The sequence below is a fragment of the Gallinula chloropus genome, assembly GCF_964237585.1.
Source record: "Gallinula chloropus genome assembly, chromosome: 5".
In the NCBI taxonomy this organism is placed as follows: domain Eukaryota; kingdom Metazoa; phylum Chordata; class Aves; order Gruiformes; family Rallidae; genus Gallinula; species Gallinula chloropus.
Window position 1 is genome coordinate 67,266,825 of NC_140090.1, and position 70,544 is coordinate 67,337,368.

At 49.2% G+C, this 70,544-nt stretch overlaps 2 protein-coding genes across 2 annotated transcripts; both read left to right on the plus strand.

Annotated features, from left to right (window-relative positions):
- Window positions 1–6,332: 6,332 nt before the first annotated feature.
- Window positions 6,333–14,495, plus strand: FGF8 (fibroblast growth factor 8; the record flags this gene model as incomplete). Its single annotated transcript, XM_084265181.1, has 5 exons — window positions 6,333–6,364; window positions 6,482–6,518; window positions 8,669–8,849; window positions 13,065–13,171; window positions 14,208–14,495. The coding sequence occupies 5 exons, from the start codon at window positions 6,333–6,335 to the stop codon at window positions 14,493–14,495; spliced, it is 645 nt and encodes a 214-aa protein (XP_084121307.1).
- A 26,839-nt stretch (window positions 14,496–41,334) lies between these two features.
- On the plus strand, window positions 41,335–60,115 carry FBXW4 (F-box and WD repeat domain containing 4; the record flags this gene model as incomplete). Its single annotated transcript, XM_084265653.1, has 5 exons — window positions 41,335–41,662; window positions 52,307–52,402; window positions 54,744–54,929; window positions 56,087–56,219; window positions 60,017–60,115. Exons 1-5 carry the CDS (start codon window positions 41,397–41,399, stop codon window positions 60,113–60,115), a joined length of 780 nt encoding a protein of 259 aa, XP_084121779.1. The 5' UTR covers window positions 41,335–41,396.
- Between the last annotated feature and the right edge of the window lie 10,429 nt (window positions 60,116–70,544).

Sequence of the window (70,544 nt, forward strand, 5' to 3'; positions counted from 1 at the left end):
CCCAGCTCTGCCTGATGATGTATCGTTGAAGACCCTGAGGAAGGTACTGCTGCTTGGGCTGGGGCTACGATGCTGGGGAAGCTGTGCCAGCTGGGAATGTCTTGGGACCAGATTCTGGAGATGCTGTTTGCTCTGTGCCGTGGGGTCAGAAATGAGGTGGAGCTACCTAAATACCATGAGCACACACATCCTCCTCCACATGTCCATGTGTGTCACCCCTTTCCCATGCACAAGTGTCATGGCCATTCCTGGTCAGGTTGCTTGCTTACTGACCCCTGTTAGATGCAGGGTGGATCTGCACAAAAAATGCCAAACCTTGGGTTTGAATCCTGCTGGGCTGGGGATGCCACCTTCTTCCCGAGCTGCTGTCACATCAACCGCCCTTGCTGGGAGCCCTCAGGCTTTGTTTCTGGCATGCCTAGCTCAAGTCCAGCTGCAGGATGCTGTGTGGAACCCTTCCCAAGCTGAGTGGCCACAGAGCCACCCCAGTTTTCTCTCCTTGGAGCCGGATGCAGCTTGGGCGTGTGTCTCCCCGTCAATGCCCTCCACAATGCTTCTGGCCTCACTCAGCCCTGCCAGATCTTTGCCTGGGTGACTGGCTCAGCTCTGAGCTCCCCCCCTGCTCTGGGTGTGGATGCCAGCGATGAAAATAGCACTGGTCTCATCAGAGTCAAATGCAGCCATACAGCAGATGCTTAAAACACCAACAGAAAATCCCTCTGTGCATCTATGGGCTGCCCTGGATGAACTCCTGTTCTGCCTGGGGACCAGGAGTAAAGCTGCCCCATGCTGAGCCACCCAAGCATGTTCCTGCCATGCTGGCAGCCCTGTGGATCCAAACCTCAGAAACCAGAGCCTGGCTTTGACTCCCGTGATGCCCAGGACGGTCGCTGCCTGGGAGTCAGCACGTGGCCACGGGAGGATGGTGGAGCCAATATTGACACCGGCACTTCCAGGGGCACAGCCTGAAATTATGGAAGCAAAGGCCACATTTCTAGAAAGCTGCTGGGACAGGAGGTGGTGAAATGGTCTGCAAAGGGCAGAGGCGGGAGCCCCGTTCCCTGCGAGGAAGCTGTGAGAGCAGATACTGAAGAGGGACCTAACGGGGCCGTGCCAGCCAGGTTGGTCCTGCACAGGGGCAGGCACAGCTCTGGGAGGCTGCAACCCCAGAACACAAGGGGTAGTCTTCTGGCTTGGTGTTCCCACTGCCCACAAACCATGCCTCAACCCTGCTGCTGGTAATTGAATAGAGAGGAGAATTAATTGTGAGCGGGCTGTGTCTCCCCTCCCCGCTCCTCGCCTGCCCTGGGGCTGCCTTGGCGCTGTGGGTAGCAAAGACAAGGTCATTCCCATGTAACACATCCCGGTGGGGTTCAGTCAAGTTCCTTCCCTTTTTGGGGGGGGAGCAGGTTAATGGCAAGCGGTGGGATCGCCCCGGGCTGCTCTGCACTGCTCAGCCATGGAGGAGCTGCTGTTGCCTCCGAAACGCCCCATTAATGCTGCGGTCCCTTTGTGAAGGATCAGCAGGCAGGGCTGGGGGCACTGGGCTGCAGGGCTGGGAAGGGTGAGGGTGGAGCAGGCTAGCACCCCTCTGGTTCTGCTGGGAAGCCTCCGTGTGTTTAGTCTGGGGTGGTAAAAGCTGGCTGATGGCCAAGCATCCTCCAGGTATGGCTGTAAAGTGCTAGGAGCTCCTGGGTTTCATGCTTGTTGGCACTCCATCGCATGGTGTTAGAGGGGAGGGGGATGCTCAGGTGTGAGGCAGCGCTGCCTGTGCTCGGGTGTCCCCATCTTTGTGTGTGCCAACATTTGTCTCACCCTTACCCCATGCCAGCTGCCTCACTGCCTACACTGCCCATCCCCTTTCAAAGGCAACTGCCTCGCAGGCTTGCAGAGCCCTCTGTGCCCACGGAGAGGGGGTCTCCCTGCCCTCCGGACTGCCCAGTGCTGCAGTGTGCTGCTGCACGTGCTGCTCTCCTCCATCAGCTGGGATTAGCGCTGTGTTCCTGTCCATGTCCCCAGCCTGGCAGGAGCAGGGACTTGTGCCTGTTGGCCCTTCTCCGCAAGTGACAGCAGTGTCCTGGCTGCTGCTCAACCTCAAGGTTTCCCCTGGTAGAGAGATGTTGCAGCCAAACCTCCTGCCAGTATTTTGCTGGCTACCCCTCACCCCAGCTTCTCCCAGCCTTCTCCTGCGATGTGATCTTCCAGTTTGCTAGAACCCCTTGTCTCCACTCACCCCATTTTGACCTGGCTGCCCCTAAAGCCGTGGTTGGTGCTGCTTTTTGTGGCTATGCTTCTCTGAAAGAAGTGGTGCTAGTGGGGAGGTTTTAGGCTGATGCTTACGGAGGAGCTGGTAACAGCTACACCTTGCTTGCTTCGACTGCTGTGGGGAGCAGGGGGCTTGCTCTGCTGTCCCTTGCCTTGCAGGAGGAGAGAGGTGGCTGTGGACCACTTCTCACCCAGACTGGGCCAGGCAAGGGTGATGCTGAGCAGTAGTTTGAGTGCTGGAGCTGATACTGGGCTGTGTCCTGCAGATGTCCGACAGGACATCCTGGGAGAGAGCTGGGCTGGTGCTGGGGTGGCCCTGGGTGGGTGGGGGGATGCTGAGGGTCACAGGGGGAATGGGGAGAGAACCCTGCAGTGTGCCCTGCACACTCTCTGGTCTCTGTTGTACAGTGGCACGGGCAGCCCCCTCCCAAGTACTCACAGTCCCTCACCTGCCGCTCCCTCCATCTCCTCAAATCCTCTCTGGTCTGTTCACTTCCAGGCTACAGTTGAGGTTGCTCCAGGAGCTGCTCCCATGGTTCCTGGCTGCCAGGAAGCTCTATGTGGGGGCAAAGGGGAGATGGAGGTGGAGAAGATCTGAGAGCAAGCCTGGATCCCAGCCAGGCTGGGACAGCCATCTCCATGTCCAGGTTCCTTTCTTGGCTCCTACTTTTGTGTCACAGCCCTGCAGCTGCACCCAGGCACCCTCAGCTTTACGGGAAAAGGGGCAAGAGGACTGCAGCTGACACCTCTGGTGTTCAATGTTTCATCTGCTGTGTTTAACACCTCTGAAGAACATGAAATACATGAGCTATTCTCTGAGGTAAACACACTTCTGTGCCTGCCCAGCCTCAACATGGTCCCAGTTTTGCAGATCAGAGCAGTGGGACAACAGGATGGAACCTGACCGAACCATGGTTGTGGCTTCCTCCATGGATCACAGCCTGATGGCTGCTTGGAGCACTGGGGACACAGCAGGTCCCCAAGTTTTTCTGCTGGGAGGGGATACCCTCCACCACCCTCAGAGCAGCTTGGCCTGAGGCCCATCTGGTCTTGGGAACGCCAGGCTGGGGGTTCTCTGCTCGGCAGGAGATCTAGACAAGCCATTTAGTCTTGCTGCCTGGGGATGGAGGGGACCCTCACCCCATGGACCAGGGGGCTTAGCTCAGATGGCCTGTGAAGGAGCTGAGAGGCAGGCTGATTGCCCTTGTGCTGCCTTGCACAGGAAGAGAGGCTGTCCAAAGAGCTTTGGTTTTTTACCTAAAACCCAAAGGCATGTGTGTGTGTGCCATTCTTGATGCAAACATGGGTGACTCAGTGGTGGGCTGAGAAGCATCACTGGAAGAAGGGAAATGCCTCTGTGCAGGCAGCCAGCTTCCCTGCAAGGAGCAGATCGTGGCCATAAGCTGAGGTGGGACGAGCCTGGCAGCCGTGATGCCGACTGTCCCCAGCTGCCGTCACCAGCCTGCTTGTGTCTCTCCTCTGCCCAAAGGTGAGGTAGGATGGGTCTGAAGAGGCTTTGGCTGTGGGCCTGATGATGGCTGGCAGGAGCATCGTCTGTCATCTGCTGTCAGGTGAAGTGTGGCCACCCCTGGGTGATCCCGCACCGGCTTGATTTTATAGCCATGACTGGCACTTGAGCCTGTTTGTGGAGGACAGGGGGCACGCGGGGCTGTCAGCTTGTGGCTGCCTCTGACCCTGTACAGGACACCATAAATCTCCTGTTTAAGGCAGCCTGGGCTGCTCTGGACGTGGTGCTGATGAACACTGTGTGCAGGGTAACGCGAGGCCCAGACCTTTGCCCACCAGCGGTAGAGCAGGGATGGCTGCTGGTGAGCCAGAGCAGCACCTGGGAAAGAAGCAGTGTCTAAAGCCCTGGAATTTTTTTATATATGAAAAAAAATAATAATCAAGGATTGTCTGAATTTAGAGCTGGCTATCTAGCGCTGCCTGCTCTGGTTTCACCAGGTTTTCCGTAGGGAAAGTGGATACAGGGAGCTGCCTCACCAGTGATGTGGCACATCCCTCTCTTGCTTCGGCTGTACACCTTCGGTACCCATCTTTGCCCACTTTTGCCCTCGGTTCTCCTTCCAGATAAACACAGGCTTGGCCCTAGACTTCTTTCTGCATGTAGGAAACCCCCTCAGAAACATCCTCCCAGCCTTTTGCGTCAGGAAAAAGGGAAGGAAAATGCACAAGAGGCTGATTTCGCAGGAAATTTTGGCCAGAACAGGGCAGTCGCCTGCTCAGTGCTGTGCTAGGTCTGACAATACTGGTGCAGGAGCTGTTTCTCTCCTTCGGCCCTGTGGGACCAGCCCAGGATGGGGCAGTGCCCAGGCTCCCCTGCCCTCCTGCAGCACCCCCCAAGCAAGGATGATGCTGGGCAAGGCCAGGTGAGAGCCCTGGCACCCTGGAGGTGATAGTAGACAGCGTTTTGGGGTGAAACAGAGCCTGAGGAGGGGAGAGATGTAGGGACACGTGTCTGGGGTTGCTGGGTGCTGGGGCAAGGGGGAAAACCCTGGATGTCAGGGTCCGTGTGAGCAAATGTCCGCTGACTGCAGCTGGTGCCTGCCTGTGTGTGCGATGCGAGGGGTGTATATTTGGGGTAGGGGCGAGTGCGGAGGGCTGTGCGTGTGGGTGCTGGGTCACGCGCGGCGTGCACGTACAGGACTACGTGTGTAGGGGGGCTGTGCGTGTGAGGGGCGTGAGTGGGGGCTGCGTGGGGAAGGCTGTGAGTGCGTGTGCGAGCTGTGCCTGCACGCCTGTGCGGAGGGCCTGGGCTCACGCGTGTGTGCGTGCTGCGTGTGCGGGAGGGCTGTGCACGCACGTGTGTGCGTGTGCGGCGGTGCAGCCCGCTGCTCTGTCACTCAGAGGCCGGCTGACAGGAGCTGCCTCTCCAGCGGCGGCAGATAGCGCTGATTGCTGATTCGAGGAAACAAAATAGCAATTGTAATTATGGGCTCTGATAAGATAAAGGAGGGCGCGGGGAGCGGAGGGACCGGCAGCGGGGCACGGTCGGCAAATTAGCAGCTGTCACTCAGCGCCGAGCAGGCGGCGCCGGCCCCGGCCAGGTACCGGCCCCGGGGGCCGCCCGCCGCAGCCCCGCCGCAGCCCCCGCCCCGGTGCGCAACAGGTGGCGGGGCCGGGAGCGCCGGGGCTCGCCGGAACAATGCAACCCTCGGCGGCCCTGCCCGGGCAGCGGGGCTGAGCCCCGTCCCGCCACCGCCTGGCCCCATGGCCCCGCACCGCCGACCCTGAGGGTGCCCGCCCGCCCCACCAGGTAAGCGCCCGGCAGGGATGCTCGGGGGGGGGGGTGTGGGGTGGGAGGGGGGTCCCGCTGCCAGGTCCCCGCTCCGGCTGCGGTATTTGCTCAGCCTCGCTCCCGCTCGAAACTCCGACCCTCCCCATCTCCCGGGTAATCCTTTTAATGTCTGGCACGTCCCGGGAGGGCTCGCCCGCCCGGTCCCAATCCACAACGCGCCCGCGGAGCGGCGAGCCCCCAGCGGGGAACTGCGGCCCCGACGCCCGCCTCCTTCCTAGCCCTTAAACCTCGTTTTACTGATGGGGAAACTGAGGCACGAAGCGGGGTGGGCGTCCCGCCGTCGGCTGGCCGCGGAGCCCGGCCCTTAGTGCCAGCCCCGAGTCCGGCGACACCTGGCCCGCCGCTCCCTCTGCCGCGGCAGGTACCGCCGGGGAGGGGAGCGGGAGCGGCGGTGCGGCCGGGCTTCCCCTTGCAGCGGCGATCGTCCCTCGGCAGCGCCCGCCCCCGCCGTCGGGGCTACGGGCCGGCCTCGCCGCCTCCCGGGGCGGCAGCGGGGCCGCGGGGCGGGGGGTTCCCCGCGGCGGGGGGCCGCCGGCCGTGCGCCCCGGGGGCTGGGCGGGCGGGCGGGCCAGCGGGGGCCTTTCCACTCTGTAGCCGCTTGTGCCCTCCTTTCCTCGGGGCGAGGACGCGCCGGCAGGGCGAGAGGAGCCGAGGAGCCGAGGCAGCGCCGCGCCGCGCCCCCCCCCCACCCCCGGGCGCTCCCCACCGCCGCCGGGCCCCGGGCTCCCGGCCCCGCACCGGCGCCGCGATGGACCCCTGCTCCTCGCTTTTCAGCTACGTGTGAGTACCGGCAGCCCCGGCCCTCCCGCCCCGGGCCCGCAGCTCTCCCCCCCGCCCTCCCTCCTTCCTCCGCCCCGGTTCACACCTCTCTCCTGCTTTCTCTCTCCCCCCTCCCAGGTTAATGCACTTGTTCGTCCTCTGCCTGCAAGCCCAGGTAAGTGCCCGCTTCCCGCCCGGCTTTGTTCGCCCCTCGGGGATGGGGGGGTGCCCGGCAGGCGCCGCCGAGCGCCCCGGGCTCGGGAGGAAGGAAGGAGAAACAGTTTAAAACCCAAGAGACGAAAGTCGCCTAGCTGTAAAAAGCTGAGACTGATGAGGGACACCCACCACCCCACCATTCTCCCCCCGGCACCCCTCCGGGCTGCGAAATAAGGTGCAGGGGGCTCGGGCTGCGGGCAGGGAGCGCGCGGGGTTTCCAGGAATGCCGCGGCGTGATTTTAAAGTAGCCTTAGGTCCCGTATCGCCCGGCTCCAAATGGCACTGTGGAGACCCCCGTTTCCCTTGTCCGGGGTTGTTTTCCTACACGGTTTCATCCCAAAAGTAAAGTAGAATTAATATTGGGCGGGGGGGGTGGTGGTGTGTGAGGTGGAGCGGCGACCCCCAAAACCTTACTAAAAACTGGCAGGTTTTGATTCGGCTTAAAATTGTCAGCTTTCGGCATCGCTGTGGTGTGTGGCCAGAGACGCAAGTGTCAGGAATAGCTTGGACAGCCCGGGCAGAGCCCGAGCAGCACCCGCATACCAGCGGGCACGGGCGCTGGGAGCGATGCGCCTCCCGAGCGGGGCGAAGCCCCCCTTTCCCCTGAGATCACAGGTGCAGAAGCTTTGTTTAAAATGCCCTTTAAGCTACTTTTTTTTTTTCCCCCTTCCTTTTTTCTTTTTTTTTTTTTTCCTTTTTCCCCTGGAATCTTGGAAAAAAAAAATCGAATTTCCAGCTGAAAACTAAAGGCAATGAAGCGCTGGGAATGTGCAGTTGTATAAAAACATAGCTGTAATATTTTGGAGTATGAGATGGAGACCAAATAGCAGCATGGCTAATGACCTCTCCTCCACATGGTACCCTCATCAGAGCCAGGGAGAGAATCCTGCTGCATTATCCAAAACCCGTCTATAGGAAACACACATGCACAGGCAGAAGCAGAGGGAGAGAGAGATGACATTGTCAAGGGGAGATATCTCTATAAAGCCAGATTTGGGAGAGAGCGGCGGCTTTTGCTTTTATTGGGTTTTTCTGTTGTTGTTGAAGATGGGAGGAAATCTTCCCATTTGACGTGGGGGTGGCGGGGGGTAGTCCCAGCCTTCTGATGTTGAAAGGAGCTATCTCCTAACATTTGCTCAGAATACATCTTTATAAATGTCAGGGAGCAGCGAAACTTTCCAGACTTAAAAGAGGGATTTGAGACGAAGGGGGGGGGAAAGAGACTCCTGTGCAAGCTAGCGGAGCTGGAGCTGAGGGCGGGAGCAGGTTTGGCTGCTCATGAAAATCATTTAAAGCCCAGGAGCAGCAGCAGCAGCATCGGGTCTGGAGGGGACGGGCTCAGCTGCGGCTCCGGAGCTGGTGGGTTTGGTGTGCTGGGGCTGGGGGCAGCCCCTCTGCTGGCACCAAACCTCTAGCTGCGGGGTGAGGGATGTGTTTGCACGGGCAGGGCGTTAGTGTCCTCGGGTTGTTACCTGAGCTGGGCACGGTTTTCTTACCGTTCCTATCCCTCGTCGCGTTATCTTCTCGGGGATCTTGTATTTAAAAAGCTCCATGAGTGGGGTGTTCGGGGGCAAAAAAAAAAAAAAAAGCTTGAGGGAGGGAAGGCAGCTGTTGAAAGTGGTGGTGTGGCAGCTGGGGTATGTGTCTGGGGCTGTCAGAGCAGTAGTATGCTCAAGCAGAGGCAAGAGAGGTGTGGGATGGATGTGCCAGTCCCTCAGCGGAGGGGGGGAAACCCAGTGCTTTCCTGCATGGCTTTCCTCTGCCGTGATGCCCATCTCAGGTACCCCAGTGCGAGCTGGGACCCACCAAGTCCTGGGGAGGCCTCTGGGGTCACCAAGCCCTGTCATGCTCCCAAGTCATCTGCACCCCTCTGCTTAGGGCATGTCCGGAGCGGGCACAGATCTCTAACAGGCTCTGTTCCCTGCATCCCGGAGTTCAGTGCTCCTTCTCCTGGGGAGGCTTTGCTGGCAGGGGAGCTACCGCTGCGGTCCCAGCTCCGTGCCTCCCCATAAAGCCCGGCTGGAGGCTGTCGATCTCGGCTCAGCCCATTCACCCCTCTGAGGAGTAGAGATTATAATGGTGTGTCGTATATTTTTTAATTTCCTAAAGGTAACTGTTCAGTCCCCACCTAATTTTACACAGCATGTGAGGGAGCAGAGCCTGGTGACGGATCAGCTCAGCCGGCGGCTCGTCCGTACCTACCAGCTGTACAGCCGGACCAGCGGGAAACATGTGCAGATCTTGGACAACAAGAAAATCAATGCGATGGCGGAGGATGGGGATGTGCACGGTAAGGATGCGCGATGGGGGCGGGCAGAGGGGGGAGCCGGGGAGGTGTTCTCAGCCCAGCATGGCGATTGATGATTTCCGTCCTGTTTGTTAGCCAGAAATCATTAAAATCGTTCGGCTTGCGGGGGCTTGTAAAGGGAGAACATAGGGGTCAGCGATCAGCGGCTCTGTGATTCAAGGTGAGGGCAGGTTCCCCGTGCCAAGGGAGAGGATCTGTGCCTCCAGGATGGGCTCTGCCCCTTTCTTTTTCATCCTTGGTTTGCACCTAACCATGAGGGTTTGGGGCTGCGGTGTGCTGAGCTGCACCAGCAGTTTCAGCCCAGGTCTTTTGCAGGGCCAGGAATTTCTTTCCTTTCAGAAAAGAAATAGAAAGTTGGAAGAGAAAAGGTGTGTGGGGAGTGGGGTGAGGGGATGACAAAAGAGCAATGGCTGCTTTGGAACCCCTCCCTGAACTAAAACTGTCTGAAATAGCATTTTCCCAAAGCTCACCCTGTCCCTTCTGTCCTAAAACAAAACCCAAGCGGAGGGCGAGTGAGGCAGGTGGCTGCAGATGAAGATGCTGCAGCATCTCCAGAGACAAAGCATGGGGATTCTGCAGGTGCGAGAGCCTCAGCTACGCCATGGCACCTCTACTATCGTGCCAACCCTGGAACCCCCTCCTCAAAACCTCTGGCACACCCCCCCCCCTTTGAGTCAGGAGGCACTGATCCCTCCACTGGCGATATGTGCAGCCCAAATACTTTGACTGTGTGTGCTAAGGACACTTTGGGATGGTCAAACACCACGCAGGAGTCAGGGGACCAGCAAGCCCCAGAGCCGGCTGCAGGAGGCCTGATCCTGTGCCTGTATTGGGGCAGTGCCTGTATCCCTGTATCTCATATGCAGGAATCACAACTGTTTTTCTTTGGTATTAGCTGCAGTTTCCTTTTTTTTCTTAGGGGGATGAGTAGGAACAATTTTCTTCCTTCTCCTTCTGTATATGGGTTTGTTTCTTCTGCTTCAGCTGCAAACCTCGTGCTGGACGTGTGCAGTGTGAGTGCAGCACCGATTCCTTCTGTGTGCCGTTCCACACATCCAGTGTTAATCTTGCAAATGAATTATTCCCACCCTGGAGCAGCCCTGGCTTGAAAGGGTATTAGCTAATTTCCCAAGCTAAAAATCCCGTCTTGCTTTAGACCTGTAATGCCTGGATTTTAAAAAGTGGTTAGTGCACATTTAAATAACGACCAGGTTTAAATAAGGCCAGGAGGAGGGGACTGGTGGTGGCTCAAAAAACTCTAATAAATGTAATAAAAAGAAGGTTAAGCATTTGAAGGGCTAAGGAGGAAAATGAAGACTGATCTAAACCAGAAAGAGAACAAGCAGTTTTTCAGATGTAAAGTTTTAAAAGAGTTGCAAGTCTGTAAATGTTAAAATAGAGGTTCAGGATTGTTCTATATGAATCTCTAGGGAGGCCCCCATGTCTGGAAGAACTATTAAAACGCTTCTTACTTTCACCTTTTTTAACATTTCCTGAATACTTTCTCCTCTTCGCAGTCCAGTTGGGGGATCAAGTGTGTCTCGCTGCATTTTTTCAGCATTTACGTAGCCACTTTCCCTTCAAAGTTTGAGCATGAAACATAATTTTACCGGGATAAATCTGTCACTTAAGTGAAAGAATAGAGTTGAGAACGCTGGGCTTCCCCCTCCTCAAAAAAGGGTGAAAAAAAGAACTCCCCCAAAACGTTCAGAAATCCACTTCTTAAAGAAAAGAGCCCCCCTCCCCAAGCCCGCCCTTCTGCTTTACTTTATCTCATTTTTTGGGGGTGGGCGTGTAAAGGGGGTTGATTTATTTTTGCAGATGACCCCTTTTCCCCAAGCTGACGTTTTTACAACCGACTTAACATCGAGCCCGGTGTTTTCAGTTATCTGTCTTAATTGTCAATATTTGATTGACTTTTTTTAATTCTAAGGGAAGGCGGCGGGTGGGCGGGTGGCCTCGGCCTGTGCAGCCCGACTCGGCCTGTGCAGCCCGACTCGGCCCTCCCGGGCCGTGCCTGCCACCCAGCAAAGCCGCACTGCCTGTCCCCGGGACTGACTCCTGCCAGTGGCCGGGGTGCTGCTGCAGCTCCCTGACAACTTGTTGGTTTTGTCTGTGCTCAGGGTCTTTGGTTGGGTGAGGCTGGGGTTTGAGGGGGTCTCCTGCATGGGCCTGGGGGTGCAGGTCCTTCGGGACAGGCCGTCCTCATCCTCGGCGGCTGGTGGGGCCAGAGCCGTGCGCTGGCTGGGCTCGTGCGGGGCAGCAAACCCGGCTGGTGGCCGTAAATCATGGCTGCCCTTTGGAGGGGGAAAAAAAAGCCAAAAGAGAAGAAATGTGCATCTTTAAAGCGGGTTTTGTGCTAGCTGGGGCCGAGGCCTCCCTGTTCCCTCCCTCCCTCCTGAGTCCATCCCTCCCTCCCTGCTCTTTCTATCTCTGAGAGAAAAATCAATTCTCCTCAAACCTTTTACTGCCTCTGAGATCAATTCCTCCCCCTTCCCCAATATGGATAAATAGGGGGTCCCTCTTTCAGTGCATCATTTGCAGAGCACTGTGGCTAATTTTGGGGATTCTGGGTCTGTGCCAGGTGCTGGATGTTCATACAGGGGTAGCACAGCATGGACTCAGCTCTTGCCACATTTCTTGGGTCTGAGTCTGGTCTCTGCCTGGCAGATGGGCTGTGGGCACAGGGCAGTTTGGGGACAAGAGACACTGCAGAGTGACATTTGCAGGATGAGGTGTAGGGTGGGTTTCCTCTATGAGCATGGACCACAGCTTTCCAGGCACTAGCAAGTTTTGGGATGCTCTTTCCATTGCTCAATTCTGCTGCTGCCTGCACTGGCTGCTCGTTGTCCCCACCCTCAGTGCCATTGACCTCAGCAGTACCTGTGATGCAAGGGATGCAGATCGGGGCATCACAGAGACAGTGACAGCAGTTTGCTTCTAGCCCGGAGTGTGGTTTAGGCTCATTTTAGCTTTTGCTTGTGCCCACAGCCTCCTTTTGCCATTCAAAAGCATCCTCCTGCAAAGCCACCCATTCCAGAGCCACGTTGCTGCCCTTGCTGGGCATTGATGCTGCTGGGGCTCGCTGGTGTCTGAGCATCCTGGGGTGTAGCGATAAGGGAGCTGGGGTGGGCCACAGTCCTGAGGACACAAACAGACTCTGTACAGAGGTTGGAGAGGAGGAATAAGGCAACAATGGGCTTATTTTCACAATAAGGCTATAGACTTTGAGGGCTGTGCTCTAATTACCTTGCCAAATTGTGCTTATGTCACTAGGGGCTGATGTTGGGCAAGAGGTGATGGTAGTGACATGGGACAATCTGACTGTTTCAGCCCCATGGGGAAATATTTGGTGCTTGGCACAGCTCTTCTGAGGGGCAAACAGGTAGCCACTGTTCCTGCGCCGGCTTGCCCTGGGGAGGGAAGCTGGCTCTGGGGACAGCAGCTGCAGTGTTGGGACTAAGGATATCCTGTCCCCATCCTCCCCCTTCCCAGGGGATGGATGGTCTTTGGGCTCAGGTTCCCAGGGCAGAGGCTGGGAGGGAAGGTGACAGGTCTATTTATAGGCAGCCCATCGACCCGGTGATTTGCATAGCTCCTTCGGAAGTCGATCGATACCTCCATTAAAAAACTGAGACCAAATCAATACGCCCTCTCGACTCGTGCAAAGGTGAAAGGCATTAAAAGGATGGCCATACCCTTCACGCCTCCCTTGCCAGCTGCAAAGTCACTGCTCCTCCTGCAGCCCAGGCCCGGTGGAGAGGCGTGGAGTGATGTCCCCTGGGCTGGGGACAGCTGGCAGCATGCTGTGTGCTTCCAGAGGGTGCCTGCCGGCAGGCTCGCCCAGACCTGCCTTGTTCGCAGGGAGCTGGCTTGTTCTCCACAGCCCTGCTCACTGCCCAGCCTCCCTTCTGGGACGTCCCTTTGGCACCTGAACCGCTGAGCCCCATGGAGCTGGGCAAGGCACGGCCACTGCCCCTCCAACTGAGGCCGTGCAGGGACACAGGGAAGAGGGACTGGGACTGACTCTTGATCTTGTGCCCCGATTTTAGGGCGCTCTCCAGCCCAGCAGCTCCCTGCCCTGCGTGTGCCCACTGTGCTCAGTGCCAGGTGTTGCTGAGGGCTCCATTCCTGGTCTGGCTTCATCCCAGATCTCCTCTAACCTCTCTCTGTCTTTCCTCCTGCTGCTTTCCCCAGCCAAGCTCATTGTGGAGACGGACACCTTTGGGAGCCGTGTACGCATCAAGGGGGCAGCGACAGGGTTCTACATCTGCATGAACAAGAAGGGGAAGCTGATTGGCAAGGTAGGGTGCTGGGCTCAAGGGCACGGGGCAGGATAACAAGGGGTGCATTGTAGATGTTCGCAGGGGCTTGGTGGGAGAGGAGATCTTACCTGACACAGAGCCCATCCCATCTGTGGGGATGGGGAGGTGGGATGGGGGTACCAGGGGCTCAGCCAGCACACCCTTGGGATGGAAGGGGAACGAGCCATCCCAGGAGGGAAGAGGGAGAGCAGGAGAGGTGGGCGGGTGCCGTGTGGGGCGCATTCCTTGTATCTCCCCAAACAAATAGGCGGATTGCTGGGCTATTCTCCCCGATTACATGGTACAAGTGCCAGGAATGTTAAGATGCTCCGTGGGGCTGGCCCCAAGGCTGCCCCGCTGAGCGCTGGTTAGTCACGCTCCCTCCGAGCCTCCAAGCTCCCTCCCCAGGGGCAGAGGGGACTGGATGTGCAAAATCCCGCTGGGATAGGGATTGTCTGGGATGGTTTTCTGTGGCAGCTCTCTCCCTGGGGCTGGCCAATTCAGGTTCCCCCCCTTGTCTTGCTGTTGCCTGTAATGGGGAGCTACCCCTGTGCTCCCCGCCATCTGCATCCATGAACATCAACCCCATGGACCTTGTGTCACCTCTTTGTCCCCTTGATGCCCCTCCTATATTAAACACCTAAGAGGATGGGTGAGTGAATCGCTGCTGAGATAGTTTCCCAGTTGTGATGCTGGCTGGCAAGTCTAGCCCTGGCGCAGATGGGGCAGGATGGAAGCTGGCAAAAATCTCCTTGTGATGCAGTGAAAGCTGGGACAAGCATTGTCGGGTCTTGCAGCCTAGCGTTGGCATCCCACTGGGGATGTGAGGCACAATGAACAGCATCTGCCCACCACAGTGAAAATCAGATTTTGGGCAATTTGGACGCGTGGGAGAAGAGGTGGGAAAAATAATCCCTTGGCTGCCCGCAAAGATCCCAGCCCTGTTGTCCCACTAGCTTGTCTAGATCAGGGTAGTGAGAAGGGGCCCTCTGACAAAATGCCCGTTGCTTAAATCCCTTCTCTGTCCCCTTCTCAGAGCAACGGCAAAGGCAAGGACTGCGTCTTCACAGAGATCGTCCTGGAGAACAACTACACGGCGCTGCAGAACGCCAAGTACGAGGGCTGGTACATGGCTTTCACCCGCAAGGGCCGCCCGCGCAAGGGCTCCAAGACCCGGCAGCACCAGCGCGAGGTACACTTCATGAAGAGGCTTCCCAAGGGCCACCAGACCACCGAGCCCCACAGACGCTTTGAGTTCCTCAACTACCCTTTCAACCGGAGAAGTAAAAGGACTAGAAACTCCAGCTCCAGGGTGGCCCCGTGATGTGCCCGTCTCTGCCTGCCCTGCCTGCACCTCTCCCGGAGGCCTCTCCTCTGAGCTTGGTGGACTATATGTAGAGACTTTCCCATATGGGTATTAAACAACAACAACAAAAAAACACAATAGGGAGGGGGGAGGTTAAAAAAAATAAAGGACCTGCTCTAGCTGTTGATAATTTTGGGGGGTGGGGGGGGTTCGGGTTTTACAAAAAAAAAAAAAAAAGAAAGAAAAAGAAGAGAGAGGCTCTATTTTTGTACTCCAACTTTAAAAGGAATGAAATGTTCAAAGACTGGTGAAGGGGGAAGAGCCCTTCGCTTAGAAATGTTCTAGTCTGTTTGGGGTCGTGTTTTATTTTGTAATATTTTTTTTTTTCCTAGCTCTAGGGGTAAAAGAGATAAAAAAAAATAATCACCGTGTAAAGCAAGCAAAAGGAAATGGAAATCCAAATCTGGGAGTGATGTGCTACTTAAATGAACTGAATTAATGCTTACTGGAGAAGATGGAGAGATCAGAAAACAGTTATGGGAAGGGGAATTATTTCAGAGGTGGCCTGAGGTCTCCCGGGTGGGTTCTGTAGCCTGGGTGATGCGTGGGCACCGCTGGCTGCAGATGCTGGCTGCGAAGCCCGGGGTGAGGACTGCTGGATGCTTTCCTTCCTTGGATGTGTCTACTTCTTCGGCTGAGCAAGGGGTTGCTGGAAGCCACTTGCATCCTTTGGAAAACAGGGCCGGCTTCCCAACTCTCAAGTTTTTTCCTCAGGAGGGGACAGGGGCAATGGACGCCCCAGAGAAAGTCCTGAACTGACTTGGTACCTCTTACCCACAAGAGCATCTCTGGCATTTGGGTTTTTTAAGCTACTAAGGTGAGGCAGTTTGTGACAGCTGCTGAGGAGCGGGCTGGTAACTGTTTTGTTTTGTTTTTCCATGTGGAAAATGTGAACTCTTCACCAAAAATTGATATTTTTTTTTCTGTTTATATTTTTTTATCAGATGGAAGTTTTCATCCATGAAATTAAAAAACAGTTTACAAATTGCTGTGGAGCCATTTTGGGCTGGTTTTGTTGTAATACTCCGTTGGTTGCTGACACTTCTGTTGTCAGCTATCTCCTCCAGGTTTGCCCTTTGATAAGCAATACTGCTGTTCTTGTCCTCCTAGGAGAGGAGATGTTGTCTTTCAAAAGAAGCCAAATTTTCTATTTAGAAAAACAAAACCACGTGGGAAACATGAAATCTCCTTGAGTGAACATCCCCAGCCAGCCCTGCTCTGTACATGCTGCCCTGGGACTGCGACTCTCTCCAAAGGGTTAAAGCAATTATTCTTCATGGGGAGGGCAAACAAAGACACTGGATAGGAGCCAGAACCAGGGGTGACTTTTCATCCAATCCTTTTTTGATTGTTTGGTTTTTGTTTCCTCAAGGATTTGTTTTGTTTTGGTTGTGTACAAATTGAATATTAAATGATTGAAATATTTATTTAATATGTGCATTAAAAAACCTGTATTAGTCTAATTGAGCTTGATGCTTTCCAGGGAAGGGCTGGGGCTGGAGAGGCAGGTTGGAGAGGTGCAGGATAGGGGTGAGGCTACTGCTTGGTGAGTCCCCTCCCCAGGAAGCATATGTAGGAAGGAAGATCTTCCCCTGAGATCCTGGATTCATGAGTTTTGTGGAAATCATGGTATTCCTTGCTCCAAATTCCAGGTTTAATGGGAAGATGTTACCTCCTTGCACTTTGGGTGCAGGCTGGATGGGGAATGTAGTGCAATGGGGCTTTGACCCCTGATTTCAGGTTGGGATGAGGCTTTCCAAGAAATGAAACCAGTATCTGCTCCCCTCTGGTCTAGAGGAGAGATACTGGTCTCTTGGTGTCTGTGCAAAACAGGCTGTTGGGTCCCCTCCTTTGGTGGGTACTCTGCCCTGTCAAGGTATTTGGTCTCACTCCCAGGAGCTGATGGAGGATTTGGATATGGAGTTCTCTTGGATATGGAAAGATGGAAGAATCAAATTGTTAAATATGTTTAAAAAAAATTACAGAAATGGAGCAGCCCAGCAAGGTGAGAGTCTGGCCATAGTTGGTGGCAGCTCCGCTGGTGCTGTCATCCTCATGGGCTCCCTGAGGCATCGCTTAGTGTTTAGGGTGTTGTGTACCTATGGGGTGGAGGATGAGCCATCCCCTGGCTGATGCTGCATGCTGGGCTAAGCTGTCAATACCTGCTATTAATTTCAAGAGGGAAACCCAGGGGCTGAGTGCTTGGCCATGCTCTATGTCTGAGCATCACTGCTGTGTCACAGGTTGCAGATGATTCTTGGGCTGCAGGACAGTGCTGGTAGCGTTTGCCCAACTGTCCCAGAAGGGACCCAAGGACTACAGAAGCAGAACCTGAGGCAACAAGCCCCTGTTGTGGTTTCCAGGCTACAGGAGCTAAAAGTGAATGGCTCCTGGCCTTTCCCCAGGCAGAGATGGTGTTTGATAGTCCTTAATGGGTGCTTTTCTTTCATTAATTTGGCTAATTGCTTTTCCTAATGGCTTTGTGAACCTGAGTGAATTGGTGCTTGGTTGTTGCTCCAGGTAAGGGTAGCAGAGGAACAGGACTGGCTCCATGGAGGTGAGCAGAGGTCTCCTCCCTTGTTTTCTGCCCCCAAGGACTGGACAGCAGTTAAGGGTATAGCATGGATGCTCAGCCTCCAGTAAGGCTGCTCCCCCAAGCCTGCTATTCCGGGGTGCTGCTGAGGGCTGAGCAGGGGGCACCCAGCACCCTAGGGGCTTGATACAGGGATGGACACCCCTGTGTCCTTGCACAGCCCTGTACTACACACCATCCCCAGCCCCTGCCATCTTCTCTGCTGCAGCCTGTCTCTGTGAAAGGTGCCCAGGCCTGTCTCCTGAGAAAGAGCCTGCTGCTTTCCCAGCTCGCTTGGTCTGTGGTTAATTAGGCCCTTTTCAATAAAGGGCTCTTGGGTGGCCATGCTGCCTAGGAGCACTACAACTTGGGGCTTTGTTTATTGCTAGAATTTCTCCAGCTTCAGCTTCCATCGTTGTTTTGCTTTTGCTTGGAAGATTAAAGAGCCCACTACTAGTTAGTTAATAAGTAAGTGAATTAATTAATGGCTCCTCATACCCTGTCTCTGCACTGATACTGCTTGGTGCCTGGCCTGGCTGGAGCAGCTTGCATTATTCCCAATGATCTGGACCTGCAGGGTCCTGAGTGTGTGGATCTCCAAGGCTGGTGGCTCCCACCACCCATGCAGGGAGAGGAAGACAGTCCCTGGTGGTACCTGTTGCTCCTTCAGGAATGCAGAAACCCCATCTGGTTGAACACACAGTGTCAACCATCTGCCCAAGAATCTGGGAATTTTCCCTCCTCCATCATCGTTGGGTGTGTAGACCAAGCTTGAGAATCACAGCCACCCAAATGCCCTGGGGACTGTGGGACACTGAGCTGAGGTTGGACCCAGGAGAGTGCTGGAGATGATCAGTTTTGGAGCTGGGTGTTCACATCCATCAACTCATGGTGTTAGCATGGGTGTTTGGGGTGGAAACCCCTGCTCCATGCTAGGAAAGTCCCTGTGAGGGGGATATGCCACTAGCACCACCACTCCCAGAGTCACCCTGTGGTCCCCTCACTGCTACTGGCTGGTGAGAGGGAGGTGGCAGATGAAGCAGGACAGGCCTTGTCCTATCCTGGCTGTTGGTGCAGGGATGACTGCCCTGTCCTGAGCTCCAGGCAGTGGTACATGTGTGTCCCTGCCCATGTGGGACTTTGCTGCATGATGCTGTCCAGGCACAGTGACAAGGCTGGAGCTGAGTGACGTGTGGTGCAGTCTGACTTGTGAGATGAATCTGGGAAGCTTGGCTGGTCCTGACACCCAATGAGGGGTGAGAAGTAAACGTGGGGCTGCATCAGGGCTCGATCCAACAAGCCCCAGACCTTTCAGCACATGCTGCCTCCACTTCCATCCTCTGTCTCACTTTACAAACACTTGGTCTTCATTGCAAGACAACCCATGACAACTTTTCCTCAAGGTCTGCTTGGGGAAGGGTGCCCACTAAGCTGGGTGGGCTGCATGATGCTCTGGCAGCATTGGGGCTCACCGACACCTCCTTCAGCATGCCCCTGCTTGGGAAGAGGGACTGGGGTGTTTGTTTATTGCATCAGGCTCAGCTTTCAAACATCTCCCTGCCATCCCCCTCCCCCTCCTTTAATTAATTCTGGGTAAGAAGTCCTGGCTTTATTGTGCCACCGAGTTGAGGGCTCCCTGTGGGAAAAGTCACACCTTCTGAACAGCTTCTGATACCATGCAAATGAAGGACAAGTCCAGGAAACGCTTTCATCTCAGACCTGTCCAGCCCCCTGCCCATTAATTACACACATTTCATTTGTGTGAGAGCAATTCCTCTCAGGGAGGGGGCGGGGGATGGCCCAGGCTAGTGGATCATCTCTGCCCCACTCTCTAAAGACCCCTCCTTGGAAGGGGGTTTATAGCCAGAAACAGGGATGCTCAGGGGCTCTGTGGGGGATCCTGTATTTCTGCTTTCACATAGCCACTCCAAATCAAACTGGCTTGTCACTGGGCCACATCAGACCAGCGGGGAGGGCTCAGCACTGCCCCACACACTGCATGGTACCAGCAAACCCCATCCATGGACCCAAGTGCTTCAGGAGCATCCTGAAGGGAGATGCAGGATGTTGCAGAACTGAGCTCTGTGTTTTCCCAAGGGAGTGAATCTCCAGGTCCAGGAGCTCATGAGATGGGTAACTTTGGGCAGTGTGGCTGCAAAACAAGTCCCACCTCAGGAAACATCTTTTCACACTACTGCTGAAACGCACGTGTTGAGGGACTGCATCACGCTGTGACAGCATGCAAAGTCTTGGCTGCATACAGACCAGACACAACTCTCCTGTTGATCCCTAGTCTCTCTGTGCTCCTCTCCTTTCTGCACAGCCTCTGTGACCACAGTGTCCCCAGCGGGGCTGCAGCCAAAGGCACCTCTGTGTTGGCTCCTGTTTTCCTGGGCCTGATGGGGAACAGTCAGCTCCAGACCCTGGAGAAGGAGCAGCCTGTTTCCTGGCCAAGATAATGACACTTAGCACTTCTGTAGCACCTGGGATGCTCCAAGCACCTACACATCTGCTGCTCATTACCACCCCCTTCCCAGCTGCAGTGTCTCTGCCCCCTCCCCATGCATGCCTACAGCACTAACAGCTCTCCCCTAAAAATAGGGCCACCTCCAGCTTTTCTCCTGGAAATCTCCTTCAGGGCAAGGTTGCAAGGACCCGCAGCCATGTCCTGCTTTGGGGCTGTAGGCTGCCTTCCAGGCCTGGGGTAAGCAGTTTGGAGTAGCTGCTGTGGCTTTGCTGCAGAAGACCTTTGATGGCCAAGTTTTCTGTTTACCCTTTTCCTGGACTGGGAAGGTGAATTTTGTGTCCTTTAATGTGATAACCTGTGAACCTGGGGACACATGACATCTGTGGCTTGGTGTACCGGGGAGCTGTTGGAGAGATGTTTGGAACTCAGTTCATGGGAACCTGTAGCCTTTCTGGGGCAGAGTCAGCATGAAGGTGGTGCTGGGCTCTAGCAAAGCTGCTGGCTGACCCACTGGTCCTGTGTCAGAGGATGAGAGAGAGCTTCTGTGTGGATGGGTTGAAGTTTACAGCCCTTCCTCCAGATTACCCAGTTATGCCCTAGGCTGTCTGTACTGAAACGTGCTTTAGATGCGCTGCTCTGGGACCAGGTGGGATGCTGTTTGGCTTCATGTGATTTACAGCATCTCCCAAATGTTTAGAGTGGCTGTAGCTGCAGGTCCCTCCGGGATATCAGATGTGATGACCAAAGTGCAATCTGTGGTTGCAAAGTCCTACCTCAGAGGTTAGAGGAGTCTTGGTGGTGGTGGGGAGAACTGCTCCATTAGTGCCCAGGTATTACATCTTTGCTAAGCTTGTGTTGCCAGTTGTGGACTGGAAATGGGATGTTGAAGGCTGTCAGAGCCTCCCCAGTTCAGTGGTGCCTGATCTGTGTCCCTGCTCCCATTTGAGTCCTCTGTTCAGCTGTGGAGTAACCCCTTTCAGCCACAGTCATGGCACTGCAAAGGTTCCCTGCTTTCTGGGGTGGCCTCTCCTGCCAATATGGCCAGCAGACTCTTAATTTTTTATATACTTTGCTTCTTAAAGCTTTGATAGCAGAAAGAGAAGTTTAGTTTCTCCCTTGCTGGGATTATTTTACCAACTCTTTTTGCTGTAAGAGCACATCCTGGTGGCTGGAGCTCTTAGGAGCTACTCACAGAGTAAATGGTAGCCCTTGCTCCAAAGACGTGCTGGTTTTTATGGTCGGCTGTAGCAGGTGGCACAAGCCAACACAACAGACCTAATCGCTCTCATGGGTTTAGTCACTATCACAGCAAAGAATGGTCCTGGAAAACAGATTTGAAGGAGGGCTGGAAGGTGTCCCTGTGGAAGTTCATTGTAAACATGAGAAAAAGTCCAATTGCAACACCTCCCCACCCACCTCGGCCAAAAATGCTGCTGGAGTATCTGAAATGCTGGGTGATGAAGCCCAGGATGTACACTGAGGGGAAAAATTTGGCTGCTCAGATGTGAAATGGGACGTTGTGCACTGGCTGTCCTTGTGTGCTCAGGCCTGGGACGTGGCTGTGCTCCTCATCGCCCGTGAGAAGCAGCTGCCCAGCTGGGAGCCGGCCCTTTGGTAATGGCCTGCGAATTTCCCTGGGCTCTGCTAATTGCTGCCTGGCTGCTAGTTACAACTCCAAGTCAATTGCTGGGAGTGTTGGGCCCTGCAAAACAACCCCTTGAAATCAGTTGTTAGCCCAATTAACAACCAGTTTGGCTTCGGTTCAGGCTGTTAACCATCAAACAGTTAACTGTTGGTAATGATTGATTTCTCAACAGTTGGGGCTGTGCAGAGGAGCCAACCTGCCTCACAAAGTGCCATTAAAGCCAAGACTTTGTGAATGCATCTGGCTCAGACAAACACTGGAGCTGCCCACACCAGTAGAGCAGGCAAGGTGATGGCCAGGACTGTTCTGCCTGTTTTGATTGAAGCATGGGTCGCTGGGGTTAGGATGAACTGGCAGCTGGTGGGCCAGTGCTGCCACCACACTGCACTCTCAGTAGGCAGCCACCACTGTTGGTAAAGCAACCACTCACACTCGTGGAGCATAGCAATGTTCAAAGCCCCCATGGATGGGAGCTGCTTAGTGTCCAGCTCCCTTCCACAGTTACTGTTCCAGCCAGCAAACCTGCAAAGATGAGTTTGTCTCATTTGGACGTTCAGATGTTTCCACACATCACCTGAGCTGTTTCCACCTGCACAATCAGCCAGGAGCTTATATGGGGAGGGTGGTTCCCATCAGTGTATGCAAGCCTGGGGGTGGCTCCAGAGCAGCCAGGGATGCTGGCCTCTGTCTGCTGGGAGGCGATGCAGACTCATCTCCAGATGTATCTCTATGTGTCGTGGTTTCACCCGGCTGAGGGCCAAGATCCACGCAGCTGCCTGCTCCTTAAAGGAAAAGAGCAGGTTAAAGGGAAGGGGAAGGGGGGTGAGAAGTAAGGGAAGGGAAAAGGAAGAGAAAGGGGCAAATAACCCCAAAATCAAGAAATTAAGAGGCCCGTGGGTTGGGATAAGGATAGTTTACTAAGATAACAGAAAGATACAATGTAACAATACTAACAGGACTTCAAAGCAAAATATATGAAGCTATTGGTACACAATGCAGTTTCTCACCAAACCACACAACTCAGGCCGTGCCACCCAGAGCCGTCCCAGAACCCGACCGTCCCCCAAGAACCGCGCGTCCCGGAGCTGCCGTCAGCCTTCCTGCCGTCAGCTCCCGATATCCTGGGCAGGACGTAACTGGCGTGGAATACTCTCTTTGGTCAGCTCGGTCACCTGTCCTGGCTTCGCCCCTCCTTTCTCATGAAGAGCTGAGAAAGTCCTTGACTGTCTGACAGCAACTAGAAACATCAGGGTGTTATCAGCAGTACTCCCATTTTACACTCATACACAGCATTCATCTGCTGTTACAAATGAAATTAACTCCATCCTGACCAAAACCAGGACACTATGAAGTCCATAAAATACTCTTTGAGACTCAGCATTCAGGCAGGACTTTGCTTAAGATTGCTGATCAGGTCTTCATCTCTGGTGTTTCAGGCGCTGGTACCCTGCAGTGCACTGCCAGGCTGATTGGAACACCTTGCTGATGCTACATCAAGGGCTTTTTCCCCCAGGATGTTTTCCCCCTGATCAAAGTGGACAGTTCAAGCTGTAGCATGTACAGGGAGGAGGGAGACAGCCACCTGTTAGGGAAAGACTTTGAAAATGCAGAGGACATGCTGCAGAGGTTGACCTTGTGAAACATAAACTCCAACAGTGCCAGGTAGCAGACTGGTGCAGGGCGGTGAGCACCTCAATGTGCAACACCATTGTCCTTGTGCTTTTGAGAGCACTCAGGGAGCTGTGGTCCTGCCAGCCTGAGCCCTGTTTCTGAAGCTGGGTCCTGATGCCTTTCAGGTGGACATGGGCACCTGAGACCTATCAGATGTTTCAAAGATCTTCCTGCAAGGTTCCTCCAACTGCAGATCTGGTTTCCCCTGGTGTCATCCTTTCATGGGAGGTACAGTCATCCCAGGCTCCCACTGGTAGGTACCCCAGCATGGCACATGCTCTCTGTGATTAGCTGTATTAGATAGTCTTCGTGCCAACCAAAGTTGTTTATTTCATCAAATACATAGTAGCTGTGCCCTCTCAGGTGTTGGGATTACCGTGCTGCCCTGTGCCAGGCAGTGTGTGTGCAGTGAGCTTCTGTGTCCCGGGGGTCGGTCTGGGTTTCTCCCTCTGGTTTCAGGAGAAACTGATTCTCACAGAGGGAGGAAAAAAATGAGAAATTTGGAGGAAGCAGGTCTGACAATGCAGTTTTCCCACTCCATGGCTCTGTGAGCAAATGTTTTATTTGTAGCTTGCGTGCTTAACTGGGCTGAATACAACAGCCCTGCTCTGTGCATCTTCTGAGTGTCTCATTCCCCTTCAGCTGTCACTAAATGTGTCCTTGCAGGAGGCGGTGATGGGTGCCTCTGACCTGCTGGAGCCGGGTGAGCTCTGGCTGCTCAGACCTCTTCTGTCTCACAGAGAAGGTCAGTTATAAACAGAAATGGTTGGTTTTGTTGGGGGCTTTTTTTAGACATCAAAAATGCCCCATCATCATCAGGCTGGCTTGGCTTTCAGTAGCCGATGCAAGCGGAGCCAAACCCTCAGCAGAGAATTCAGCAGGAGAAGCGGCAGAGACTTTCCAGGGCTACTTCCCCAGAGCTTTGCATCCTCCTTTCTCCTACTTGGTCCTACAGCAGCTCTGTCCCCTGTGCAGACACAGGGTGAGCCCTGAGGAGCTCCCAGCTGGAGTTGAAAGCCAACAGCATAGCCCCATTGTAGAGGAGGAGTGGTGGGAATCAATGCACAGGAAGAGTAAGATCTGAAAGAAATCCTGGCAGAGCCGCGAATCAGCCGAAATCAATCTGCAAGAGGCCAAGAAAAGGTATGGAAGTGGTCCAATGGGGGAGGCAATGTATATGTGCCTTAATCTGAGCTATAAATGAAGTACAAAACCACAAAACTGATCTCTCTCTAAACCTCGTGTCCGATTCCCCAGCTTTGACTGAAGGTTGGACTCTGTCCCATATCCTGACTGGAAGGAACTCGCTTTTGTACACGGGCAGGTTTCAAGGTCACAGGGATTACTCCAAACGTCTGTCCCAGTCTTCAGCAATACTCAGGTGAGAGGATCCTGCTGAGTGTCTTCTGAGCCAAAGCCATAGTCCCTGTTTAAGGGGAAGGAAGGATGGATATCCTGCAGAGGCTCCGTATTTCAGTATTATTCAGTATTTTTGGTTTAAAATTGCTGAATTCATGGCACTTCATCTTGTACTTTTTCTTCCAGTTCATGGTGCCATCCAACCTGATCAAACTTCTGCAGGCACTGCAAGAGGGTTTTCCAGGTCTCTCCAAAATCTTGTAGGGATTTTTTTTATTTTGAGCTGATTCCCACCTGTCAACATCTCTTGTGAAGTGCAGCCAAGTGTTTTGGCCACAGCATCTGGCGACGGAGTCCGGCATCGGACTGTTAGCATCCGGGATCCTAAGAGGAGAAATGCTGCAGTGACCACCCACTAGAGTGAGGACTCTTTGTCCAGGGCTGGTGTTTTCCAAGTGGTTCTTACAGGGACTTACAGAATGATTGAAGCTCACTGTGGAGCTGTAACCCTTATTCGGTCAGGACCACTGTAACTCCAGTCTGTTCTGAAGACGAGAGGCATGGACAGTCCCTGCAGGAGGTGTGATTAAGGCGTGGCCACAGTCTCCTGTCCCTTCTTTCCTGTTGCAAAGGTTACAGCACATCTCTAAAGCAAAGGTAGCATTTATTTGATAATGAATCCTGAAATTCCAAGTCTCGCACTTTCCCAGGAGGGCTCCATCTCTGGCCATTCAAACATTCTGCTGATGAAGTCTGAGCTATTTTTTCTCTCAGTTGTGATGGGTAAAGCCACAGCTGGTCCTCTGACTTCACTAGAATCACTCTGGATACGTTCAGATGTGAGTAGATATTGGTTTGGCCCAATTATCCTTGATGCCTATATCTGCAATTCTCTGACAGTAAGTCAGCACAGCAGCAGCAGTGGGTGTGGAGGATTTCACATGCCCAAAGGCTTTGGCAGAATCTGTGTTTCAAGAGCTGGTTGCTGTCCCCACATGCCCCCCAGGTGTGACTGAAAGGTGGAGGGGGCACGACTGGGCAGGGAGAGGAAGGGGGCTGTGGAAACAGCATGTTCACAAGCCATGGCTGTGACTTGTGGCACTGCACTGACCCAAACCCCACCACTATCACAACCTGGCTAATTATAAGAAAAGCTCTTTCCCACTAATTGCTCCTGGCTAGTGAAGGGGCATCCCCAGGCCCTAAAGGACGGGTGACGCGAGAGGGCAGAGCGGTGTTTGCTGATGCACACTAAGCCCTTGCAGCCTCCATCGTGGGGCCCGGAGAAGTGTCCACACTTCACTCCCTCTCAGAGTGATCATTGCAAGGAGCTGAGGGTTTCACCACCTCCCCCTGCAGAGCAGTGGGCTCGCTGTGCACTTGACACCGGTGCAGGGGGATGACTTGCGCTTGATGACTGTCTCCACCACAGCAGCCGCCTGTGCTCCACCAACTCTCCTCTCCAGCCACCTCAAAAGAAGATGTACCATTCTCAGTGCAAGGCTGAACACCAGGATGTTGTGGTGTGATGTGGAGATGGCCTCCCTACACCAGCTGGTGCAGCAGGATGTGGCATCCCCAGGCACTAGCCAGGGCTACCCAAATCAAAGCTGGGGTTCCCTGGGGGAGCCAGCTTTCCTTAAGCATCAATGAGGATGAGAAACTTCCCTACAGGGAAGAAAATAATCACAGCTGGGATTTTTGGCCTGATGTTGAGCTCTGTGAGCTGGGATTTCAGACAAACCTGTGGGGCTGTGATGCGTGGTCACCTTACATGTGGTGAGGATGGGGCATTTCTTTTGTATCAGGTACCTGTGGTGTAGAAGGCTTTCCTGGTGATGTGAGTAGAGGGGACAAAGTGGGCAGGACTGTGGGTAAGTCCAACTGGAAAGGCAGGAGAAGGCAGAGAGAGCCATCTCTGTCAGGGAGCTGGGCTTGCCAGTAGAGAAGGGAGGAGGGGCTGTGGCTCCCACCCCTGTGCTCCCTGGAGTACATTCCCTGGGGAGGAGGGGGAAGCTAGAGCCAGACAGCCAGTGAAACACATAGGCTTTCCATCCTCCTATCACCTCGAGGGCACCCAGAGGTGACAAATGTGCATTCTCTGCTACTGAGACCAAGAGAAGCCCCTGATGGGCTGCTTCAGGGGACTTGGGGACAAAGTCCCCAAGTTTGCCTTGCCAACAAGGCAAAACCCCAGTGGCATGAGCTAGCTTGCTGGGTGGCACCCACTGTTTGCTGTTCCTCTGCTGCCTGCTTTCCCCCAGGCTGGGTGCACCCCGTGGCATGGCAAGTTGGGCTGACCTGGCTGTAGCCTGTCCCTCCAGGGGAGCTCCACTGACTGCTCCAGGGAGATGTGGGACACTCAGATCAGACTCTGCTCCTCTGTGGGGACAGCATCACACATACTGTCCCTGGAAACCATCAGTTCTTACTGATCTGGCCTTCTGGTTGTGGTCCATGCCAGAAAGCTCTGAGTGTGCTGGCTTACTCCCAGGCTGGTTTTTATGCATGGGATGCACGCTGCCATTGTTGCTGTTTGTAGCAGGTTCAGGGTTGCTGTTTGTAGAAGGCCACCTTCTCAGTGGCCACAACACAAAATGCCACAAGCAGCCCAAAGAGCAATCAGCCAGGCAAAAGGTGAGGTAGGTGTCAGTGGGGCACAAAATGTCCAGGATGAGGAAGAGGACAGTTGTCAACATAGTATAGAGCTCTCATCCCCAGATACCTTCCTGTGTTGCTGCTTGCTCTGACTTATACCTATAGCCAGTCCCTATGGAGATAGGAACTCCCAAGCTGTCTGCTGCTATATTGTTTCAGGGACACAAGGTGTGAGGAAGCAACTCTTTCCCTCTCAAAGAAGTGAATCTCTGCCAACAGCCTGTACAGAGAAGGTCCAGCCCTGGATAAGACTGGAGGTAGCAGCGTGAATGTCAGGATGCTGCAGGACAGTGCAGTGGACTTTGCTGCAAGCTGGGTGCCCAAACCATTGAAGAGAGCTGTTGTTGCTCTCTTGGAAGGCAACAGGTCTCCTTGAGGCATTTGGCCTGTTTTGAGCTGCTGGGGAAATGTCTGACCTTCTTTGAAACTAGAGCATCCAGACCAGCCTGCTGTACCCTCTGCAGTGATCTCTGGGCAGGAAGCACAGACGTGAGCGATGAAGGCAGCAGCTTTGCTGAGGAAATGCATTTAATTCCATCCACGCTGCAGTTTTTGTTGGGAAAAAAATGTTGATGCAGTAACATTCTGCACAGTAACTAGGGGTGGATTAAAGGTCATAGAGATAATATAGCACACTGAATTCATAGGCAGCAGATGGAGGAGTCCTAGACCCACTGTGAAAGTCTCCCTAAAGTGTCTTCTCTGCAGCTTTGCCCCTTCTACTCAAGGACCTGGTTTGCTTCTCTTTCCCAGGAGTTTTCACTCTTGCTTGGACCTTTATCCTGAGCTTTAGCCCATGTTCCCCTTTCCTTGTTTTGTCCTAGCAGCCCAAGCTAATGCAGCTCTTTGCCATGCTAACTGACTTCACTGAGGGACATTGCACCTCTGCACACTGGGAATGCTTGGCTAGCAGGTCTGCACCCGAATCTTTCCCCAATGCTTTAAATGATGGGGTGGCAGCTTAGCACAGTGCGAGTGGAGCAGGGAAGTGCCACCTTCTCATGCCCACAGCAATGGCTGCACTTACACAGCCCCCCAAGGAGCAGCTTTCTGTGCACACAGCTCGGGTCTTGCTGCAAAGTGTGCTCCTGGGTGAGGGGAGGAGGGGGTTTCCCCCATCTGCTGCAATTTTTGTGGTTGTCTGAGGCTGATGCAAAAAGTCTCTCTCCTGTGGTGGAGAGCAGGTCTGTGGCAGAAGCGATTGAAAGGGCTGTTCTCAGAGGGGTTAAATCCAGCATTGCGGTGGGGGAACACCTTTGCCTCAACTGACAGAGGGGGCTGCGCGTTTCAGTTCATGACACATAACAACGGGGGTACCACCTGAGCTCCTCCTGGCCCCTGCTGAAGCGGAGACGGGGCCGAGTCACTTGGCAGGTCCCTGGAAGTGTAGCGCAGGTTTCCCGGAGGGGTTGGAGCACGCCGGGAAGGATGCTGCACCCGGGCTGCTTCTTCCACTTTATCACCCAGCGGAGAAAAATGCGGAGCTCGTCGTGGCCTCTACTGAAATGTCATGGGGGGGGGGGGGGGGGAAAGCCAGAAGCCCGGCGGTGAGGTAACCCTGTCCTGCAGACTGAACAACCCCCCACCCCCAGTATTTTGTGCTCTGTCCCAGCAGAGGGAGCCCGAGTTTATTAACAAATCCCGATCCCGGCGATAGCCGCTATCGAGGTGGTACCAAAGCCGGGGCAGGATGCTTGCGGCGGAGGAAGGCTGCAGGTGGATGGGGGTCTGGCGGTGATGCTGAAAGCAGGGCTGTGGTTCCAACCAGGAAAGCAAGCTAATGCTTCCCCAGGAGGCCCTGCACGTAACTCTGCTCCTGGGACACTGCAACCATGTCAAGAGATGGATGGCCTGTAAGAGCAGCTGGCTGTACTCGTTGCATGGGGGAAAATGTTGCACTGGAAGATGCAGCAGAGCCATGCTAAGATGGACACACTGAGTTCAATTGGCTTCAGAAACTTCCTCCAGGACACAGTCAGTGACCTGTGTACATGTATTTGTACTGGGCTGGCCAGTCTTAATCCTGTCATCTAGGCAGTTCTCCCAGTAGCATTCAAACTGCTGGTCACTGTGGTGACACATCCATAGCTGTTTACCACCTTGCACCCGAGCCTGATGCTGTTCTGGCCGCACGGCAGTGCTCTATAAACTCTGCACGCACAGGGCTGGGAGCCTGATCCACAGCATCTTAAACCAAATGGGAGCTGTTGCACTGATTTCCCTGGGTCTTGGAGGTTCTTTCTTAGTGCACAGAGGGCTCCATTCAAGGAAGCAGGAGCAGTTTTAGTCACTAGCCTTCTCAGAGCTCTTGGGAATGCCTAACGTTTTATCCACTGATAATGTGAGATGAAATGTCTCCTAGGGAGACAGACGAGTCTCAGCTCTGTGTTCTTGCACACACACATCACTTCTGTGCATGCATACGTGGATACAGGATTATTTGGGAGAGGGAAGGCTGTGGGATTGAGACACAAGAGGGTCACAGAGCATTTTAGCCTAAATCCAAAGAGTTTAAATCAACTCAAAGCCCCTCGTTAGCTGAGGCAAGCTTGACCAAGCTGAGAGATACTCTTTTTAGAAGCTGAATAACTGGGATGTTTGGAGGCACAGGAATGGGAAGGCAAAGGACTTGGGCTGCAGCCGATGGATATTTTCCAAGGCAACTTTTGAAAGGAAGGTTAAATTTCTCCAAGATAAGGAGAGCTCCAGCGAGCTGGAATGCGTCGTGACCCCCCCTCCCCAGCTCATCCTATGATAACAGCTGTTGTGTTGGAAACCTAATGCTGATGAAAGAGTTAAAGGCTGGTTGATGGGCAATATCGGTGACACACCTCTGAATTGAGCATACTCCTGGAGTGAGACTGCGGACTGGTGTTACTCAATGAATAGAGGCCACTCCAAGGGAGTTTTTCCCTGAATAGAATGGGGTCAGGGAGCCGCTTTGGGGAACAATGGTTGCCACCGGCTAGCTGAATTTCTTACAATCACACACCATACCCCCTGATCAAATAGCTCCTTTGTCAGTCTGATATAAAAACATGTCATACAATGATGATCTGGAAGAATGACAAGAGCTGGCCTTTCAAAGAGATCAGAAGGGCTTGTTTTGCACAAAAAGAGCCCCCATCAGAGTCAAGACAGAAAAAAATGGAGAATAAAAGGGGGTGAATGGAAACAAACAGCAATAACAACAACAACAGAAAAGAGGGCAAGTTGGAAACTTGGGTCTGGCTTGTTTCACAGCATCCCATGGCCACAGCAGCGCAGCACGGTCGAGTTGAATCTCTTTCGGTATGGACGTGGATGTCAGATTGCACTGCCATTGGGTCCCCATTGTCATTCTGCACTGGGACAGAAGAAATTGCTGGATGGGAAAAGGTCACTTGGCCCAACGAATCATCTCCCCCCCCCCGAAAATGTCTCAACACCATCTCTCTGCTTTCTCACTGTAGATCTCCCCTCTGCCTTTCTAATACAATGTTCGTTTGCTGCCTTTATGCTCCTGTACAAAGTTCAGATTGCTCAGAAGGCTATTCTTGTCCATCTGTTCGTATGAGCAGGAAAATGCCTTTATTCTCCCCAATTCTCTTCTTAACTTTCCTATTTTTTGTTCCTTGGAGTGTGCACCCTGTTTTCAACCCTCTTCCCAGGACTGTCAGGGATTGAAAATCTGTATGGAGAGATAGAGTTTTACCCCAAAGAATGTTTTAATCTGTGCAGGGAAGTGGATCCCTCTCAGCTTCTTCCAGGGGGACTGCATTCCTACAGTATCTATCACAGGAGTTCCAAGAGATGGCATTTACACACAATCCTGACAATTATGTGCAAGCTAGAAAAGTCCTGGAAGAGGGTGACTAGAGCTGCCAGACAGTTTCAGCACCTACAAGTGTTTGAAAAAGTTTATATTCAGACTTTAATCTTGAATTATACAAAATTAAGGAGCCCAAACAGGCAGAAGAAATCAGCGCTAAGAGACTGAGCTTTTGGGAAACTGCTCCTGAAAATACACCCACAACAAAGACAATACACTAAGATTTTTCCCCATGTTTAAGGTTTTAAAATTCGTCCTCTTTTTATCACAGTTGTTTTTTTGGTTGGTTTTTTTTTTAGCAAAACAAAGGCTGAAGCTTCCAGAAGACAGCTCAGTCTGTGTGGTTAGGCACACTAACCAGGAGGTGCCTCACAGTAGAGGTAACTAACTTTAGCCACTTTCATTTATGCCCTAAGACAAATATTTATTATCTTCTAAGATTTTCTCATCGTACAATATTTTATTTGCTGTTTTCTGTAATTTTGTCTAGAATCTTGTTATGCAGCATGCTACTCAGCATGTACTCATTTACAGGAAGAATACAGGGTAAACTGTATTTCCACAATGCACTGTTTATTAAATACAGAGCATGTTCATAAAGACACAAAAAATATTGTAATGCATAAACCAAACGAAATTCTTGCTGACCTCAACGGCTGAGCTCTCCAATTCCTTCACCTAAAAGTCTGCAATGCACAAAATTAGGGTCGTAATTAATCACCTCTTCTCCTGAAACATAGCTCTGAAAAGCTGTGCAGCCAGTTGGTGAAAATAATTAGGCCACAATAAAAGTACTTAGAAGACACTGGTAAGAAATCTCTGGCAGTTTAAGTTGCAAAGCAATGACAAGACTTGAGAAAAGGATAAACAGAAGAAGTAGAAGATAAACAGCCTGTGCTGTGTGACGTTGATTGTGAAATGAATTGGGATTGTTGTATTAAAGGTGGTACCAACAGCAACACTGTGCAAAAGGTAGGTGAGTTGCAGGTGTTAAGGGTCTGAAGCTAGACACTGAAAATAGTACTTAGTACTTAATAAAATGACATTTCCAGTGGTGTTGAGCACCCAACAACTCTGCTTGACTTTCACAGGTACTCAGCAGGCAGTGAGAGACAGACAGACGACTTTGAGTTTATCAATCTGCAGGGCAGGTTTCACCGCAATGGCCTGTATTTAGGGTTGCTCCAGCCCCCAGCTGGAAACCACAGGTAGCACAGAAGGTGACAATACAGTTCTTAAATGGGACATACCCCCAGCCCGGACTGAGTGATGGATGACATGACCTGAACTGAATGCCTGGAAAGTGGTGAGTGGGTTTTTGCTGTGCTGATTTGGATCTAGCTATTGTTAAAACACATTAAGACCTCGACGTTTTGTGGGCAACTGGGGCTATGTGAGGTGGTGCTCTGGGTGTGCCATTATCTTCTGGCTGGACTTTGCAAGTCCAGTGAGATTGGGAGACTCATAGTGTTTTTTAGGGCAAGCTATAAAATCCCACCTGGGTGTCAGGCCCTCTGGGTAGTGGTGATAACCTGCAACTTCACAACAGCTTCATTGTTCTGGCTTAAACTCTTTTGTGATGATGGTCTTTGGCTTCCACTGGACAGTCCTGCTTTGTGACTGGTGGCTGGTTGCTGGGGTTTTCCTGTGATGGAAGTTCTGGGTAGGCCAGGTGGGCAGTTTTTGTGTTGTCTTTGGGTGATACCCTCTTTTGATGTAATTCTGCTAAAGGCAGTGAAACTATTGTTTTACAGCAACCTCACATCTGGCCCTGAGGCTCCGGACAACTCAGGGAAATTAAAATTATGTTAAGGGAACACTAGATGCACAACTAACTGTTCCAAAGATTGGACGGTATAGAAGTAGATTGGAAGGTAGAGAAGTCAGGTTGCTCACACACCTTCATTCTATCCCTTTATCAACAGGTGGTACGGTCAGAATTGAAGTGACACTTCAGCCTCCTTCGAGCTGCTGGCTCTGCTCCGCTGAATCTCGCCTCTTCAAATTTCCAGTGAACCTCCTCGCATTCTCCTCTGGTTCTTGCCCTGCAGTTATAACCCTGCTATTGGGAGCAAGCCTGGAAAATTTTGGAATGAAAACTGAAACCTTCCAAAAGGTAGGAGCAAATAAAAAACAGAGGATATTAATATAGCAACAGCTGGACTTCAGCTTTAATAATGTATATTTTTTAGAGTACGTAGTGATTCAGATCAGACACAGGTATTTCTGTGTGCTTCTGTTAAATCGAGCCCCTTGCCAGTAACACAATGAGAGGCTGGTCCACTATATTAAAATATTAATTCCCCAGCCCCTTTCTTTTGATGGGTCTACTAAAGACACTTCAAATGGATATGTGAGAATTGATCAAAGATTTTGCAGGTTGTTGCCACTGCTCACTGGGCATTTCAAGGCAAAGATGAAGCTGACTCCCATGAAAAAGATACTGTGTTTTTACAAGCAATAAAAACCCGCTGGTCACTTGATTGTTATGGGCATGGATATAACTAAACTGGTCTTTCTTAAGGCAGAGAGCACGATCTAAGAGAAACAAAAAAAGACATGGGAGAGGGAGGGAAAGAGCGAGCAAGAGAGAGCTGAATTGATTTCAGTCTGTTCAGGTCTAGCTGGAAAACACAATGCAGTGAAACGGTCCCTTAGTCGGCAAGCTTCTTTTCCCAGGTTTTTCCCATGGTTTGAAGTGGAGAGGGAGGGATGGTATTAGAAAAAGTGTGTGTGTGAGAGAGAGAGAGAAGTCTGTAGGAAAGGCAGAGATGAGAGACATCATTTGGAAGGGTGCAAAATAGTCCATTCCTTCTGAGGAGTGGAAAACTTTGATGTCCACGTCTCTGGTTTTAAAGTGGCAGTGTCAGGTTCGGGCTGAAAGGCCCTGGTATTCAAATCTTTGTTTGTGCTTGCGCTCGGGACTTTGCCTGTGCACACACCTGCACATCCAAACACCTGCTAGGGCATCCACACAGCAAATGGGCCTTGCACTTCAGAGCGGGCGATGGAAAACAAGCAAGTAGGTGGGTTCACTGATTCCTTGTGCCAAGGTTCATCCTGGAAAAAAAAGCACATTTGTGCGTTCGTGTGCATGCAAAGAGACACCAGCAGCAGGGGAAAAGTGCTGTGGGCTTTGCACCTTTTAAAAAGGTATTTTCTTCCTGGCTTGACTAATGCAGTTACAAGGCTCAGAGCATGTTACAAGGCTCACAACGTCTAAACAGATGAAGCATCACAGTTACAGGTGAGGAGGGTAATCTATGAGAGAATCATGGTGCTTCATTTGCTGTCACGCTGGTAAATTCAGCATCTGACGTCTGTAAGGCAGAGACCCTTTCTCTTCTGCAGGGTCACAGGCATCTAGGAGCTACTAATAGTTCAGACATGCTAACAATGGTAAGTCCACTGCAAGCTTGGAGGGAAGGAGAAAGAAGAGGACCAAATTTATCACTTGTGACACTCAAGTGAATTCTGGTAAGAGTTGATCCAGAGTGCAAGTGGTTCTTTCTCCTTTCCTTACTTCCAAGAGCAGAAAGCTTTGCACTTGTGGCAGAGCTGAGAGTGCTTGTGCTCTGCTGGGTAGCATGCTAATCTCACTGGAATCTGCACCCAAGATTGCACCGGGCACTAACAGGCTGTGAAAGCAGAAAAGGCATTTGAGAATTATGCTGAGTTTCAGATCAAGCCAAGGACAGATGTTAAAGTTACTGTGATGGTCTTGGACTGTGAGGTCTTGGTTTCTAGCAAGAATAGAAGCGTATGTGCATGGGGTGGCTTGTGGATCCTGATGGGAGACAGACAATGGATCAATTTATGTTCAATTGACAGACCTCCTTTACTGGAGGGGGAGATTTTGACTTGAATCCCTGGAATGTCGGCATTTTCCTTCCCAATACTCATTTTCAGTTTAAATAGATAGAGTGAAAGGGCTATTTTCATGGCAGGTGGGCTAGAGAAGGGAGGCCTTAATGACTCTTTATTCTTGGATTTATAATCTGACACGCTGTACGCACATGTGTTTGTCACAAAACTGTGTGAGGTGCCCACCACCCATCCATGCATTGTCCAGCAGATGTTAAAGCCATCAAGTGTGTTTGCTTCCAGTTCCAAAGGAAAACATTCTCTATTTTGGGACGTGGGTTTTTTTTTCTTAAACTGATCTAAACAAACAAACAAAAATAGTCTTGGAGAGGTAGGGCTTACATGATCATAAGAAACCTGTGTAAATGAGGATCTAAGGCCTGTTCCCTGACCCATAAACTGGGTTAGTAATTAGTTGTTCCTGCAGTTTGTTGTTGTCATCATAAAACCTGAGGTTAGGCTGAGGACTATTTAAAAAATCACATGCATTAGCAAGACGGGGCATCTAAACATACACTTAAGTGCAGGGGCAGAGCATTAGCTGCTCCTTGTAGTAGCACCCGTGAGTGTGCGGTCGGAGCGGAGCTCGTGTCACGCGAGGCTCTGTGGCAGCGTGGGAAGCACAGTGCCCTCCCCAAGGCGCTTACAGCTGAAGGCACCAAACCTACAGACGGACCTGCCAAGTGGGACCTCGTGCTGGAGTGGTGCTCTGGTGTAGCATTAGGACCTACGGTGTACAGACGGGGATGCCTTACTCTGTATTTTTTAACATGCTTCGTTTATAAGACGATGAATTTGCCTTAAGGTTTGGCACGAGCTGAATAGAAATAAAGGCTATTTCTAGCACCAACTGCATTCCTATTGCTGCACTATAAATCACTTCAGACTGATGAATTCTGTGCTACAGCGATGAGACGAAACAGAATTAACCACCAAGCAATAAGAAGTGGCAGCCTCCTGATTGGGAAAGGACTACTCCCAAAGTATTGCCTCTGGCTGTAGGGAAGAGAGAAGGAAGCCTAGAACTCCAGTAATGCCACAAATCTGTAATTGTTGCAGGTAAAGAGGCTCTGTCTTGGTTGCCTGGTCAAGGCAGAGCTGAAACCCCTTGTAGGATTAAGTTTGCTCACTTTCTTTGAGCAAATTATTACCTTGTAAGTGATATGACAGTGGAGCATCCTCCAAGAGCAAGGGACTCCTCTGCACCCATGGGAACACTGTAAGGACACCGTCGGACTTGCTCATGGCAGTAGCTGCATGAAATAGCCATGTAAGTGGAAGGCAGATGCAGTACAAAACAGTATCACACTCACTGCTACACTGAGGATACTCTTACGTTGGTTTATAAACACTCCAAAAAGTTTTGGAACAACCTGTGGAATTAATGAAAACCGAGCTGAAAATCTCTAGAAACAACTTTGCAAGTCTCGATCTTACTCTCAAAGAAGCCAGTGGGTATTTGAATGTTTAGTTCCTCGGGCTCTAAGTATGAAAGGAAAAAGCCCCTAAAATATCTTCATAGGTAGCCCCTATAAAAGAACAAGATTCAAAAGCATTCCTTCAGGAGATCAAGGACGGTCCAGCCTTTGAAGCCTGGAGGATTGGGAAATTTAAAGATCTTTGTGGCAATCATATTGTGCCATTAGAAATCTACCATTTGGAATTGTAAAGCGTTTAAAAGGAATGATTCCAAATTCCACAGCTGTCTGGTGAGTGACAACTTGATGTGGCCTGGGGGGGAGGAAGAAGGTCATTGTTGGGAAAACAGTTAAAATGAACATTTTCTGAGCAGATGCTTTAGATAATACTTTGATAAATTAGGGTAAAAACAAATAAAATATTCTGGGTGACTTCCAGAAAACAACAGATTAGTAAAACAAACAAACAAAACTCCAAACACAAAGACAAGAAATAGGTATATGGCTGGTGCTTAGCAAATAATAGAGGATTGTTCAAAATAAAATGAACAATAAACAGAGTCTGAACCAGCAAGATGAGACAATTCTGCTGGCTATGGGAGGTGATACATTTTTTTTATTGCACTGCAGTTTTGCCAAGCAAGAGAGCTTCTGGAAGGCTCAGCTGTTCATTTTGATAGACTAAAATATTTGAGAATCCATTTTTATTGCCTTTTTTTCCAAACCATTCAAGCAGCTCAGCTGCTGATCAAAATACAAAAGCATTGCCTGTGCCCAGCAAGTGGATAATGAAAACGAGCCCCCCAGTTTAGTATCTTTGTCAGCAGAGTGTAGTGAGAAAAGTAAACAAACAGCATCACTGATGACAAACTGATTTACAGAATTGTTTGTTTTCATAATTTTCAGCATAATTATGACGAAAGGTCCCGATCCTGGGGCAGCTGACAACGTTGTAGGGACGGCTGCTGGCTGGGTGCCCTTAGTACTCATTAAAAGCTCCTGGTAGATGTGGTTTGGAAGCACACGGAATAGGGTCTGTTGGGATTATTTTTAAGGGAAGCTTTTTCCTCACCCTTTAACAGAACCCACAGCACATAGCTTCTAACCCTGATTTCTTCTGGCAGACCTTTTATAGGTAAAATCAAATCAATATGTATAATTTGGGATAAAAAGGAGAAAAATTTCCCCCAAAATTCAGCATAACCTTTTAATTTCACCCCCTTTAATCCTTTTGATAATTTTTGTGCTTCTCCTGCAGAAAAGCAATTTTGCTAATCACCTTTGTGCCAATCCCTGCATTCCTGACAATAGCGTGAACGGCTTCCATCAAAGTCTTTGATGTGGGAAAGACACACACACACATATATAATCTGAAAACAATTCAGCTCCTTGGTTCTCAATGGTGAGCACTCTGCTTTAATAGAGTGCAAGTTCCGTGGAGGTTTCTAATCCTTTCTGCCAAACAGAAGAGACACAGTCAGGTAGCACACCTTATTCAGAAGTTAAAATAACATGTTACTTGCTCTCAGAGAAAATCAAAACAACTCAAGATCAAAAACAGATTCCGCCAACCCTAACAGGATAGACTTTCTACTCAGATAACTCTTGATCTAAGTGTGTAACAAGTAACCTGCTTTAATCCCTCAAAGCGATGGTGTTACAGATAAGTACTGTAGTAGCAGAGGAGGTGTCTTAAGTTTCAGAAACACACAAAAGCATTGGTTGGAAGGAAAAACAAAACAAAGAGCTGTCCACATGATTGTGTCTTTAGCTGGAAAGGTGTATTTGAGGGCACTGCAAATAATAAAACCCCTTGAAGACAGAGAGAGAGGGAAAAAAAAACCCCAAACTGACAGGCAGGTATTGAAATGGTGTTTCTTCCAAGCTGGGCTTTATTGACTTACACTGTTAAAGCACAAACTTTTCAGGTATAAGGCCCCAATTTTTTAGCTTACAAACACTCTAAGCCATGATGCTGGAATGGTCTGCTATATCAGCACAGAACCCTACCTTGATTTTCTGGAGGTTCAGAGTGATCATGGGCCATGAAAAGATTGGGATCAAGATTTGGGGAGACTACATTATTGACTATGCTGCACATCAGCACCTGTACTGAGTCCTTTATTAAACAGAGTATGAACATGTGGCAATAATCATGCTGCACATACAGTTTTAGTAACGGTTCAGAATCTTCCTTGGTTCTTGCTCCCACAGACATGTAAATGTGCGCTTCGGCACCGCTGAGAAGACTCGTGCCAGCGGGTTCCCAGGCTGTGGTGCACAGCTTTGACAGCTCCACAGCAGCCATAGGAGCTGAAACCATGCCTGAGGACAAGCGTATGCAGGTACAGGTCCGTTTCTCTTAACCCGCACCCCTAAAACCAAAAACACCAACCCCAAAATAACAACAACAACAAACACCCCCCCCCCCCCCCCCCAAAATAATGGATGATACCTATGTTTTGGGCAAAGAACAATTATTGTTACTATGTAAGGCAATTATCCATACTAGAAAACAATGCTACATTTAAGAGCAATGCATCATAATGTTTTCTTTCTATTACTCCATGTCCCCTGTCTGGAGCATATTTGACCCTCTCCACAATTACTGTATGCAAACATGTTTCATCTTATCCAAATATTTCATATACCTTGGGTCACAAACTGGAGAGCACCAAGGCCCTGGTTCTACAGATGGTCTTGTCCACACCTTGGTCCTGTACCCCCGAGGGTCACACTGTATGTGTCAGTTTGCACCCAGGCTCCTTCTGGATTGTACCAAGTAGTTTCCTTAGTAAAGTGGCACAGCCACAGCCTGGAGACTACTGTGCACTGGAATACGGGTGTCACACAGTGCAGGAATATATACAGGATGCAGATGTTGTCCCTGTAGAATAAGAAAGCCTAAAACCAGAAGGGACCCCTTTGAACATCTCACTCTGATATCCCGAGTTAGGACTTGCCAGGTCAGTTCCTGGTTTCAGTAGTTATGGTCTAGCCAGGATCTCCCTCTAAGAGGGATAAAAAAAAACCCAATTGGGATTTTTTTTTTTTTTTAAATCCAGTAATGGTGAATCTACCATAAATCTTGATAAACTGCTTCAACAGTTACTTTACTACAAAAGCCTGCTTTATTTATTAATTTGTTTCCCATCACCTTCTGTCAAGAGATCTTATCTCTTTGTTTGCTAATAGAAGATCCTGGTATTACCAGATTTTTCTTCCTGTTTCAGTGCCATAAGGTATGATCACCTCACACCTTAACCTTCTCTTCAGAAAGCTAAACAGACTGAGCACTTTGGGTCTCACTATAAAACAAGTTTGACAGACCTGTAATCATTCTTACTACTCTTCTTTGAAACCCCTCTAGTTTTTCAACATCCTTCTTGAAATATTGGCTGGACAAATTGTTTCCAAAGCAGTCACAACAGTCAAAACCAAAGGTAAAAGAACCTCCTGGCTGTTGTTTGTTTCCCAGGGCAGCACTAGCCCTTTGGTCACAGCACTGCAGAAGGAGCTCACGTTCAGCTGATTATTCATCTTAATGAAGTCTTTACGGAATTGCAGCTTTGCAGGATAGAGTTACATCCTTTCAGTGTGACCTACGTTCTTTGTTCCTAGATGTGAGACTTAACATTTGGCTTGACTGAAATACATACTATTTGATTATGCCTAAACTGGAGGGTTATGCAGCCATAAGCATCCTTTGGCTCTTGCCTGCACATGCTTTGCGCCTTCTACAAAGCTTTGCTAATAAATTCAGAATGCTTTCAGTTTGCCAGTAAAATTAAATATTGTAGGGTTGAGAAGCTGTGCCTGTGAGATCCTACTAGAGAAAGATAAACTTGGTAAGTCTGTCTTTACAATAGTAATTTAAGACAGAGAAGTCATTCAGCTTTTAATAAATGTAATGTTTCGGATACTGTTGAAGTCTATTACAAAAGAGTTGTTGAAGGTCATCAAAAAGATAGTGAGCTGATACAAAACTTCATTCATACCAAGTTTCCATAATCCCATGTTCAGCAAAACTTGTTATATAACCTCCCTTTCAGTTTGCTACTTAAGTTCTGTACCAGATGTGCTGTTATTTCACCTAAAGTCAAACTTAGGTTAAGAAATTTTTAATTACTTGGTCCATCTGATTCACTCATAAATGCTGATAAAACACTTGCTAACTTCTGGAACTTCCCTAACTTCCAGGGTGTACTGAAACTCAGTATAAATGGACCAGAGAGGACCTCAGCCAGCAGTTCTGAACCTCTCAAATACAAGGCTTCCACACAGACAAGATGACCTTCTGGAACAGGATGCAAGTACTGTCTAAAGGCCTGTATGCTATGGTAACCTCATTATATGCTGACATTTATTGTCCTACTTCACTGTGCAAAAGGAGATGTGGTGGGTAAGTGATACCTGTTCAAAGCATTCTAAGCAGATGATTAACTTCTTACAATTTTTCAATTATGAGGGAGAAATTTCTCCAAACATTTCAGGCTTCTGTAGAGTGTAAACCATTATAAGAAATAACACAACACTACACTCTTTATCTTCCTGCTCCACTGTCTGTGGAGGGCCATTTTGGACCAGAATCCTTCTGCGTTGTCAGTACTCCAGGCTCCTGTGGATGGCAACAATGACTCAGTTATTATGAACAAGTGGCGGTGTACTTGTGTATACGTACACACATGTGAAGTAAGAGAGCTTTTCAGCCCCTGCTCTGTGGAGCCCTGGAAGGAGGAACAGACTTTGTCAAAGGGTCCCTGTGAAAATCCAGCTTTAAATCCACTGTAGCAGGGCCTGCTCTTACATGGGGATGACCTTCTCTTTTACATGGTCCAGGAATTTGGAAGTGTTGAAAACTGCTGTGCAGCACCAGATGACCCCTGCTGTCACTTCGTGGGTGACAGGCACCCCTGACCCTGCTCAAGGATAATTAATGACCATTAATCACCGTGCTGTTCGCCTTCCTTTGCAGGGGTGCAGTGCCTAGCTGGGATTGCTCCAGGTGGTGGAGCAGATGCTCTGGTTACCTGGGATCACCATCCCCACCATTAATTATTCACACTATTAATGAATACGTGGATCAGGTGATGTTAGTAATACCAGCCCCGAAGAATATGGCTCCGTGTGCCGGGACGTGGTGGTGGGAGATTGTTGCGTAGGGGGAGCCCCAGTAGCTCCTGTTAATGAATTAATTCGCTAACGAGGGTGGGCTCGGTGGCCCCGTGCCCCCTCCTGCCCCGGTAGCCGCCTCCTCCCCCGGAGGGGGGGGAGTGACAAGCAGCGGCTCCTGCCCCATGTGACTGGGGAGCGGCTGCCCCCGTCCATGGCTTGGCCTCCCCCGGGCAGCAGCAGCTCCGGCTCCCGGGGAGGAGGGGCAGGAGCTGCTGCTCCATGGGGAGGAAGGGCAGCCCCCGATCCCCCCAGGCGGAGGGGGGATCCCGGGCCGCCTCCCCCCCCTTCTCCTCCCTTCCCTCCCCGCTCTGGGCCTTACCCGAGGAGCTGCTGCTCCTCATCTGCTCCTACCTGGACGTGCAGGCCTTGGGCCGCCTGGGCCAGGTCTGCCGCCGCCTGCGCTTCCTGAGTAGCCGCGATCTCCTCTGGAGGCGCATAGCCCGTGGCTGCCTCAACTCCGGCTTCACCCAGCTCGGCACCGACCTGTAAGCGCGGCCTTCCCGGCGGAAGGGCGGGGGGGAGGCGGCTGCGGCGGCTGGGAAAGGCCGGGGATGCTGCGGCCTAGCTGGTTGCTAAGGGGCGTTCTGCGCTCTTGGCGTAGTCGCTAAGGGGGGCTCCCCGCTGCCGTGAGGGGGCGGAGGGAAGGGGGGGTTATTCTTGAAGCGCGGCTGCGCCGTCTTTCGTTTGCACTGAGAGAGGTGGCGAGGGCAGGGGAAGGGCCGTAGCGCCTGGCCCGTAGTGGGGCCGCCCCCGGTGGGGGAGGGACCGCGTGTGGCGGCCCGGGGCGGTGGGGCCTGATCCCGGCTCTACCCAAGGGGCTGGGGGTTTGTGGGGAGGCGCTTCTCGTTCCCTCGAGGAAGTGGGCGAGCGTGGCGGCGTTTTCCCGGGCCCCCTCAGCTCCAGACCCCGTGCGGGTGGCCCTCAAGTTGCCTGCGGCCCTCTCCAGACCAGTTCGGGCCCTCAAATTCCTCCGAACTAAAACACGTAGGGTCGGGGACTTAAAGGAGGTGGGAGTGTGGGGAAACAGACATAGCCATGTTGTGCAGCTGGGGTGACTTTACTCCCTCCCTGTTTCTGAGCAGCAGCCCCTGCCCTGGTCCTGAAGATTCCTTGGAGAAGAACCTGCAAGGGCCTGAGGCCTGGATGGTGTCTTGGGGAAAGGCTGGATGTACCTTATGAGGTGCAAGAGCCTCGTGTTGGGGGCTCCCAGGAACATGTTTCTTAGCAAGCTGCTCCGTGAGCAAGAGAATCCGGTATAGCTGGTGATGGCTGTCATAGAGCAAGCGACTCTTGGACTCTTCGTGGCTTCTGGGTTTTAAAAGTTTTAGGGATAGGGTTTTTGTTTTGTTTTGGGACACACCCACCCAGTGCAACAGCACATCTTGGGCAAAGTGCCAGTTTGAGGCCTCTTGCCTTTGCTGTGTACGACTGTATGACACTTGCATAGATTAAGTGTTTTTGGGGCCTGGGCCTTGGCTGGGCTGTGCAAATTGCCTTGCCTTTCCTCTCTCAAATTTGCTAGCATACGAAATACCACTTGAAGGCAGCCATGCGTTATGGGCTTTCCTTGCTACTTAAAGGATTTCCTTGACAAAGTTTATGTTCTTAGGATCTATGAATCCCTTCCTATAGTTTCCCTTTAGCTGTCAGCCCAGGATCTTTTTTGTCATCCAGTGACTCTGACATAAATCAAAAGAAGGGATGTCAGGTTTTTGAGGCCTATTTTACTATCTTGTAAATAGCACAGACTTTAGAGAAACAATTATGGCTTCTGCTGCCAGGAGCAGGTGGTGCTGAAAATCCTTGCACTGGGTTTCTAGGGCAGTGCCTCAACCCATCCAGTCTTCAGAACTTGAAAGTTAAGCACAGTTCTGCTGGAAGCCATGAGGAATAAGTGCTGCAGAATGGCTGTGCATTGTACTTGTGTCTGCTGTGATATATGGTTTAGTCTCCTGAGGAAATGAAATTCTGTATTTTTCATTAAGAATAAGGTGATACTATGCTCCTTCAGTTGCAGGAGAGATCAGGTGTACAGCAGAGCAGGTGCAGCGTATGTAAGGACCACCACTTCCCCCTGCTGAGGAATGCAGGTCTATAAACAGCTACAGAAGAGGTTTGCTAGGTCAGAGTGTTTAAGTGAAGGGAAGGCTGCTTGAGTATCATAAGCTCCCAGGGATTTCAGTGCTGTTAGATTTGTTATGAACAGGTTTTTTTAGTAATTCTAGGATGTGCTTTTGTGCTGAGTCCTATTTTCAAGTTTTCTTTAAACAACTGTAGTACTGAGCACTCCTTTTAGCATTGGTCAGCACTGCCCTGGTCCTAAGGAGTTCAGTCATGGGTAGCACACCAAGTGACATTACAAGCTGTTCATGCAGGAACTTTGAGGTATATTTGGAGGATGAATCCACTAATTACTTTTAACTTCATGGAGGGCTCAGACAGTCTTCAGTTCTTTCAAATAACATGCCCGATCTTACAGACAATACCTGAAATCCAAGTACTTGTTTTCCCCGTGTGCAGATTTGGGAGCAGTTGCAGGAGTTTGCTCCAGTAGGGTGGACAGTTGTGGCAACAGATAAAAGACACATCTCAGTACAGCAGTATCTCTGCATCTCCAGAAGAACCAGTGTGAATGTGTGTGTTAAGTTGTGGTACAACTGTAAAACTTGTACTTAGCTGAAGGAGAGTTTAATAGTCTCTCTGGTAGCTTGAGGGTTTTAGATGGCCATGTCCCTTTCATACCACTTGCTCCTCATGCATATCTCCAGGAGCAATCTCCAAAATTGCTGCTCTTGCAATTTGTTTTAGTCAAACAAAGTACAACCTCTCTCTGCAAATTGGAGTAAGATTTGCAGAGAGAGCTTGTACTTTGACTAATGGATAAAAGTTCGGGAGGCTGTTGAGATGCTTTTGGGCACGTGATCTTTCTTCTGGTTGGCAGTTCTAAGGAGGAACCTGGTAGGTTCCTCATTGAAGGTTAGACTGGAGCTGAGAAGATAATTAAGCTAAAATACTACCAGTGATGGTGGTGAATGGTGATGAAGATGATGGATAGCTGGACATTCTTGATAACTGTGCTGTCTTAGTGATAGAAAGTAAATCTTGAGCTTGTCAAGCTTAGTTTGACTTGCACAAGAGCTGAAGCATTTGTTGCACATTCTGGATAAGATTCCATGCAGTGAACATTGGTTTTTGCTTTTAGGAGGTTTTTGTGCAATACTGTCTGCAATTGAGAAAGCAAAGGCTGGAACCGTTTATGGTAAATGTACTTAATGAAATCATGTGCATGTTTCTGACATTAGATCTTAAACTGATGGTCCCTGGGAGGCTGGCATAAGTTAAAAACTAGTCTAGGGACTATTTACTGTTTAAAACAAAAAAACTCATCTCGGAATAGTTTGATCACTTCTGCTGTTAAATGACTTTTGATAAGCCATCTGTTAATGCTTTGTAAAGAGAGATAAATTTGAGCTTAGAGTGTAAGATAGCTGTGAAACTATCTTACCCGCCCCCACTTCCCCATTTTTTAAAAGGGTGATTAACTTTAAAATGACACCATTTCTTTAAAATGTTGTTTCTGTTAGGTATATCTTCAGATAACAGTAACAAGAAGATCAGAGGGAACAGGCTTTTGTTTGTGTGTCAAACAACAGTTTGCACCCTCAACTTGCTAATAAAAACTTCTTTATGCTGAAATAGAAGACTCTGGTTGCAGAACACTAGCTGTGTCGTAAAGAGAAACCAGCATTCCTGAAACAATTTTTTTTTTTAAACTATCATCTTCTTATCCTGACTGTGTACCTTTAAAAATGGGGACCTGTGGTTATCTCAGGACACTTAATTAGGCTTAAAATTGATTTGCTAATGTTGTCAAAGGAACACGGTAGCTGTTATGCTGAAAGGCATATTCACAACTTTGACAGTCTCTCATATTTGCCCTTTCTACAGCTAATCAGGAGCTGCAGATGTAAGCAAAGTTAAGGATTTAAGGTATCGATTCAATCATGCACGTGCAGAAGGAGGAGGAGGAGGAAGCTTGCTCTGAGCAGTGTTGTAAACCCCATTCCTTGGGGCAGGGGAGAAATCACTAGGCTCACATCAGGGTGAGTTACATATGTCTGTGAGGGGTAGCAGGGCCTGACTTGGAAGGATTCTTAAAACGCATTCTTAGTGTTCAAAATGTGCTGTTTCTTCTTCCATCAGCAGCTAGTAAATATTTAATAAATACTGTGTCACTACTGTGGAAGTAAGCAGTGGGTTTAGATGGATGTGTTTCTTGGCACCTGTCCTGCAAGCCTGTCTGTGTCAGGCTGGCACTTGTTCTGTATAGTTGTGTTAATTTCATGCATAACCTATGCTACAACATGACTGTGTCATGAAGATGGTAAAAAGATAGTCCCTGTGGTGAAGACTTTTTGCTTTGCTCAGTCATAGGAGCTGCTGAAGCAAGAGTTGAGCCCTGTCTTCATGACATAAGCTGAACAGAGCATTTTTGTTCCAGAAGTACATGGCAGCATATCACAGAAAAGGCTTAAGAATACTTTCTGCAGCTAAACTGTAGTTGAGCAGTAGCACGAAGCCTCTGGGGTTTTTGGTGAGTGTAGTGATATTACAGTTGTGTCTGGTAGCCTGTGTCTGTTTAGCCAGCTGTTGTACAGGCCCAGCAAGAGCAGTGTCCGCCTTGATGAGCTTGCTGCCTAAATAGCCAAGGTAAACAAGGACTGGGAGGGCAAGCAGAGGCATGGAGGTGTCAACCAATCTGCCCTCTGTGCAGCAGGTCAGTGTCAGAGCTAGGAATAGCAGAGTGTGCTTAAAGCCCTTGTCCAGTGCCTGCCTGCTGGACCACCTTGGACTGGAGAAATCGGAGAGCTCATTGCAAGGTGGCTCTTTATTTAAAGCATGGAAGAAAGGAATAAAGTTGCAACTGGGCTAAACTTATTTCCTCTCTGTTATGAAGGAATTTTAGAGGGCAAGTTAGAAGTTGTAACCTAAACAGCTTGAGGATGTGCTCTTTTGTAATATATTAATAGCTGTTGTCAAAACATAGAAGTGTTCCACGGCATGTTTTGCTTCTTCCTGTCTCCTTTTCTGCCTTGCCCATGGTATATTCTTGGGTTCAGAGAAAAAGATGATTTAATGGATGAATTTATTTTCCTCGCGTATTTAAGTGCTTGTGTAAGCATTTCTGTGAGTTAATAAAAGTTGTGTTTTCTCCAGATCTTGGAAAAACATATACACCTGCAGGAGCAGGAAATGGCCAATCTGTGCATGTCAAATCCAAATGCAAACTGCAGCAATCATAGGAGACTTCTGCCTTCTGAACTGGAGTGGGAGGAAGTGTGAATGCCTGTAAAGCTGCTTCAGTTTCCTACATCTTTTAAAACTTGTTTTATCGAAGTTTCATTACTTTAAGTCAGAAACAAAGTAGGCAATGAACTGGTGCAGATTAGGCAGAGGAGAATACTCTGGGGAGAATATTGCAATAATGGTAAAAGCCTGGAAGAGAGCAAACAGCTATTGCTTTGTGCTGGGTAAGTCAGTTGTTTTTAGAAACTCCTATTTCTGACTTAAGCTGTAAGTTCTGAGCAGGACAGAACTGCCAGGACAGATCCACAATATCAAAACTGCTTCTTTGGGAATGTGAAACTGTAAGAGGTTTTTCTCAGGCATACCTACCCTCCCTTCAAAATATTCATGAGTTCAAAGTGGAACAAGGATTTTATCTAGTTCAGGGCTTAAAAACCATATGCTGTGCCCATTGCTATTATCCTTGCAGCCTGCATAAATGAACTGCCTAGGTGTTATTTCAGTCTAGTCAAATACTACCCTGTCAGTCTGCTCTTTCAAATCAGAATATACGTGACCTGGCAATGTGCACTTGCAGCCCAGAAAGCGAACCGTATCCTGGGCCATATCAGAAGAAGAGTGACTAGCAGGTCGAGGGAGGATTATGCCTCTCCACTCCACTCTCCTGAGACCCTACCTGCAGTACTGTGTCCAGCTCTAGGGCCTCCAATGTAAGAAGGACATGGAACTATTGGAGTGAGTCTAGAGGAGGCCACAAAGATGATCAGGGGCCTGAAGCACCTCTCCAATGAGGACAGGCTGTAAGAGTTGGGCTTGTTCAGCCTAGAGAAGAGAAGGCTTTTCTGGGGACACCTTATAGCACCTTCCAGTACCTAAAGGGGCCTGCAAGAAATCTGGAGAAGGAGTGTTTAGTCTTGCTGTGGATGGTGTTTTGGGATGTCTGTGTGAAGGTGTGTCTTTCCTGTGTGTACAGAAATGTGCCTGCAGCTCTTGCTCTAGTAGAGTCTGTGGCTTCTTCATCCAGGTGAATCATTCAGGAGAGCTGTGAGGTAGAGAGATAAATGTGCACAGCCTGGTAACGTCTGACCGAGATAACACAGATACACCAAAGGAGGCAGGAACAGCCTCCTTTGCAAGAGGATGGTCTGCAGAGGTCATTCCATCTCAGAGACATTTGAACCCATGTCACATAAGAAGGGGGTTGTGCAGAAGACAGACTGAACCTGGCACAAAGCTAAAATAGGGTCATGAGCTAAAGGAATTCAGGTGGAATTTTTGTCCTGGAAGAGACGTTCTGAAAGCCGTCTGACTTGAGGACAGCAACAGGAGCTCCTGACATAAATAGCTTTTCCCTCTCGACTGTCTGTTGGTGGCCTGTGACTTGTAACTGCACCGAGACCCTGCCACTCAACAGGTGTGTCCCCATTACACAAATAAGCGCAGTTGGTCCCTGTGTGAGCCATCCCTGCCACAGGGCCAAGGTTGAAAGTGGGGCTTAGCTGCGGTGACCTATTGGTTCCTCGGTATGACCCTTCCAGTCAGGCCTGAGGCAGGCTGGTGTCAGCTTTTGTGCAGACAGCAGATTGTGTCCACAGAAGAGATTTGGTCTCAGCAGGTCTCTGCAGACTTGCCTTTCCAGATGAGCTCTACAGTACTTAAAATGTAGCGAACTGGGAAAGACTTTGGTGTGTTAGGATGCCCCATGCAGCTGGGAAAATACACGGTGTGACATGTTGGTTTTATCTTCTGTAACACAGTATATGTTGTTGCAGGCACTGTTGTTTTGGCACATGCTGAAATTGTAGACGGTGGGTAGAAGTTTCACTGGGATGCAGGAAGGCACAGAAGCTCTTGCTATTGCAGAAATACCATTTCTGGTGGCAAAGGACTTTGGCTGGGGAGGGTATCTTTGAAGGCAAAAAACTGTTGGAGGTGAAGCTTTAGGAGGGCACGTGCTTAGTCTCTGTCTGAGGGATTCCTTCTTTCTGTGCTTTCTTTTTGGGGCCCTGGCCAGCAACTGCCATGGTGGCTTAGGTCACCTGGGTCAGCAGTGTTGTGGGGGGATAGTCCCAGTCTCTTACTTCAGCAGCTGAGAAGTGAGCTCCAGAAGGAATATTATATTTCTTTTGGTAGCTCTGCCAAGACAGGGAGGAAATCCATAATTTGAGAAAAATACTTTAACCTTTTTTGTAGGGTGGAGTGAGGTAGGAACAGGGAAATGAAAAGCCTTTTATAGTGGGTTGCTTTTATCCTGGGGTGCTCTCAGTCTGTAAGGAATGTTCAGCTTCTCTTTCTTAGTGCAACAAAGTCTTTGTAAAGGGAACTTCCATCAGGAGTGCGTGCAATTGGAAACGTGCATTAGCTCATGTCACGTGTTGCACTTTACGGTTTGGGACCCTGGTAGAGTGCTTTTTGGATTAATTAACTAATAATAAAGGTAGCCTTGTATGTTGTGGATCATGGAACTTTACAAGGTGCTGATAATTGTGAGCTTTGAGGACATTTTGCTTAAATTGCACTGACTTATGTTCAGTATTTACTAGTTCCTTTATCCACTTTTTTCTGCCATCCTTCTAGGATGTTGAGCTGTACTTCAGTTGACTTCTGATACATGGCTGCGTAGGTCCTGGTAAAAATAGCAGTCCTTCCTGAGTGAGTCAGCCTTCAGCAGTCCCAGAGTTCACTGTTGGGTGGCTTCTCTGAGAACATGAATGCCAAGATCTTGATTTCCCAGAGCATTTAACCGTGTACTGAATTTTAAGTGTCTAGTTTAGTATTTTGCTGGATTACATACTAAGAAAGGTCAAGGTATTCATTGGCTAGTGGATAGTGATCCTTCCACAGCGTTTTAGACAGCATTTGTCTTCAAAAGGCGGGTTAGTCACTTGAATCTTTGGCTATTCAATCCAGTTGCTGAAGTGGGAGGTACTTGGTTAAATCAACTATTCAGGATAGATGTGTGATGTCTGTTGATTGTCTCAGGTGATCATGGAACAAATCTTAAAAGATTTGCACCTATAGAAAGTGTATTGATCATGATTGAGGCAAGATGACCTTTTTTCTCAAACTAAGTTTGTACAGTGATGCCTTTTTCGCCTTTCTAAGACTTGAGAACTGCTTTTATGCATTGCAGTGATGCTCACCACCTTTTTTGATGCATTCTGGAAGCTTTTTTTGGGCAATTGTCAAATTATATCTCAGCACTTGATTACATTACAGGCTTGAGTTAACTTCTTTTCTGGTATAGGGGATCAAATATCTCTCACCAACATTTGAAAATCACTGCAGTTCAGTCTCTGCTGCTTGGTATTTGCAAACAGGAGGCAAGTATCTATCCAATTTCTTCATCCCCTTTCTCATGGCCTCCATATACTGTCTCCTTTCTTGCCTTTATTTTGAATAAATAAAACGTCTGGGAAATCAAAGATATATGCTTCTAAGATGTGTATAAATTAGATGTATCCCGAATTGCTCTACTGAGGAGGCAGCGTGGATCAACAATTTATCTATTAACAGTGAAACAAACCAACCCCCCAAAACCCCACCAGGCATTCCCTACGTAGTCCTTCCCACCCAACCTTCTCCCCTTCCCGACAGGAACTGTTGATCTGTGTGAATGAACTGGGTGTCTGTTACAGGAGTAACTGCAGTGGTGAGCTGGTACTGTGGGCCAAGCCAATGTGTGACCCTCTTCTGAAATTCCTCTTTCAGCAGCAGGAAGATCAGGGCTTCCCCCCTGCCAAGTAGAGAAGTGGCCAGCATCATAAGAGGGAGGCTTCTTTTTTGACCTCAAATTCACCTTTTTCAGAGCCTTGGAAATTACATCTAGTCTTAGTAGTTGAGCTCAGGATGTCTGGTTGGGCCAGTACATGTTGGGAGGGGGTTGTGGCGTGAGTGCGTTTTCCATCACTGTGCAGGCTGGTGACTTAAAATCTGCACGTGGGGAGAACTTAACTGAGGGCTGAGTGTGGGGAGGAGAAGTGTTTTGGAGTAATGAATGGAACTGGATGTAGGCGGAGAGTCTGAACTCTGTCTGGGAGAGTAATAAGCGGTGAGGAGGCTGCTGGACCTGACCTGACTTTTCAGTGCTGTGCATTCCTCATCCCAGACGCTATCTGGCCCCACGAGGTTCTGCAAGAGCTCTTTTTAAAAATGGAATTCCTTTTCTTGCAGCCTAGGCTAACTATAGAGTTGGGTTTTTTATTTTTTTAAAGAGCTGGGAGAAAATGAAGAGCTTCTATCTTCCTAAATTCAGTTGTACTTGGCGTGGCTGTACTGATCATAAACTTAGAGTTGCAAAGCTTTCTAGTGACAGAAAAGCTTTTTTGTGCAAGGTTTCTGTTTTTGTTTAAAATGGGTCACATGCCCAGGAATGCAGTCAAATTATAATGGTGACTAAGTGCCGGAAAACAGAGAGAAGGGGAGGGAAGGGTGAGCAGAAAAGTAGGAGCCTGAGGCTATGGAACGAAGGCTGGGAAAATAAGATTCCGGCCAGGCCCCAGGGCCAGGTTAGAGATTCCTACACCCATTAACAACCTCAGGAGATATTTATTTCCAGGAAGCTAATCTTTGTTGTAAAAATGACAGGTACGCAAAAATTCCCACTTTTGGGAAGTGGGGTTGAGGGCGTGGAAGGGATGGGAGGAGGGAACTGGCTATGACTGAGAACCAGTCCCTATCTCGTGGGGATCTTCCCTTCACCCTGTACATCTGGGAACACTGGCTGCTAAGAAATACATGGAAGGGGAATGCAGTCTTGTAAGTGGTTCACAACCCCTTGTTATAAAGGATAACTTAAGGAGTTTCTTCATATTTATATTTTTCTAATCTTTTTCTACCTAAGCAGCTCCACCAAGGATATTGAATAATTAAGTTTGATATGAGAAAAATGGGAGCTAAGTTTGCCTTTTCCCATGTCTTTAATCAATTCTGAATCATGAAAGCAAACCAGATGTTGAACAGCTGCTTGAACTGGGTATGTTCATGTAGACTCTAAAGAGACCTTGGTCCCAGGTCTCTGTGGTACCTACCTTTTGTCACCTCTTGAGCCATGTTTATCTTGGCTTGTCTTACCTCATCTCAATAACTTTGATTTGTATCCCAACAACTACTTATGAACTGCAGTCTCTCTTCTAGTAGCTTTGACTGTAAGTAGAGAATTTTCTAGTGATGTGGTGGAATTCTTTATCCTTTGGTGAGCTGCTGCAAAAGACAGGCTATCTTAGGGCACGTGTGCATTTGGTGGTTATATGAATGAATTCTATTTTTAGTTTGAACATATCTTGATTTCTTATTTTTGTATCTGGTTATGTGATTGTCAGACATGACTGGAGCACTTTCTTTAATAGTCTTCTGGCTAGACACTCTCTTCTGGCTTCTAGTTTCAGTGTTCTCCTGACTGTTTCCTCCTTCTGTTCTTGTTTCATCTTTGTTTTACGGCTTTCTTTAGTCGCTATTAGATGGGCAATGTACTCTGTTCTGGTAGTTTCTTTCCATGTCATTCTTGGTTTGATTATGTTTTGTCTGAATTGGTGTTGCATTCAGTGTACTAGACTGGGTCTTGATCAAATTTAAGGTTTGTACACCGATGATCATTGGGGATGGCTTCTCTGCTGATAAGCATCCAGTCTGCTCAGGGCTCCTTTCTTGTCAACTCTCATGACTGTGCTTGCTCTAGTGTGGCTCAGGCACCATCAGTGCTTGCCAGTTCATTGTTTGTGGAGCCAGAATGAGAGCATACCTGTGACCAGATTGAGTTAGTTGTCTGTATGATGTTGGTCCTGGTTGATGATCTCATCTCATCTCTCTTCCTTTGTTTGCAGAGCGGCTGGCATCCCAGTGAAGGAAAGGGTGAAAGTATCTCGGAACTGGAGGCACGGACGCTGCCAGAGGGAGACGGTCCTGAAATGGAAATGCAAGCAAGTGGCTCTCTTCTCTTCTATTTTGTCTTGTGTTAGTTGTCGTGGGGCTTTGGGCTCGTGTCTGTTCCCTGAAATGAGATGTTCCCAATTGCTTGTGATCCACGGGGTCTTACAAGTGATACTGCTGGCCTATTTTGGATGTTGCTGGCTAGCTGAATGCTGGGTAACTGGAGCTGCAAGATGTAGAGATTCAGTCTCTGTTGAGAGCTCCTCTCTTACTAAGAGCTTGAATATGGCATTGTTCTGGTCTATGCAGTTCTAGTGGGATTTAGGAATCTTTACAACAGACTTCAAACTGTTATGTTCCCATCCGTTGCTGCATACCACGAGCCATTTTCTGTGCTGCTCTCATAATGAACATGAGCTTACATGTCCCCTCAAAATGCTTGGTTTGTGTCTGCCACTTTATCCTGGCACCTGACTTGGATGTACCAAACTAAAATGCTAATTGCCATTCTTCTTCCTTGTGCTTCTTAATTCTCGTGCCTTATGCTTCCCTCCTTCACTTAAAAAAACCCCAAAGTACCCCAAACCCCACCATATTTTACATTAATGAGAGGAGGTTGTTGTTAAATTCTTGCTTAGCTTTCAAAGCAAATCATAAGGTAGGTCTCTGGTTTGAACAGCACATCTACATTTTCAGCCTTTACATTATCAGACAGAAGGAGAAATGAGAAAGACTATGTTTTGTTAGACACTGAAGAACATGGACCTGCTACTGAGCTTTCATGCCTCTTTTTGTGCTGTCTAGATTGAAGTGATGGATAATGTGCCACTGCTTGCCTACAGTCCTGGGAACAGCTCTAATGAGCAGAGTGGTTTTTGATGCAGGTTGTATACCTGCCTTTGAAGTGCTTGTGACCATCTGTGAAGACAAGCTCTGTGGATGTTAGAGATCATTACTAAACCAGCTTCCCAAGTGAAAAGGCAAGGACTGATTTAATGAGGCCACCATCCAAACTGCATCCTCTAATTTTAATTTATCCTGTTTCAAATTTGTTACTTGTCCTTATGAAAAAGCCATAGAAAAGGTAAAAAGCTAAACTGCAGCAGGAGGAGAGCCACAGAAACTAGCTGTAGTCTAGGTAGGCTGGATATTCACTTGCTTTGAGGACTGCGTAGGAGTGGAGGAAGGAAAGGGAAATCAAAGTCCACCTAAATCCAAAGCTGTGGCTCCAAAGATGCCATGCACTTTTTCCATGCATATGATCCTCTCAAATTAACATTATAACCTATGTTCAAGTGCTTTGTCCATGTCACTAAAAGCCTGAAGATGAATGCAGGCAAACAGGAACTTTCTACCTCATAAGCAATCCTGGCCTCTTGCTTGTTTCTAGTCGTCTCATCCCCACCACCCCTGCTGCGAAGTTATGAGGTGTGGCTATGTGAAATGTTTCTGCTGACACAGCAAATCATGACCTCTGAGGGTGAATCGTCAGCAGAAAAGGAGGAGATGGGCTTTTATGATGAGTTCCCCTGTTCTCCAGACAGTTTGTACCTGAATAGTTTGAAAACTGAATGGCTGCTCTTGAGCCTCGAATCTATGTGTAGGAAGTTGCCACAGATAGCAAGGGGTGTATGGGCTTTTCTGGAAGATGGGCAATAGAAATCGAGAGGTTGCTCTGCAATTGCTTTTGGCTCAGCAGTGGAAGAGGTGTGAATGTAGAATACATCCTCTATCTGATGAGCACAAAATTAGTGGAAAGCCTCAGGCTTCTCCTGCTGCTTTATGTATTAACATGCTGAGAATGCGGGAGGTGGAGGACTTTGTCTGTAGGAAGACCTGGGTTATTTGACATGACCTGTTCCTGTGCTCAGACACATGTGAAACAGTGGCAGCTTTGTGGTCTCTGCTGGGCATCAGCAAATAATGTGCAGGATCAGGGCTAACTGCACCAAGATCCTCACGTTAAAAGGCTCTGTTAGAAATGCTCAGCACAGCTTGCAAATGACTGATAGTCCAGTTTCTTAAAAAGTACAGGGCGTGTGAAGAGGGGTCAGGGAGCCTTAAGTATTTCCTGTCTAAACTCACCAGACTCTTGGCCATCTTCTCTTCCAGAGATTCGATGCTTCCTTTCCCTCAGCTCTTGGTTAGAAAAATGCCAGCAATGTGATCTGCTTTGTGTGTTGCTGGAGAAGCTTCACTTGACTGTGCTGCTATATTAAGCCCAGCTTTTGCATGTGACCAGCAGCTCCAACTTTACTGTCCTCTTGAGTGGGCATTTGCTATTGTTGATATGCTTACATATGCAATCTTTGTTATGCTTTTTCTTTGTGTGAGTTTGTTTTGTTCTGTTTTCTTGTCCCCTTGCACCCCCAACCTGACATCTGTTTGCAGTTTGATGCCCTGGATGGAGCTGGATGGCGAGTATCTCTACCTGTCTCAAGCAGAGAACATCCAGGCCTACCGCGTCTGCCCGGGCAGTACAGGTTTGCAGCGCCACCCTCAAGCTATCTTCTCTGGCCACCAGGAGGACGTATGTCGCTTTGTTCTTGTCAACTCCCACATCGTCAGCGGAGGGGGGTAAGTTGGGCGAGTGAAGGATCCCCTGGAGTGTGGTAGTGTGTTTGGAAAGATTGTGCACGACTCCAGTGCAGAGCAGAGGGGTCAATCTTGCTATGGCAGTGTCCTGGTGCATGGCTGTGTCCAACAGCTGCTGCTTCCTTTCTTGTGATTTGGTTCTGTCCTGAAAAAGCTGCTGCTGCAGTAACACAGGAGCTGAGTCTCATGCTGTTGACCTTATGAAGTGTACTTTTCTCCTTTGAACTTGTGTGCAAGTTCACAGGATTGTTGAATCAGGATTGACTTGATCAGGCATTTTCACTTTGTTCCCTGTCAGAGTCAGGGTAGCTAGTTTGCGTTCTGATACTCAAGACTACTGGTTAAGTGGGACCGTGGTGGTACATAAAGCTTTCTAGAGACAAGTGTAAGTTTATTAGACCTACTGATATAATTGTGGACAGGGAAAAACTGCCAAGCATTCTACCACACGCACGCTTCTCCAATTAATTTTGCATTGGTTTGGCCTTTTACATTTACAGCAAATGAGAGAACTGTTATTTATAAAGTTTTAGCTATCAATATACACAGCTGTTAAATACAGAATTGGGAGATGCAAGCATGGCTGTCTGCCTTGGATATCTTGACTCCCCCCTGTGAACTGTAACCCAAAATCCAGGTGGAAATCAAGGCATGCATTTAAAATTTCAGTAACTGTATTAGTTGAAAAAAGTCTAAATGTCCTTGTAGCTAATTCAAAGCACAATACCCTGCACAGCTGCTCTGAAGTGAATGAAAAGCTGAGGCTTGGACATGGATAGGAGTGACCTCTTACTTGTTCCCTTAGTCCAGCCATTCAGCATCCAGCCAGGATTCTGGCAAGCTCAAAGCAGTAGGAGGAGGAATGGCTGCTTTGCTAGTTTCTGCAGCTTAATACAAAGTAGAGGGTGGAAAGATAGCTAGGAAAATTTTCATGTGCAGCATATCAGGCTTTCTCAGATGTGGGATCACAAGAGAACAAGTGATGTGTGAGGAGTGGAGGGTTAACAGTGCTGCGTAAACTTCAGCTCCCATGAGATAGTAGTTGTGGCCTTTGTGGCACTCCTAAGCACTAACAGAAGGTGCACAGCCAGGAGAGATGCAGCTGGCACAGACTCCTTGCCTGGGGATTTGTTTTTCAGAGATGGGAATATTGTCCTTCACAAGATCCGTGGCTCCTACAGCTTCAAGTTCTCTGCACATGAACAGGAGGTGAACTGTGTGGACTTCCAAGGTGGCCTTATTGTCAGTGGCTCCCGGGACAGGACAGCAAAGGTGAGCAGTGATGTTCCAGCAGCTGCAGGTGCTGCTGCAGAGGTGACCTCAGAGGTCTCGTGCCATGAATGTTTGTCAGCAGAACAGTAGTGAGCCCTGTCTTGTGTTTCTGTGGGATGAGTGTCTGCAGGAGGGTACCTTGGCATGGGCTCATGCCTCTGAAAAGATGCTTGCTATGCCAAGCTTTTAAGAAAGAAATTTGGCAGTACTTGATGACATCAGCTGCTGGCTTAACTAGGAAGCGCAGAAGGCGGCAGCTGATGTTTTTCTGTTTTCATTGTATGTCTGTCTTAACTGTAGGGGAGATCTATGCCAGTTAATCTGCAATTTGCCATATCTATCTTAAACACATCCTTGCTTTGTGATGCAGTGCTGCTTCACGTGCTCTCTGTTGTATACTTGATCTCTTTAAGACATAGCATGATGTATTTTCCAAATCTGTGTGATTGTGGTTTATTTGATGTGGGTTTTGGTGGGGTTTTTTGGTTGTTTTGCTGTGGGTTTGTTTGGGTTGTTTTTTTCCTATTATTTTTTTATGGGTCTTGTTTTGCAAACTAGAAGCAAAGTTAGACTGTGAATGCTGTTAGGTCCCATTTTTCTCTTCCAGTTGGCATCAGTGAATCCTGTCATGTTGACTTTTTTTTTTGAGGAAGGACCTTGTTGATTTTTGTCCTGGATCTGGTAGGCAGTGCTATGTTCTTACATGGACCTGGGAGTTTGCTTTCCTGAGCTGTAACCAGCTCTGGTTTAGGAAACGCTGTGTAGGTGTTTCACCCTTCTCCTGCTGGCATGATGCAGCACCTGCAGCATCTTCACAACCACTCATTTTGTTGTTAGAGGTGCTTGCTGTATGTTGAAAGCTTTGGCTGTTGCTCAGGGTAGGCTGATGGATACTCTTGGTCAGTGGCATATAGTAGAGCTTTAGTGGAGGTAAGAGGAAAAACTGCTAATCCTGTTTTGCAAGAGGGGAAGCTGGGGCAAGGAAAGACTTAAATTCTCTTTCAAGGTTTTATAGGAAGTGTGCAGCAATGGGTAACCGCCTGACAGACCCAATCTGTTCTTGTTGGTCGCTCTGTATGGGTGTACTCCTGGGTAAAATTGCTCCCATGTAGAGCAGTGTTCAGGTGCAAAGGGCACTGTTGGGGATGCTGCTTGCCTCTTGGGAGTAAGGCTGTGATGCTGAGCAGCACATGCAGTGCGTGCGTGATGGCCAGGGGATCAGGCCTAGCCAACATGGGTTTACAAAAGGTAGATCCTGTCAAATTAACCTGATCACCTTCTATGGCAAGGTGACCCGCTTAATGGACAAGGGGCAGGCTGTGGATGTGGTCTACCTGGACTTCAGTAAAGCCTTTGACACCATTTCTCACATCATTCTGATTGAGGAAGTGGCTGCCACTGGCCTTGACAGGTGGACCCTCAGCTGGGTTAAAAACTGGCTGGATGGGTGGGCCCAAAAGGGTGGTGGTGAATGGAACCAAATCCAGCTGGAGGCTGGTCACAAGTGGTGTCTCACAGGGCTCAGTCCTGGGTCCAGTTTTGTTCAGTATCTTTATCAATGACCTTGATGAAGGGATTGAATGCTCCCTCAGTAAGTTTGCAGATGACACTAAACTGGGAGGAAGTGTTGATCTGCCTGAGGGTAGGGAGGCTCTTCAGAGGGATCTGAACAGACTGGACCGATGGGCTGAGACCAATGGGATGAAGTTTAACATGGCCAAGTGTAGAGTGCTGCACATGGGACATAACAACCCCATGCAATGCTACAGGCTTGGGGGAGACTGGCTGGAGAGCTGTCAGGTAGAGAAGGACCTGGGGGTGTTGGTTGATTGCAGGCTGGATATGAGCCAGCAGTGTGGCCAGGAAGGCCAATGGCATCCTGGCTTGTATAAAAAATAGTGTGGCCAGTAGGTCTAGGGAAGTGATTGTGCCCCTGTATTCCACATTGGTGAGGCCACATCTCGAGTACTGTGTCCAGTTCTGGGCTCCCCACCATAAGAAGGACATTGAGGTCCTTGAGCGAATCCAGAGAAGAGCAACCAGGCTGGTGAAAGGGCTGGAGGGCAAATCATATGAGGGGTGGCTGAGGGAACTGGGGGTGTTCAGCCTGGAGAAGAGGAGGCTGAAGGGAGACCTTCACACCACCTACAACTACCTGAAGGGGGGTTGTAGAGATGTGGGCCGATGGTCCCTTCAGTCAGGTGACAGGTGATGGGACAAGGGGAAATGGCATGAAGCTGTGCCAGGGCAGCTTTAGATTAGATATTAGAAAAAAAACTTTTACTGAAAGAGTTGGGGCCTGGAACAGGCTGCCCAGGGAGGTGGTTGAGTTACCTTCCCTGGATGTGTTAAAACAAAAGGGTAGATGAGGTACTTAGGGATATGGTTTAGCTTAGGATGGGAATGTTTGGACTTGATGATCTTTAAAGGTATTTTCCAACCTTATGATTCTGTGCTGTTTTGTCTTGCATTTAAACAGGGCTGTGGACCGTTTTTTTTCTGGGAGAGTGCCTTCTTGATGCTACCCTGGCAGCTGGAGGACAGACCTCCCTGACCTTGAGAACAAATTCCAGAAGGCCAGAGGGGAATTTAAGGCTGTTTTTCTTGGAGCTAGTGTGAGATCTTGCCCACCCAGTGCTCCCCACAGCAGAGGCTCTAGAGATGTTCACCTCCTATTTTTTATCATCTCTTTTGTAGACTGCCTTGTTTGCTTGAATGAGACTCTTGGAGGGTGGAAGGGAATCCCTACCAGCCTTTTAAAGGGACTCTAAGTGTCTAAGCTATTGAGGGCTCTGCTGAGTGTTGATTAGGACTAAGCCCTGAAGAGCTGCTAATGTACATTCCTGTGTGATAGGCACCAGATAGTGTGCTCTGAGCAATATTTTTAACCTGTAGAAGATAGGGATGCCTTAAAAGAGTTAAGCTTTTCTGCTGCTTTTGCTGACACTAGGTGCTAAATTCCCCGCTGACAAGAATAGCCTGCAATCCTGGGCATTATCAACAAACAAACAAATAGGGCACTCCCAGCTTTGAAGTCTTGAAGTGAAACATTGGGGGTAGGTTACAGGGAACTGGGGTGGGGGGGTGGGGTTAGAGTCCTGTGGGCCAAGAATGAGGGCAAGGTGGGGAAAGTGTGGACCACAAGCAGAGACCAGCATAGCAAGAATCTGGGGGACTTTATTAGGACCCAGAAACAAAGGGGGAGATGTGTGTGGTGAACTGGGGGAAGGCAACGTGCATGTATGCACTGGGGGAGGGAAAAGATTCTCTTACATTGTCAGTGAGCAAGGGGGGGCTGTTTGAAAATGGCCTGGGGTACACTTAAGAAACTTGGCTGAAAGGGGACAGTTTTATAACAAGCTACTTTACAGCATAGTTACCTATTAATTTTACAGATAATATGAATGGAAAATTTCCAGGGATGCTACAAAGTTGTCCCATACTGTTAAAGAGAATGGTAGAGGTTTCAACAAATCCCACTTGTTTATTTAACTAGAGAAGATGAGAAATATGTGCTGAGTGCATCCCTGTAGAGTGTGTGGTGTTGGGGGTGTTCTCTGTTCCCTGTGATGAAGTGGGATGGAAGGTGTTGCTCACAAGCTGAATCTTTGTGTAACTCAGAGTGCTTGTTTCTGACAGTGATTGAAGGCTTCGTTCCTCAAAAATAAGTAATGGGAATTCAGGGAGAGGATCTCTGGGAAGGTGAGCACAGCAACTCTTCCAGCACGTCAGCAGTGTGCATCCTACTTTCTGCACCTTTCTGGGTGATGTGGCATAACATACATCTCTCTCTTTAGGTTTGGTCCCTGTCCGCGGGCAGAGTTGGCCAGTGTCTCCATACAGTGCAGACAGAGGATCGAGTGTGGTCCATTGCTATCAGCCCATTATTAAGGTAACTGAGATCTCTTTATTCCCAATTTCCAACAGAGAGAGGTAAAGGCTGTGTGTCCGCAAATCTCTCCAAGGCACCAGCGTGACACTTCAGGGATTTGATGTGGATGGAGGCTGCTCAGGGTCTTGTGCCTGCAGCAGGAGCTCAGGGAAGAGCATGTGGTCTTTGTTCCCTAGAACAGCTGAGTGGCCTCATAAAGAGGCTGTAGAAATGGCCCTGTGTTCCTCTTACTGTCTATGGGGAGACGTGTTTGCTCTCACTTGCAGAGAAAACTCTGACTTGCTGTACCTTGTTAATTAGAAGCAATGAGCTCGATCCTCTTGAAGTCTTCTGTACTGAAAAGATACCAAGTTGTATTCTCATTCTCTGGCAGAACTGGTGCCAAGCCAAAAAGAAAGCTTGGAGCTGTGTGCAGTGCTTAAAGAGCTCTGTTTTATCGGTAAATTCAAAGTGCTGTATGGGAAAGATGAAAGCAAAGCTCAGGGATGAAGTTTTCCACCCTCTACTGCCTTTAGCCCTATTCTTCTAGTACAGATGTAATGCTAAAAATACAGCTTCAGCATGGGAAGCAAAGGTAGTACCTACACCAGAGTCTTCCAGGGTGTTTTTTCAAATTGTTGCTGTTCCTTCAGTAAGGGAAAATCTGAAAAAAAAAAAATAAACTCTCACTATTTGAAATCTTCCACTGGTCAGCAGTGGTCTTCTGCCCTCAAGGAAAAGGGGAAGATAAACTGTTGCAGTATCACATGGACAGCAACAACTAGTGAATTTTAGGCTTGTGCAGAACCAAAATACTTCCTACAACTGCTGTCCTCATTAGATTTTCAAGTTTGTTTTGCAGGCAGCAGAAACTTAGTGATATAGAGCTAATGGAATTGTCAGGGACAGGACCCTTGAGGCCTACTATAATTTTGCTGTTACCTTGTCCCATTGCTCTGAGTGTTTGAGATGGTGTTTTTGAAGATGTGCCATGTGTGTTAATGCTGCTGTAACGTGCTAGATTGAAGCCCTTTGCTGTCTTCTGTGCTGCACGGGTCCCTTTTCTATCAGACAGGCTCTGGCTCTAGCACCATGGCTGGTTAGAGCCCAGTGGCATGCTGCTTCCTACTCCTAAGTGATGACCTACTAAGGTGGCCTCTTGTCAGGACAGTGTTCCTCTCCCTGGCGTGCACGCTTGTGCACACTCTCTGTCACAATATTTACCCACTGTCTCCCCACCCCCCCTTTCCTCCCTGCAGAGTGATAAATGGGAGGCAGTGGAACAGCTACCCCTTGAACAAGTGGGCTTACACTGTGCACTTTTATGAGACTGGACTGTACCAGCTTCCTCTGCTAGCCCACCCTACCACCCCCCCTCTTTACCCCTCCATATTTTGGGGAGGGGGGGGATAGAGAATTAGAGCCAATTAGCCACGTCATTAATTCTTCAATTTGACGGCTGATATAGCAGGGCCTGAAACACGCTGCTGACCCCGTATAATGGGAACCCTGCTCCTTAACATATTGACGATGGGAGAAGTTAATTAAAATTCCACAGAGAGAAGGTGTCGGCTAACCTATAAACCTGTCGCTTCGCAGAACAAATCGCAGCCATCCTAGGAGAGAGAGGATCAGAGCAGGAGGGCATGTGGTGGGGGAGGGACGGGGCAAGGGGCAGGGGAGATGAATTTTTCACTAATAGGTTGTATTGCGTGCTGTCTAGTGAGGGTGAGTATCAAAAAGGTAATATCTGGTTTCTAGCAAGGTCTGTGTTGCAGAGCTCTGTGGTTTCTGCTTTATTTGCAAGTGCCCCTATTTCAGCCGTACGTATTCCCTATGTACCTGTGTGAGAAGCTTTTCCTCCCTTGCAGCCCCGTCATTCTTGCTGGAGCTTGGATGCGTTTGTTCTTCAGCGAGGCCGAACGTGGCCTGTAACCTCTGCTTCCTCCTAAACAGTTGATGTGCCTCCCTTGTGCTGGTATAAACAGAGAGCTCCTCCACAAGAACATACAGTCCTGCTGGTGTAGAACTGCTGTAGAATCAGGCTCCAATAACTTCAGTATTTTGGCCCATTGTTGCTGAGAGCCCACCATCTCTCTCTGCTGTGGACAGAGATCTCTGGAGCAGCTCAAAACGGTTGTGTGCAGTGGGGTAGAAGCAGCAAGGGCTCCTCTAGCTCTAGCCATTCAACAGTGCTTTGGAGAGGCTGCAGTTTCCTGACCTGGAGGTTTGCCAGGACTAAGACTCCCCAGAGTACTCAAGGTTGTATTCTTATTCAACCTCAACTGTTAACAAGCAGGACTGGAACTTCTCTCATTCCTTTTCATTGATACCTCTCCCTGTGTGAAGTCTCCTTAGAAAGTATCCCATGTGTTCCTGACCCACAGCTGGGTTTTCTGCTGTAGTCCTGCTCTGCTGTACTGCTCCTCTAGCAGACAGTGCCTATACACCCAAACTAAACTTAGAGACTTGTGTTCTTAAAGTGCAGTTCCTGTGGCTTCAGGCATCTTTCTTGGGCATTCTGCTTTGACTTGTCTGCAGTTTGCCCACAGAGATTCTCCTGAAGAGATGCTGAGCTTGGGAGGAGGCTTCCTTGCTCTTTGTGTAGTGATGGTGAGCTGGTTGCTCAGAGAGTCTGCAAACAGAATGGTGTCTGTAAGGAAGATTCCATAAGATAAAAAGCACTAAAAGGGTATCAGGAATACTGGATGTCCTCTTCTTACTGTGTGTGGGAGAACTGTTCTTAGTCTTTTGCATAACCTTTTCAGCCACGGAAGTGCCTTCACATCTGTGTGTGAAGCTTCACTGGAGCTTCATTGCTTTGGGGATGTTTGAGTGCCTTGCAGGGCAGTGGGGATGGGGAGGACTTGTGTTCATTCTGGGTTTTCAGCAGCTTGTCTTCCTAGCTGTGGTGGTTGGTGTGCTTGGGACAGCAAGTCCTGTGCTGATTGTCACATCAGGTACTAGAGAAGAGTCTGAAGAGTATCCTTAGAATTGTGTGCCTCAGCTTGCTCCAGCAGCAGTTTTAATTGGTCTCCAAAGCTGTCATCCTCCATGGATTAACAAAATGCTATACTTAGAGAGGCTGAGTACTCTGAACCATGTTTCTTAGCTGCTTGTAATCTCCTTCCCCCCGAGTTCATTTGCCTTTTGAACTCTGCGTCATGCAGATGTTAAACTTTCATTTGCTGGTGCTTACTGCAGTGACTTATGTGTGCTCAGGGACCAGGGCAAGCCTGAGGGCAGTAGACTAATTCAGATGTGAAAAGTGAGGCGAACCCAGGAGTTTCGAGTGGAATGGCAGCACCTTCATACTTTGTGATTCCTTGAGGTGGCAGTAGTCAAGGAAGAGTAGTCACCACTGAACACTGTTTAATTTCAGGGATAGGTTTATGGAGAAAATGAGGTCTGATTGCCTGGCAATTATGGCTGCAGAAACATGAGGTTTATGATATATGTTATACTACTGAAATGTTCCTTTATGAAGGAGAAAAATTGTTGTGATGTTTTTTACCTATTGATAGAGAAGCTTGTAAAATGGAGGGGGTGGAAGTGGACCTTGATGTTAAATTCACTGTTAATCTTGGATTCCAAAATTCTTTGGTATTGGATTAAAAAAAGTATTTAAATCTAAGATGTCTTCTGTCTTCTCCTGCCAGTTCTAGCCACTGGCATTTGCTATTTAGATCTTTAAATATTTATCGTGACAGCTGGTCACGTCGTACTTGATACGTGTCAGATTTTAAACCCAGAAAAGAGTTGATAGAGGCACAAAATTGGTTTTCAGTGTGCAATTATAGATGGAGAGGTAGGAAACCTCTCTCTGCAATTTAGGGCAATGTCAGGCAACAGTGATGTGCCCTATTGTGTCAGGTATGTGCTTTGGAGGTGTAAGCCCAAAACCCAGTCTCTTCTCTTCCAACTGTGTACATCACCTCTCTGTGCAAATGCTGGCTTGGTGAAGCACAGGTTTACTGCAGAGAGGAGGAAGGTTTTCACCAAAGACTAGCTATGTGCATTGGATGATTAATTAAAGGAAAATGAGTAGTTCTGTGAGCAGTTGAATTAAAAGTCAGGCTTGCTTAACCTCTCTTGTTTATGCAGTATTGTAGCTGAGACCTTACTCCCCTATTTTAACATGCTAATTAGGGAAGTGATTGTGCCCCTGTACTTGGCACTGGTGAGGCTGTATCTTGAGTACTGTGTCCAGTTTTGGGCCCTCCACTACAAGAAAGGCATTGAGGTCCTGGACCATGTCCAGAGAAGGGCAACCAGGCTGGTTGGAGGGGCTGGAGAGCAAACCTTGCAAGGAATGGCTGAGAGAACCAGGGTTGTGTAGTCTGGAGAAGAGGAGACTGAGGGGAGACCTTATCCCTACCTAGAATTACCTGAAGGGAGGATGTAGACAGATGAGTGTTGGTCTCTTTGCCCAAGTGACAGGTGATAGGATGAGGGGGAATGGACTCAAGCTGTGCCAGGGCAGGTTCTGATTAGGCACTAGGAAAAAAAATTCTTCACCAAAAGGGTTATCAGGCTTTGGAGCAGGCTGCCCAGGGAGGTGGTTGAGTCACCATCCCTGGATGTATTGAAAAGACTGTTAGGTAAGGTGCTTAGGGATATGGTTTAGTAGAGGACAGGTACAGTTGGACTCAATGATCTTAAAGGTCTTTTCCAACCTAGTAATTCTGTGAATCTCTGTTAACCTAATTGCCTCTCCCATGGAATATTATGGGGAAGTAATATCTGGGGAGACCTCAGACAAATTGTAATACATACTCAGAACTTGTTCGGGGAAGGAAGGAAGGAAGGGAATGGTTACTGACAGGCATTTTGACTGAATGGGCCTTTTTTCCACTGGGAGCAATCGAAATGATAAATTTTGGAGGGCTTCTTTTTAATGGTTATCTGGAAACTTTTTGCAAAACAGTCTGATCTTGCAGATTGCATTAGAGCCAAAGAGCCCACTTGAGTCAGAGCAGCTTTGCAGTGGGTTTAGCTGTACAACTGAAACCCTGAAGCGCGGCAGTTAAAACATTTCATAATATCCCCCCCATCCTTGTTTCTTGCTTCACTTGTATCAGCAGATATCCCCTACTGCATATCAAGATGAGCTGCTGGCTGTAGCAGTGCTCTGCTCTGACCTAGCTTTGCACAGTTAACCTCCCCGAGTCTGCCACAACGTGGGACAAGTAACTGGCTTTTATTCTGGTTTGTGCTCTGCCAGCAAAATAGCAGGCAGCAATAGCTCTGCTGTCCTTGGGGATCTCTGTGGAGCCTGGTCGGTTTGAATAATTGAGAGGGGACTCTGACCTGCAGCTGTTTCTTTAGCAGGGGCAGGAAGAACCTGCTCAACTGTGAGACCCCAGGGTGGACTTGCAGAGTTAGTGGTGGCGTTAACTACCGTCTCTTGCTGACCTCGGAGAGTGATCTGGATGCGGTTTTCTAGATACATGCAATAGTCATAACTGACTTGCTGCTCTTTCACCCCCAAGCTGAAGAGCGGGAAATGAGTATCAGTTTCTCCCCTCTGGAGCTAAAATGACACCTGTGTCTTATCCATGTGCCCTGACTTTTCCCTTGATAATGGGAGGAAGATGACTTTGTTTTACCTTCTTAATTGTGTGATAATGACTCTATTTGGTCTTCCTCACATGGGTGAACATACATGTCCCTTTTACCACTCCTCTAGAAGCAAGCACATATGCAAACACATCTGTAAGTTGAGAAACTGTGCAACTTACCTTTCTTTGTTTCAGTTCCTTTGCCTGTGCCTTCTAAAGCTCATACAACTTCTGACGTGCTCCCTCTTTGTCACTTGGCCAGTACTCTAATGCATATATTTTCTGTGACTCTGTGAATTTGCTCTCTTGTGGTTGTGGCAGGTGAGCAGGTTTTTGGGAGTCAGGAGCTAACTGAGTTAGATCCCAGACATCTGTTTCTAATCCTGTGGAGCTGTGTTGCATATTGAATTATTTTTTTTCTCCCCCTGCAGTTTTTTCTCATCTTTCCCCTTGCTTGAGGGGAAAGTCTGTCTCTGAAAGCTTGGGGGAAGCATCTTTCTTGTGCTGCTTGGTTTGCGCAGGAGAATCCATGTCTGTTTAATCGATGTGACAGAAGAAACTTAGTTGAGGGGGTTGGCAGCCTTATGGTTTGAGGATTCTATTTCCAGTTTGCAATCATTTTCTCTTTGCTTTTTAAATTCGCAGGGGGAGAAGGTAACTTCACCAGACCTTGGCTGCTGTTTACCTTTGCTCGGCTGTGCAGTGTGCCTTTGTTTTTCCACCTTTGATCAGTGTCCTGCCAACAGATAATTTAGCAATTGCATCCCAGGGTGGAAGTGTGGAGTTAATGTTAAAATTAGGGTGTTTTTTTTTTTCCTTTCCTAACTTCTCTGGCTGATGGAGCAGAGAGGGGGAGAGGGGAGGTGAAGAGGGCCATAAATTCTAGACCTGGTTATTCTGCTCCTTGTAGAGAAACGAAATCCTCTGATGTCTCTGCAGCACTTTCATTAACATTTAAATTAAGGGTTTGTTTTTCAGGCGGCTTCAGTCGCAGCCCTTTCATAACCCGACGCATGGAGGCTGTTCTCTCTGCCTCTTGTTCTTTCTGTGCCAATCAGTGTACAATGGTAATCACTGCCGTATTTTATTTTCTGATCTCTCAGGAGGGCAGCGACCTGACAAGCTGTACCAGAGGTTCAAAGAGAATCAGAAACGGAGTGCAAAGGTAGATGGGCAGGAGGATGCCAGGTTTCACTCCTACAATTAGAGCGGTGTCTGTTCCCTCCCCTGCCTTTCAAAGGGTTGCTTTTGGGGGCAGGAAGGGACAGGGAGGGATGGACCATTCTTGTACAGTGAGAGCCCCAGGTGCAGATGTCTCTAACCAGGCTCAGCTTCCACTGTTACTCCTCCCAGATGAGGCTGGAGATGTCACTCAGGGGATGCAAGCTCATGCCCTGAGGCGGGAAGTGGAGTTTAGTGTACTAAGATAGCAGCCTAGCCCCTCTAAAGGAGTGTTGATTCATTCTGAGGGCAGGAGGAGGCTGGTCCTCAGCTTGCCATTGGCATTTGAAAGGAAGGCGATAGTGCAGGATATTGCCTCCAAGTAAGACCTGCTGAAGTCATGTCTGCTCTGAGCACTGCACCTTACTGTGCAGGAGAGGCGATAGCTGGTTTGAAGTTTCCATCTGCATCTCGGCTTATAGCAGCCTAAACCAGGCACTGCTTTGCTGTAGCTGGTCTAGAAGCTGGTATAGCTAGGTGTAGCTGGTGTAGCTAGTTGGCTTAACATCAAGGAGAAGAAACTGACTTTTACCTACTTTAACAATTGTGTAAAAGCCCAGGAACGAGGGGACAGTTTTAAGAATGACAACGACGTGCAGTGGAGAAGCAACATTATAGAATTTATGCAAGTACATGAGTCTGTCCCAAAGCTCTTCTGGAACCTTCCAGTTCTCATCTCCCACATAGTTGGTCACTACTGGTAGGCTGTTGTCTTCTGTGGGCTTTCATGGGAGTTGGGGGACTCTTGAGTAACACAGAACTAGTGCCTTTCATGAACTAAAAGTGGATAAAAGGCCAAGGTAAAGTATGCAATGCATGAGCAAAGTGCTTAGCATAAGGAAACCTCCAGCTTGATTGCTGTGACCATCATAGTGTTTGTGGTTTACCTCTACCACCACCCCAAATTTGCTTACCTTGCGCTAAGAGCTTGATCCAGATGAGTTTTGAAGGATGCTACAAGGATGACTGCAGTAAGTGGGCAGTGGGATTGGAGTGAGTGTTCCCTACATGCTGGTAGGAATGGTGCAGAAAGAGGAGTGCCAGAAGCTTCTTTTTTTTTGAAATTCGTCTTATGTGTGCTGGAGGTAGCCATGTGGGTCTTCTGGAGAACCTAACTCAAAACCATGCACTTGCAGAAGCCTCCTTTATATGCTGATAAATGTTTCTGCCCTGGGGTTTGGATTTTTCTGCTCTGTGTGAACTGCCACAAACTGTAGTTTGTCACTTCTTGTGTGACTGTTGTCAGGTTGAAGTGTCACGTCTAACTGTTCTGTTACTGAGTGTGTGGTGATGACTATCAGACTGTGAGCGATACAGAACAACTTTTAAGGGGCAGGTGATCTTGTCCATATTCCAAGTGCTCTGGAGTTGTTTGGTGGGCTGTGCTTCTCTGATCCATGCTCTAACTGTTTTGTGCTACCCATCTGATTGCTCTGTCACTGCAGGTGGTCCTAACTCCTCCCTGTGAGAGATTTCTGCATAGTCCTAAGAACTACCGCCATCAAAGTCATCTGGATATCCTCATGCTGTATAATGCAAAGGGGATTTGAACTGTCCTATACACTACTGGCATCCATCTGCTCTTCCAGGAGCTTCAGCTTTTGGAGGTTCATAGATTCATGCTCGCTGAGTTTTTCTTCTTCAGGGCCCAGTGTTGGATGGTGCTGAGCGTGCTTTGTGAAGGCCACATAGCCCATGCAAACCAAAGCTATCAGGAATCAGGAAAGTGCCTAGTATTTGTCAAACAGAATCTCTGATGGTGACTTCTGAGCTACCTCCAGTATTGCTCAGCCTGTAACTTTTCAATGAGGAATGCTCTTAACTGAAGCTGTCATGAGGCTGGATGCCAGTATGGAGCTCCACTCAGCTGCCCCAAGGGTACTTTTGGCAAGCGTGCCGTGGCACTAACTGGGGTAACTCCTACTAAATTCTCTTTGGAAGCTCCACTGTATTTATGGGTGGAGAGGGTGGGGGAGATGCCTGCCCTCCCACCTTCTCCCATGTTGTCTCAAAAGGCCCTGGTGCATCTTTGATTAGGTGTAGGTCAAAAGAATTTCCACATCGTGACCTTAATAACTGGGGTTGATTGGCAGGCGGTCTGCGGAGAGGGAGCAGCCTGTCCCTTTCATCTCCCTTGGTGCCGTGCTGGGACAATGGGCCAGCATATTTTCCTTGTTGTTCCTCATTTGAAAAGGGTCTGGTATCTCTACTAGGTACCTGTGACATGGGGGTCTTGATTGGGGTCTCATAAAGGGCCCTGTCAGTGTGTCCAAAGGCCAGGAATACAAAGGCGATCAGTGGGTGGGGGTCTCAGCTGACCACTGAAGAAGGGAGGGGAGGGTCCTGGAAGCAGTGGAGGGAGAAGCAACCCCTGATGGGAGACCTTAAAGGGGGGAGGGGGGGAGGAGGCGGCCCATTTTTGTCCCGAACTCATCAAGCACATCTGCAGAATTGTCCCAGCCGCTGCCTCCCAGTTTCAAAAGAAAATGATCGTTTGATAAACCGTCCTGATTCACCACTTTCTCACAAGGGAGGGAGACCCACCTTTGACCTCTATGATTTCACATTGGGCCCAACTCCCCCCACCCCCCCATCCAATTGCTGGAGAAACTTTGAAATGCATCCCTTGCGCTCCCTTTCCTTCTCCCTCTTTCCCTTTACTCTCTCTTTCTTTTCCCTCTTTTTTTTTTTTTTTTCTTTTTTTCCCCTCCCTCCCCCTCCTCCTCTTCCCACCACCCCCACCTTCCCCTCTCTCCCTCTTTGTAAGAAAGCAGGCGTACTGCTTTGGAGTTTAGGCAAGTAATTAGTAAAATCTTTTCTGCAGCACAATCAACCCGCAGCGCTTGGCCCGCATATTCCCACCATTTACATACTCGCGGGCATTTGAGAAAACAGGTGGCATTCCCAGTGCATCGCTGCCTATGAAAATCATTTGGAAGGCAGGGAGGGGAGGGGAGGGTGCTGGGACCCGCTCGCTCCTGCGAGCTATAGGAATGTGCATGAATATATTAAAATGTTTTCACACAATGCTTGTATTTTCCAACGGGAAGAGGCATCTCCTGGATGAAAGGCGGCTGGCCCAGACGCAGGCCTCTCCCGAACGCTTTTTCCCACTCAGGGTTTGTTCGCATGGGCCAGATAGAGAGGGGGCCTGGGGGGGAGGAAAGGGCAAGGGTGCTAACTAGGAAGAGTAAATCTTTGTGTGCCTCCTACCCGCTCCCCATTTGTGGTCCCAGAAAGTTGAGTTATGAGGGAATAGTCTGGAGGGGGGGCCGGGGTTGTTGGAGGGGGGGATCATTGGGACTCTCTGCAAAAGTTTCTGGGGCCATTGCAAACGTAGAGAGGAAACAGCTTGTAATGGAACATACAGTGCTCTGACCAGTGGGATTCAGTGGCTGCAGCAGGAAATGGCTGAGAGGGAGCTGCCTATCTTGGGCAGTATTAGCAGAGTGCCGATGAATAACAGAAAACACTCTTGCAGTACTTTTCCAGTGTCATCTTAGTGTCTAAGAACAGGCTGCTCAATACTCAGCAATGTATCCAGATGTTCCTCTTTCCCAGAGAGCGTTTGTCCAGGCTGCGCTGCAGGTGGAACCCAGCGGTTCCCACTCCATTCCAGTTGGGAAGCACTTGGCTGTGTTGCCTTCTAAGAGGCTCTTTGGGTGCTTTCAA